At 38.2% G+C, this 72,089-nt stretch overlaps 3 protein-coding genes across 3 annotated transcripts; 1 reads left to right on the top strand and 2 right to left on the bottom strand.

The window, feature by feature from the left end:
• Positions 1-3,164: 3,164 nt before the first annotated feature.
• On the top strand, positions 3,165-4,100 carry LOC146724105 (uncharacterized). The gene has a single exon (XM_085480422.1). It carries the CDS (start codon positions 3,165-3,167, stop codon positions 4,098-4,100), a length of 936 nt encoding a protein of 311 aa, XP_085336548.1.
• A 22,835-nt stretch (positions 4,101-26,935) lies between these two features.
• On the bottom strand, positions 26,936-28,399 carry LOC146724104 (uncharacterized). The gene is made up of 2 exons (XM_085480421.1): positions 28,307-28,399; positions 26,936-27,499 (listed from the first exon to the last, which is right to left on the bottom strand). Exons 1-2 carry the CDS (start codon positions 28,397-28,399, stop codon positions 26,936-26,938), a joined length of 657 nt encoding a protein of 218 aa, XP_085336547.1.
• Positions 28,400-30,056: 1,657 nt separating this feature from the next.
• LOC146724103 (uncharacterized) lies at positions 30,057-63,591 on the bottom strand. The gene is made up of 2 exons (XM_085480420.1): positions 63,067-63,591; positions 30,057-30,494 (listed from the first exon to the last, which is right to left on the bottom strand). Exons 1-2 carry the CDS (start codon positions 63,589-63,591, stop codon positions 30,057-30,059), a joined length of 963 nt encoding a protein of 320 aa, XP_085336546.1.
• Positions 63,592-72,089: the final 8,498 nt, after the last annotated feature.

Raw genomic sequence — 72,089 nt, 5'->3', positions numbered from 1 at the left:
TATGACGTAGGATGCGCAACGAAGGTAAGTATGAAGAAACTGTTTATGTCCAACACAATATTTATTAACGTTTTTACTGAGGACCAGTTCTTACACTTGTTAGTCCGAACGATGCACAATAACTCCTCACGTTCTTTTTTACAATTTTTACGACAGGTGTCTTTGTCCGGAGACGCGCACAAGTCGGACAAATCACTCTATTACTACGCTACTAGCATTCACGTAATAATTCGCGCGAGACTTATTATATACGGCTCGTAATCACTCGAATCCCCGTCGCAATGTACTAAGTTTCTCGCCAAAGCACTCGTAACTATCGTAGCGATTACGCGTCGAAGTTTGCGGAACATTAAACAACGGACGTAGGTATTCTTTGTTAACACGCGGAATGACCGTAGTTCAGCGTTGAAAATATTCAGAGCGACTGTGTCGAGTCCGCTCGGCGTCGCGCCTTATATAGTAGTCGGGGAGTAGCGCGCCCCACTCTTGGCCCGCCGGCCAATGAGCGCGCGGCGCCCCACCGCTGAGGCTCCGGCGTATCGCGGCGCTCGGGAGTAGAGTATACTCGACTAGAGTTCCCGATTTGGATTTTCGCTATGCAAAGCCGACTCAACAAGAGTTCCTATTTTAGTATAATTTTCCAAAAACGCTTATAAATGACTTATACGTGCATGGACATACTGTTATCGGTATTTACACTTATTTACAACTTATCGACTAACATATTTTTGTACTTTTATCAATTATATCTTTTTTTGGGTTTTATATTAATTTTAACTTTAATAATCAAGTATTGCGCGATCGATATAAAATAACTTAAAACACAAATTTGTTATATGACATTATGAAAAATAGAAAAGAAATGTTTTACTTTCGTTCGGGAATTAAATTAAGAAATAAAAATAACTATTGTTAAATTAAAATATAAAATATTGAATAATATCATCGAACTGTTCTATTTCCGTTAGGAACGTTAAAATAAAAATAAAATAATAATCGATTCGATGATTCGTGCGCAAGATATTATTTTGCGAGTTTTTACTCCCCGTCAGTTCCATAACGCATCCGCATGATTACGTTAATCATTAAAACTTTAATTATAGGTTTTCTATCCATGAACTGCTTCCGGATACGTTATGCACTGGCGTGAACACTCGAATGGTGAGTTTTATGTTAAACTTAAATTCTATGGCTGTTTTCCGTTTAGCGGGCGTCTAACTGAAATTACTAATGGATCCATGGATTAATGCGATCCAAGCGATTCCGGTGTTCGGTCGGAACCTTATGGGTGATCGAGCTTCTCGACTTGACAGGATCTTTTCCTTTTGATCGTGGGTGATGATTGATCATTTTTTTTATCCATAGGTTAGTAGTCATGGATGCGTTCGATCCATCGGAATTGCTTGTTTCGTGAAAATAAATTTAACTTGAAACTTTGCGGTTTTCTTTCCATAGGATCAATAAAAATAACTTGCCCGTTAAACTTAACCATAGTTTTTCGCGATTGAATCATGCAATCGATTTGAGCCCGGTAACTGTCCATAAATAAAAATGTATGATTAAATAATTGGTAATTACCTTATTTGCTCTCTTGCTCTGATAAATATAGGTCGCGAGACTTATTCTAACTTAATCTAGGGGCTAAATATTTATTTACATTTTTATAGAGTTGCCAGTGGCTCACTCGGTATGGGAGGGATCCTGGACGAACTGCTGCTGGACCATCGGATCTGCTGGGCTGGTGGTTTGCAGGATCGGCGAAGCTGGATCTCCGGACCGCGACCATCCGTCGGTCGCAAGGGACCCCCTGGTGGAACGCCGAACTGGACCACCCTCTTGGGGGTTCAGGGGACGCGGCCACCGGGAGGGCGGGGGCGATGGCTCGAGCGGGAGCTCTCGAGCCATGGCCCCGCCCCCCAAACTCTTTGGGAGGGCGCGGCGTAGGGCGGGTGTCTGCTCTGCGCCGCAACCGCGAGGAAACCGCACAGTCATTGACTGTGCGGTCGGGGAGGGGTCTCGGTCGCAAGGCCGAGGCAGCTCCCCGGAGACGGCATGGCGGGGGGGCGGCGGGTCGGCATGGGATACCAGCATCCTCGCCGTCCCCTATCCAACGCCCGGGCAGGACACCCGCTGGGGTTTTAGTGAGGTAGGTCTTGGGCCCCCTGGTCGAACTATTCGTGGCTCGATCAAGGGGAACAAGGAGTCCCACATAACCCTCACCTCTACCCTGAGGTGAGTGGTACCATGACGGTTTCCCCAGCGTCAACAAAAAAAAGGGGGGGCTGTCGATCGTGGATTTAACATGGGTGACTCCCTCTGCCTCAAGGCTGGTAAGTGGGTGGAGGATACTGGCGGAAGTCGAAACTCTTTCTGACCACAGATATGTGGAATTCTCCCCCGGTGCCTTCCCCCACGAGGTGATAGAGCGCCGCAAAAAGAGGGAAGCTGTCTCTCACAGATGGGCCCTTAAGAAATTGGACCAAGACGCGTTCCTGGCCGCGGTCGAGGCGGCCCTAATGGTGCGCGAGGAGGAGAGTAGGGGGGACTGGGAAAAAGAAAGGACATGGCTGCTCAAGACGATAAATAATGCCTGTGATGCGGCCATGCCCAAAAAAAACGCAAGTCCCCCCGAAAGGCTTACTGGTGGTCGGAGGAGATCGCCGAAGCGAGGCGAGCCTTCGACCACGCCAGGAAAAGGGCGTATGGGAGAAGAAAGTCCGAGCGGTCAGACCCCGAGGGATATCGGGACGCGTGGGACATCTATAAAGGAAAAAGGGATGACCTACGCGTCCTGATAAGAAAGGCAAAGACGAGAGCCTGGGAGGAGCTGCTCTCTTCTCTGGACGAGGACCCGTGGGGGCGCCCCTACCGCATAGTCTTAAAGAAACTGAAGGGCGGGGGCGCTCCAATCACGGAGTCCTTGGACACCCAATTCATCGGCCGAGTCATCGACACCCTATTCCCGCTGGAAGAAGGCCAGAAAGACCCAATTCCGGAACGGGAGTGGGTGTGGGATGAGGAGGCCATGGGGGGTAGGAAGAGGGGGATCCTGCCGCCATGGAGGCAGGACCAGAGGAAGTAGCACCAGCAGGAAATGGCCTGTAAAATTCTGCAGGCCAACCTCAACCACTCAGGGTCCGGCCCAAGACCTCTTCATCCAGAACATGATGGAGAGGCACTGCGGCTTGGGGATTGTGGCCGAGCCGTACCGTGTCCCAGAAAATAATTGGGTAAGCAGCACGGACGGCGTGGCGGCAATCGCCCACAGAGGCGCGTCAAACTCTCCCCCGATGGAGCTGTTAGAATCGGGGGAGGGCACGGTTACGGTCAAATGGGGGTCCATCATCGTTATTGGCGTGTATCTCCCGCCGAGTCTCAGTAAAGGAGACTTCTGCGGGAGATTACGCGCCATGGAGGGACAGCTGAAAAAATACCACCCCGCCCCCGTAGTTGTCGCGGGGGACTTCAACGCCAAATCGGGCGTGTGGGGTTCTCCGCGGGAAGATTGGCGGGGTGGTCAGACATTAGATTGGGCGGCGCGGTGTGGTCTCCTTCCCTGTAACAGGGAGAGGAAGGCCACATGCGTTAGGAGGCAGGGGGAGTCAATCATAGACTTGATATGGGTCACTCCCTCTGCCTCAAGGATGGTGAGCGGGTGGAGGGTGCTGGCGGAGGTTGAAACCATTTCTGACCACAGATATGTGGAATTCTCCGTCGGCGCCTTCCCCCGCGAGGTAGTTGAGCGCCGCCAAAGGAAGGAAGCTGTCTCTCGAAGATGGGCCCTAAAGAAACTGGACCAGGACGCGTTTCTGGCCGCAATTGAGGCGGCCCTGATGGTTAGAGGAGGGAAAAACAGGGGGGACCAGGAGGAAGAGAGGGCGTGGCTGCTCCAAACGATAAACGATGCTTGTGATGCGGCCATGCCCAGGATAAAGCGAAAGTCCCCCCGAAAAACGTACTGGTGGTCGGAGGAAATCGCCGAAGCAAGGCGAGCCTCCGACCACGCAAGAAGAAAAATGTATAGGAGGAAAAAAGCTCGAGCGGGTAGACCCCGAGGGATATCAGGACGCGTGGGACAACTACAAAGAAAAGAGAGATGACCTGCGCGTCCTGATACGGAAGGCAAAAGCGAGAGCCTGGGATGAGTTGCTCTCCTCCCTGGACGAAGACCCGTGGGGGCGCCCATACCGCATAGTACTCAAAAAACTGAGAAGCGGGGGCGCCCCAATCACGGAGTCCCTTGACCCCCAATTTGTCGGCCGAGTCGTCGACACTCTATTCCCGCGGGAAGAGGGTCAACCAGACCCAATTCCGGAGCGGGAGTGGGAGTGGGACGAGAAGGCCATGGGGGTCACGGAGGGAGAGCTCCGGAACGCCATCAAAAAGATAAAACCGGGGAAGACCCCCGGTCCGGATGGCGTTCACGGGAGAATTTGGGCTCTCGCCTATCGGGGTCTTGCGGGACCCATGCGGAGGATGTACAACGAATGCCTCCGCATGGGTCGATTCCCACGAGAATGGAAGGAGGCAAACGTAGTCCTCCTTCCTAAGGAGGGCAAGCCGAGGGATGTACCCTCGGCGTATAGGCCAATCTGCTTAATAGACGAGGCGGGTAAGATCCTAGAAAGGATCATAGCTGACCGCCTCGTCTACCACTTGTCCCGGGAAGGTCCAAATCTGAGCCAGGAGCAGTACGGCTTCCGGGTCGGACGGTCCACGATAGATGCAATTCTTCGGGTCCGTTTGATCTCGGAGGCCGTGACGGAGGAAGGCGGGGTGTTGCTTGCTGTGTCGTTGGATATATCCAACGCATTCAACACCCTGCCGTGGCACCGGATCGGGGCGGCCCTGGAATACCACCGGGTCCCCCCGTATCTGGTGTCAATCCTGGCGGACTACTTCCGGGACAGGCGAATTGGCCTATACCAATCGGAACGCCGAAGAACAGAAGCATCAGATGACGTGCGGGGTTCCGCAGGGGTCAGTACTTGGAACCTGCTGTGGAACCTCGCATACGACGCTGTTCTTCGGCAAGCCCTCCCCTCCGGCTGTCACACAGTGTGTTATGCCGACGACACGCTGGTGATGGCCGGGGGAGTCTCGTGGGAAGACGCAACCGCTCGAGCAAACATAGCGGTGCATCGCGTTGTGCGGCTCGTGAAGCAGATGGGGCTCAAAGTGGCGCCCCAAAAAACTGAGGCCATCTTTTTACACGATGTCTCTCACGGGGCGCCACCAAGAGCCCACATCAGTGTGGAGGACACCTCAATAGAGGTGGGGGCCTGCCTGAAATACCTGGGCCTCCACCTCGACAGCAAGTGGACCTTTCGGGAACACTTCCGCCGTATATCCCCCAAGGTGGAAAAGACAGCAATGGCGCTGCAGCGCCTGCTGCCCAACCTTGAGGGACCTGGCGGGAGTGTCCGAAGACTGTACGCCGGAACAATCCATGCCATGCTCCTGTACGGGGCCCCGGTGTGGGTGAAACGCCTGGAGGCCACCCGCGGCCCAAGAGACGCCACGAGGCAGTTGCAGAGGCGGGTGGCCAACAGGATATGCCGGGGCTACTGTACAGTGAGCTGGGTAGCGGTGGGGGTACTCTCCGGAGTGCCCCCCGTGGAGATGCTCGCCCGCATGTACGCAGACGTGTACACGCGTACACGCGAATATCAGCGGGCGGGCATCATAGTAACGGACAGAATCCGGCGTGCAGTGAGGGTCCACTCCCGACGGGCGCTGATCCAGAAATGGAGGGACAGCCTCGAAGATCCGAGGCTGCCAGGACAGCGCACCGTCGGGGCTATACGACCCTGTCTGGAAAACCCTGGCTAGACAGGGTCAAGGGAGGGGTGTCCTTCCACACGACGCAGGTGCTCACCGGACATGGTTGTTTCGGTGAGTACCTGCACAGAATAGGGAAAGAGCGCACAACGCGGTGCTATCACTGTGGCCACGGGCGAGACACCGCCTAGCACACACTCGAAGAGTGTGCTGCCTGGGCGGGCGAGAGAGAGGAGCTCGTGGCCACAGTGGGAAGGGATCTGTCATTGCCCTCAATAGTGAGGGCAATGACAGATAACGAAGAGGCCTGGAAGGCGTTCTCCTCCTTCTGCAGCAAAGTTATGCTGCAGAAGGAGGAGGCGGAGAGAGAGAGGGAGAAAGGAGAAATAGAGGGCGGGGACGTGCCCCCTCTTTCCCCGGCACCGGCGGGCGTGCCCGTTTGTGGTGTCGGGGATCGGGGGAGGACGCGCCCCCAGCGGAGGAGAAGAAGGAGAAGACACGGAGGGGGGAGGTGTGCCCCCTCCCCCTCCCACGCCTTCGACGGGCTTTGCCCGTCGATGGCGGCGGGGGTCGGGGGGGGTACAACCTCCGAAAAAGAAGAGTAGACGTGGAGGGCGGAGCCGGGCCCTCCCCTTCCGCGCCGTCGGCGAGCTCGCTCGTTGGTGACGGCGCGGATCGGGGGGGGGTCCGCCCCCGACATACCTGCGTCAACTTTTGACGCAGGATGAGGTTCCCGAGGGGGGGGGCCGGGGACAACTAAGTCCCTAATGCCCCCCCCTCTGGAGCCTCACGAGAACCGGGGGCGTGGACGCATCACCCCACCGAAGGGTGGGTCTGCGCACCCGGAAGGGAAATCCCTCCGGTTGCGGCCGAATCCCAACTCCTAAGGAGAGCGGAAGGAGTCGCAGCCGGGGGGACCGAGGGGGGGCCACGTGTCCCCGGCGGGTGGGCATCGCCCTTCCGCTCGGGGCGCCTGGGTCCTCCTCTTTGACGAAGACGTGACGCACGGGGCCCTCTCACCGGAAGCCACATGGCAACGTCGTCCACGGAGGGTTTCTCTCTCCTTCAGAGAGGGACCCCCTGGTGAGGGCCTCCGGAGTGAATGCCGAATCCCCACTCCCTTCGGGAGGGGGAGGGAGCACCACTCCGGAGGCGGGGGTGGCGGCTCGAGCGGGACACTCGAGCCGTGACCCCGCCCCCCAAATTCTTTGGGAGGGCGCGACGAGGGGTCGATACCGCCCTGCGTCGCAACCGCGAGGACCCCGCACGATGCAATTCGCGAGGGGGGAGAGTGTCGCCTTCCGCGACACTCTTCCAAGGAGGGATAAGGCGGGGTGGCGGCGAGACGGCATGGGATCCCAGCATCCTCGCCGTCCCCCATAAACGCCCGAGAAGGTATCCGCAGTAGGTTTAGTGAGGTATGTCTTGACCCCCCTGACCGATCCATTCGTGGATCGGTCAAGGGGAGCAAGAAGTCCCACATAACCATCCGCTCTCTTCCCGGAGAGCGGTGGTATCCATGAGGATTCCCATTGCGTTAAAAAAAAAAAAGGCCATGGGGGTCACGGAGGGAGAGCTCTGTGGCGCCATCAGAAAAATTAAATCCGGGAAAGCCCCCGGTCCTGATGGCGTCTACGGCAAGATATGGGCTCTCGCCTACAGGGGTCTAGCGGGGCCCATGCGGAGGATGTACAATGAATGCTTCCGCATGGGCAAATTCCCACGAGAATAGAAGAAGGCCAAAATAGTCCTCCTTCCTAAAGAGGGCAAGCCGAGGGATTTACCCTCGGCGTATAGGCCGATCTGCTTAATAGACGAGGCGGGCAAAATCCTCGAGAGGATCATAGTGGACCGCCTCGTCTACCACTTGTCCCGGGAAGGTCCAAACTTGAGCCAGGAACAATACGGTTTCCGGGTCGGACGGTCCACGATAGACGCGATACTTCGGGTTCGTTCAATCAACGGAGGAAGGCGGGGGTTGATGGCTGTGTCGTTGGACATATCCAACGCCTTCAACACCCTGCCATGGCACCGGATCGGGACGGCCCTGGAATATCACAGAGTCCCCCAGTATCTGGTGTCAATCCTGGCGGACTATTTCCGGGACAGGCGATTGACCTATACTGATCGTAATGCCGAGGAACAGAGGCGTCGAATGACGTGCGGGGTTCCGCAGGGGTCGGTGCTTGGGCTCCTTCTGTGGAATCTCGCATACGACGCCGTTCTTCGGCAAGCCCTCCCCCCTGGCTGTCACACGGTGTGTTACGCGGATGACACACTGGTGATGGTCGGGGGGACCTCGTGGGAAGACGCGACCGCTCGGACGAACATAGCGATCAACCGCGTCGTGCGCTACGTAAGGAGGAATGGGACTCAAAGTGGCGCCCCAGAAAACCGAGGCCATCTTTTTGCATGATGGCTCTCACGGGGCGCCGCCGAGAGTCCACATTCACAGTGGAAGACACCCCAATAGAGGTGGGGGCCTGCATGAAATATCTGAGCCTCCACCTTGACAATAAGTGGACCTTCCAAGAACACTTCCGCCGCATATCCCCCAAAGTGAAGAGGGCAGCAATGGCACTACAACGCCTGCTGCCCAATCTCGGGGGACCTGGCGGAAGTGTAAGGAAGTTGTACGCCGGGACTGTACACGCCATGCTGCTGTACGGGGCCCCAGTATGGTCGAAATGCCTGGGGGCTGCCCGCGGTCCCAGAGATGCACTGAGACAGGTGCAGAAGCGGGTAGCCAACAGGATATGCAGGGGCTACCGTACGGTCAGCTGGGCGGCGACGGGGGTGCTCTCCGGAGTGCCCCCCGTTGAGATGCTCGCCCGCATGTATGCTGAGGTGTACACGCGCACGCGTGGATACCAGCGGGCGGGCATCACTATGACGGAAAGTCTCCGGCGTACTGTGAGGGTCCACTCCCGACGGGCGCTGATCCAAAGTTGGAAGGAATTCCTGGCGGACCCAACACTGCCAGGACAGCGCACCGTCGGGGCCATACGGCCCTGTCTAGAAAACTGGCGAGACAGGGCCAAAGGTGGGGTGTCCTACCACATGACGCAGGTGCTCACCGGACATGGGTGTTTCGGTGAGTACCTGCACAGGATTGGTAAAGAGCGCACGACGCGGTGCCATCACTGCGGCCACGAGCGCGACACCGCCCAGCATACACTCGCTGAGTGTGTTGCCTGGGCGGGAGAGAGAGAGAGGCTCGTGGCCGCGGTGGGGAGGGATCTGTCATTGCCCTCGGTAGTGAGGGCAATGACAGACAATGAAGACGCATGGAGAGCGTTCTCCTCCTTCTGCGGCGAAGTCATGCTGCAGAAGGAGGAGGCGGAGAGGAGAGAGAGAGAATGGGGAGGAGAGAGAGGAGGAGAGCGGGGACGTCTCCCCTCTTTCCCCGGCGTCGGCGAGTTGCCCTGTTTGTGGCGCCGGGGATCGGAGAGGGGGCGCCTCTGGTAGGGCGTGGAAGAAAGGGGAGGAAGAAGAAGGAAGAAACCAAACAGACGGGGGGTGCCCCCTCCCCCTCCCCCACCGTCGGCGGGTCCGCCCGCCGGGGGTGGTGGGGACCGGGGGAGGTACGACTTCCGAAGGAGGAACGCACTCATGGGAGGAGGGGCCGGACCCTCTCTTTCCGCGCCGCCGACGGGTTTGCCCGTTCGTGGCGGCGTGGATCGGGGGGGGGTCCGTCCCAAACATACCCGCGTCAATAATTGACGCGGGATGAGGGTTCCGGGGGGGGGGGACAACTAAGTCCCAAGGGCCCTCCCCCCCGGGAGCCTCACGCGGGCCGGGCGCGTGGGCGCGTTACTCCACTATAGGGGGGCGCTTTATGTGCCCGGCTAGGGCAAACCTCTCCGGCCGCGGCCGATCTCTGGCTCTCAAAGGAGCGGGGGGGGGGGACGCGGCTGGAGGGGCCAAGAAGAGGCCACGCGTCCCCGGCGGGCAAGCGCTGTCTGTCAGGCCGGGGCGCCTGGGTCCCCCTCTGTAAGGACGTGACGCGCGGGGCCCTCTCGCCGAGAGCCAGGAGGCACCGGAGGGAGGACAACGCCGTCCACAGAAGGGGGTTCCTCTCCTTCAGAGAGGAGCTCTCTGGTGAGGGCTCCCCTGGTGGAACGCCGAATCGGGTCACCCTCTAGGGGGTCCGGGGGTCGCGACCACCGGGGGGGCGGGGGGCGATGGCTCGAGCGGAAGTTCTCGAGCCATGGCCCCGCCCCCCAAACTCTTTGGGAGGACGCGGTGTGGGGTTGGTGTCGCCCTGCGCCGCAACCGGGACGGAACCGCGCAGTCATTGACTGTGCGGTCGGGGAGGGGTCTTGGCCGCAAGGCTAAGGCAGCTCCCCGGAGATGGCTTAGCGGGGGGGCGGCGGGACGGCATGGGATTCCAGCATCCTCGCCGTCACCTATCCAACGCCCGAGATGGACACCCGCTGGGGTTTTAGTGAGGTAGGTCTTGGGCCTCCTGGTCGAACCATTCGTGGCTCGACCAAGGGGAACAAGGAGTCCCACATAACCCACACCCCTACCCGGGGGTGTGTGGTACCATGACGGTTTCCCCAGCGTCACAAAAAAAAAAAGGCCTTCAGCCCTTACCCATCCCCACATAACCCGAAGCCTCCCCAAAAGGGAGGGTATGTGTAGAGCACATTCCTGACTTAAAAAAAGGTTAGATTGGTAGAAATATGGTGGGCGCAAAATTAAGAAAAAGCGTACCGGCCCAGTGGTTTTGAATGCCCCAAAGCCCGGCGGAGAGCAGGGTATCGCGGCCCTGCCTCCGTCATCATCAAGCAACGGATGCAGCGGAGGAGAGGAGAAGCAGACGGCTCCGATGGAAACGGAGCTAGTGGTTTCGGTGATGGAGAGACCGACGAAGATCCTGCCAGGCCTTAAGTGGGAGGAGGACTTGGCTCCATGGTGAGACAAAACTGGTGCCAAAATTTCCATTGCAGAACTGTTTCATAGAGCGCAGAAGGAACTTGGCAAGTTTGACGAGGAGATTGATGACTTCGAGAAGGTCATCAATCTCTGGCTAGGGGAGAAGCGTGCGAAAGCGGTAAAGATCATTAGCTTTTTTAGGGGTCGCGCACATGGGTTCGTGAGAACCATATGGGCGCTCACGCGGAGAAAGTGCGTCCGATTCGGAAAGGAGGCTGACCGTTTGGTCGAGAAGGTGCCTGATCGGAGGGAGTTGAGATCCGCGATCAGGAACGGAGATGGAGAGGGAAGAGACTACAGCACCCGCTGTAGCGACTTCTTTGCCGGCGGGGTCCAAGCTCGATGATATAGTGTCGAGATTGGAGGTCAACTCCGACCAGCCGAAGATGCTGGAACGGCGCTTAGCGGGAACGGGGACTGTGGAGGCCGGGGGCCCCCATGACTCCCAGAGATCAATGAGAAATAGGGGGGAGGGGAAAAGGAGGAATGGATGGGGAAGGGGGAGTGCCTGTCCGGCCTGAAGTGTCCACTATGTGTGGATTTTATCCGGCCGGATAGGCACCGTTCAGGAAGAATGGGGTGCTTGTTGGCACCATCTTCGTGGAAAGTTGGAAAGCCCGGTTGGGGCGCCCCCCCCCCGGCTCGCCTCGGCGAAGATGTCGGGAAGCAGATTTTCGAGCGGATGGGGCCGGGCCTCGTCTCGGTTGGGCGAGGAGGGAGAAGGGAGACGCGTGGGGCTAATGCCTGATGCCTCTCCCCGAGTGGAGTAGCGGGTGACCGCATTTCCTAAGGGAAATTACCGTGAGGAGAAGAGCCCGCCGATCCGTGTGCCGAATTCTTACTCCTACGCGAGCGGAGGGAGCCGCGGATCTGTGGGCCCAGGGGGTATTAGAGGTGGCCAAGTGTAAGCTTGGCGTACCATTGCACGTGATCCTCTCCCCAGAGTAGCAGAGCGGGACGGGGAGGACAAAGTCGATCCCGGAGTCGACGGTCCTCCTCCTTCCCGTCGACGAGGTTTCCTTCTCAGAAGGAGCTTCGAGGTGATGGCCTTGGGCTTGTGGCTGAATCCTAACTCCCTTTGGGGGCGGAGGGAGCCTCAAGCCCTGGGCCGGGGGACTGCGGATTCTAGTAGCTGGGGGGCCCTGGAGTCATTGCACGCAGTCTCCACGTGAGAGGGGAGAAGAGTTAGTGGTGGTCTCCACTTTTTCCTACCCGCCCCTTTTAGGTCAAGTCAAATGAGAGAGACGCACCTTGTTTGGTGCGTCGTGCGGTGAGTGCCCCGTTGTGTATACGAGAAGCGATTCCCGTGGTACTCACGTAACGCAGATGAGGACCATTGTCAGGTTTAGTGGGTCGGGTTGGTAATGTTGGGCCCTCAGCCCCCACCAATCCCCACATAACCCGAAGCTTCCTCCAAAGTGGAGGGTATGTGTAGAGCACATTCATTGAAGAACCCCCTCTTCGGAGAGGGTCTCTCGGAGGGGGCCTCAAGTCTGTCTCCGAATCCTAACTCCCTTTGGGGGCGGAGAGAGTGGCAGACAAGGAGCCGGGGGACTGCAGGATTCTTAGGCCGGGAGGCCTTAGGTCCATTGCACGCAGTTCCCGCGGAAGGGGGGAGGAATGGTGGTGGTCCCCACTCTTCTCTGCCTATCTGGCCTTACGGTTAAATCAAACGGGTGGGACGTACCGCAAATGATTCGTCGATGCGTGTGGATGCCCCGTTGTGTATGCGAGAAGCGATTCCCGGGGTATCCACGTAACGCAAATGAGGACCACCGTCAGGTTTAATGGGTCGGGTTGGTAATGTTGGGCCTTCAGCGCTCACCTATCCCTCCATAACCCGAAGCTTCCCCCGAAGTGGAAGGTATGCGTAGAGTACATTCCTGACGTTAAAAAAAAAGGATGCATTTTGCGCTCTGGGACAAATCTCCTCAAGCACTAAGCACCAATACATATCAATTGATGCAAAGTTTCGCTTGTATATTGTAAATACACAAAGTGATAAATAAAAAAGCCAACTTATCGAGCACCCCAAATACTAGAAACAAATACTAGAATACCGAAAAGCGAATTTATATGCGGTATAAAATTCATATTGACCTCTACTTATTTTACATTTAATGACATAATTTATAAACAGACTTTTGGGACCCCTATGAAGTCTCCGTTATCACCAATTATAGCTGACCTGGTTATGTAAGATCTTGAGGATACAATTCTTAAAGCGTTAAATTTAAAATGTTTGTTTTATTCCCGTTATGTAAATGACATAATTTTGGCCACTTCTATGATTAATATGACTCAGATAGTTAATAATTTTAATAACTATCATGATAGACTTAAATTCACGGTGGAACAAGAGGTTAATCGTAGTTTGAATTTCTTAGATTTATTACTTAAAATTATTAATAACACAATATACATTGACTGGTATCAAAAAGTAACCTTCTCAGGAAAGACTTTATATTTTATTCAAACCACTTATTATGTCATAAAATTGGAATAATATATAACCTTGTGGACAGATGTCTGTTGTTATCACACCCACAATTTTTTAATAAAAATTTGAAGTTAATCATTAATATACTCATAAGGAATGGTTATCCTTTTGATCTGATCTTTAACAAAATTAATCTTCGGATAGAACACATCATATCTAAAAAAGCATTATAAAGAGACAAGCTAACATAGAAGGAACAGAAATTATAGAAAAGAACTCAGTTAATAAAACATTTTTTGTCATTCCGTATATAAATAGGATCTCAGAAATGATTGTTTCCTCGGTAAAAAATACAGAGTGTATTGTAGGATATAGATGTCTCAACAAACTTGATAATATTATTAAAGCACAGAAAGATAAAACCAAACATCCATGCAATTCGAATGTGGTTTATAAGATCAGTTGCAATAATTGTAATGCATCTTATGTAGGCTAAATAAAGAGGCAATTACAGACGAGACTAAAAGAACATAAAAATAATATCAGGTTGGACTCAACAAAATATTCGGTAATTTCTGAACACATAAGAAATGAACACCATACATTTAATTGGGATAACGTAAAGATTCTGGACAACGAAAATAATTATTATAAAAGACTCATTTCTGAGATGCTACATATTAAAGAACAAAAAAATGGGCTAAATTTAAACAAAGATACTGAGTTACTCAGCGAGTCGTATTTTGATATTTTGGATAAATTAGCGAACAATAAATAATAATAAGACAAATAGGACATTAACGTTTAAACATAGGCATTAGATCATATATAAACACGCACACTCTTCGATTAAGTAGAGTTTAAAATAAGGTGTCTATTTATAAAAATTGTTGGTTTGTCTTGTGTCATCTTCAATAATTTTTTCAAAAAAAAGACGTGGTTAAAATTGTCAAAAAGGACGATGTCAAGTAAGCATATTGCTAATTGTTGGGGATATATATTGTCATTTCGACATACGTTAATCGTTAATTTTTTATTAATCGCAGCGCCTACAGAACGTTTTAATTTCTCGCATATTAACGATGAAACTTTTCGAGATTTGATTAAAATCAAAGATCATATCGAGACGAACATTTGTTGGATATGACGGATTGAAACACGCTTTAACTGCTTATATATTCCCGACTCTTATTGAAGAACTAACATTAATTTTTTATATTATGTGAACTTTTGTATGATTTTGTATTTTTTAATAATAACTGTAATATAATACTGAGGAAGACCGCGTGCGGTTGAAATGTTTATTTTATAATTTTATAATGATTGTAATTTTTTCTTAAGTTTTGAGTATTGAATGTTTGTAACTTTCACATAATGTTTTATGTTTAATAATTTATACATGGAATAAATTTTATTTGACAGAACAACTCTAATAATTGCTCGATAAGTTGGCCTTTTTATTTAACCAATACATAGATATATAGTACAAAAATAGTAGCATAAAAAGCAAAAAAAATTTTACATTAAATGTGCAATAATAAATATAATTTGTGACAAGAAAAACGTGATATGATCGCCAGTTAAATTTTTAAAAAACCAAATTAGGCAGGAATTTATTGACCAACACCGGCAAAGTTTAAATTTCTTTTATTAGAAAAGAAACGACGTTTCGACCATCAATTAGGTCCTCTTCAGGCTATAAAAATTACATGATACATTTCGGTAATACAATAAAATAAAAACAATAAAAATATCAGTGAATAATCAATGTATAAGAGAACTCAAAATTATAATAAAATATACATAAATTTTTTGATCTACATTGCTTGTCGCGTGTAACAAATTATGGGTTCTATTATTAATGTATTTTTTAATGAGTTTATCCGGAAAACAATTGTTTTTTAGTATGTTATTTACAATTTTTAAATTTGAGTCGTGAAACCGTTTATCCGACAAAAGTATTGCATGGTCGACTAGGTTAATAATAGTGTTAATCTTATATTTCATTGGATGATTTGAGAAGAAATTGATATATCTTCCTGAGCGAGCACAGAATTATTCTAGGCCATGAATTTGATTGATCTAATCCTTCTGTCCTGCACAAAGAAAATAATAGAAGAAAAAGGGAAATCGCCGAAATGTATTTTATTAAAAAACTAAATTCCACAATTAATTTACATAAAGACACAGAAAGTCTTAGCACGGTGTATGATTGTTTGTTTAGAAATTGATGTAACCTCTTAATTGGCGTTATTATCGACTTTAGTACTGTTCGTTATGTCAAGATATCATGACATAAACATAATTTGATATAATTTGATTATTTTGACATAAGTTAAATCTCTCCGAATCATAATTTATTCTTACATCTAAAAGACGAAATGCTGTAACTCCGAGTAAGTCTTTAAATTGTAATTCATGTTTCGTTCAATTAGCGTGGCTGATGTAACTATATCGGTTTTTTTTAGGATATTACAATTGTAATTTTGATAAGGACCACAACCCGTATGGTCGAAACGTTAAAATAAACATATATTAACAACTCTAAATTGAAGCCAGTGTTGTCAGTTCAAATTTATAACCATAGTTTTTATGGAAGGTTGAAAACAATAAATACAATAAATTTTATAAAGTATAAATAAAATAAATAAAAATCATAATAAATAAAAATAAATATAAAGCGACAAGGATCCAAATTAATAAAAGTATATTTATTTAAAACAAATCGAGAATATCAATGTACATGTCATTTAAGTTATCAGTGTCCTTTTGCAAATTAATAGAGTTTTTTTTCTGTTTTTTAATAAAAATTATCTCACCTATCTCTCTCTCTTTTATATGTGCCTCGTTGTGTAAGATGGACACATTAGACCAGTCAAATTCATGTTTAAAAAAGGTTCTATGTTTACTGATAACCAAATGGCATGTTTCATGTTTTTTAATATCAAAGTTATGCTCTCTGATTCGAGTTTCTAAATGACGTTTGGTTTGCCCAATGTAACAAGAATCACAATCTATACAGGAAATCTTATACACAACATTAGTTCTTTTGCTGATTGGAAGTTTATCCTTTCCTTTTATAATCAATTTGTCTAGTTTATTATTAATCTTGAACAAAACTCTTAACCCTCCCCTTTTTAATATTCTTTGCACATCCTCACTCAAGCCTTTGACATAAGGAAAACAGACAATGTTAGAAGTGACATATGAAGTCCTTCCTCCTTGTGGGTGACCATCCAATGATTTTAAATGTAATTGATGTAATCTTTTGCTAATAATTGAGTTAATTAAACCCAATGGATAACAATTATTCACGAGAATCTGCTTCACTAAGGAAATATTTTGCGAATGAAATCTACTGTCTGACAATCTAATAGACCTATCTGTAAGACTGAGAATGGTATAAATTTTGTATTTGTACGGATGACTAGAATGATAGTTGATGTATCGTTCAGAATAGGTGGGTTTATGGTACCAGTTAGTAATTAATGTTTGATTTTCTCTTATAACAGACGTATCAAGAAAGCCAATGCAACCGTTAGCTTCCATTTCATATGTAAACTGCAATCGGGGATGATACCCATTAAATTGCCTCAACATATCGCCTATTTTCTCCTTCGGTACAATCGTAAAAATATCATGAACATATTTACAATAAACAGACACAGGAAAGGATAAAGCATTCAAACAATAAGTTTCCAAATCATCCATAACAATATCCGATAAAATAGGGGACAAAGGACAGCCCATAGGCATTCTAAAAATCTGCTCGTAATATTCATTGTTAAATGTGAAACTTGTGGAATCAATGATCAACTCCAACGCAAATATAAATTGTTCATAAGAAAACGTCGTATTTGGTGCGATGTCTTTCTATCTCACTTTAATCGCTGACATCACAAGATGTTTTGGGACGTTTGTATACAAGGATTTAACATCAAGCGAAATCATGCACTCACTCTCCTTGATGCTCACGTCCTTAATGCCCCTAACGAACGACCAACTATCCTTTACGTGTGAGATAGGTTTAGTGATAGGTCGAGTGAGAATGTCACATAGAAAAACTGCCACATTATAAGTGGGACTTCCAATCGAAGAAACAATAAGACGTAAAGGGCAATCGATCTTATGCACCTTTGGTAGACTATAAACTCTGGGTAGATTCCCATTACTGCAAACTAAACTCTTACAAGTTATATCATCGATTAAATTATTATTCTTCCAAGTGCGTACCATGGAATTAACCTTGTTAGTCAACTTTTTTATAGGATTATTGTTAAGTTTTTTATACGTTTTACTGTCCTCAAGTGATAATGTCATATTCCTAATATAATCTACCTTATTTAAAACCACTGTAATTTGACCTTTATCCGCTTTAGTGACAAATAAGTCTTTATTTTCTCTAAAAAATCTATCACAATTATGAAATTGAAAACGAATTGTGTCATCGATATAATTAGCATGTTTTTTATTATGCAAGAATTTTTTGATGGAATTGATAAACCTACTTCTTATAGATTCTCTAGAATCCTCGGGTATCTTGTAACTGTTAATTTCAAAATTTTTAATGTGTTCTATGATAACAGAACTACGATCTTTTTTATTTTGACTATCAATATTTAGACCAAATTTGTCACCCAAGCATAAAATGTTTTGAACTGAGTCCGGTAAAACTTTATCACTAAAATTTACTAGCCATTTTGATTTGTCTATGTTATTTAAAAAGTCAATTTTCACATTAAGTTTGTCAATCATAAAATTAAACTTATTGTTCAAACGATTTTTATGAGAAATTGCTAATTCACTAATATCTTTATCATTATACGCATAAAATCTACCAAGAAAAGAAACAGAAAATAAAGATGCCATTTCGCATTCAATAATGTAAAGTTTTTTCTTAAAAAATCTAAGGTTTATATTCAAATCTTTAATCTCCAAGTTTAATAGAATTTTCTGGTTCTTTACTAACCTTCTATGAGCCAATCTCGATACCCAATTGCTATAAAAAACAATGTTAAAACTTAATTTACTGATGTGAGAAGGAAGGACATTATAGCTTCGGCATCGTAGTAAGAATTTTAGTTGTTGTTCGGATTTCACAATTCTTCTGTTAGTGTTCATCCAATTTTTCACTACTGCACCATGCTTAGTTCCGTACTCTCTCAAAATTCTGTAGAAGAAACCCTTGGTTCCATGAAACACTATTCTTAGGTCCAGGTGTGAAATTAACAAGAAAAACGTGATATGATCATAATGACGTGACATAATTTGTGACGTGACGCCTTGGAGCGCCGTCACAAGGGCAAAGGCTTGACCGGATAGGCTCCGAGAAACTGGGGTCGCCCCTCATATCGGGGAGAGAGCGCTGGCTTCCGGCATTATATTTGTTGCAAAAAGCGCCTGTGAGTGCAGCCTCGGCTTGTCGAGACGCACCTACCATAATATTCTTTAGGAACACGGCAATAGCGGCAGCCCGAGGGGGAGGCAGGGGATTTCTCTGTGCAGCAAGAGAGAAGACAAAGGCACGCATATGGTGGACCACCGAGAGAGGGAGAGAGCGACGGGGAGAGAACTCGGGACTTCGTTTAGTTAAGTATCGAGCTGCCAAAATATTACATATATCTCTTGCGCAGTATTTATGCATTTGATATTATAGACTATAGAGAAGACCGCACGGAGGGGTAAATATCGGCAGCGTCACATACTGCAGCGGAGGACAGACGTATGGCCCGGTCAGCCTACCACGTCCTCCCCGAGGAGAAAATGTCCGACAGGAAGCACTAGAGAGGACACTATGGCGCTCAGGCCACGTGCGCGTTCTCGCCGACACGCCTTCTGAGTCTTGTGTTACTCTAGGGCGCGATTTGTAACGCTGAGGATTAGGACAGCAATAGTTCCACCCACTTTACTAACTCTAACAACAAGTTTATTGTAAAAATACAAAATCTGGCCGCGACTAACTTATTATCACACACGAGGCGTAATCTCTCATATACTAGGGCGGAATAATGACTAGAAAGAAAGTTGAGTCAAAGCGACCTGCATGAGCGTCGATGTCGACCGCTGTCGCCATCTGCGAATTTGCCATCTAGGGAATTGGACAAGTGGGCCGCTACAACACCTTCGACGCTGGAAATCAGCCCTAAAGTTTCCGGCGGCTGCCGTCTAGGAACATCGTCTAGGGAGAGAGTCCGTGAGACCCCCCACTATCGATCTACTCATCGATGGAATGCGCGGGAGATTGGCGCGGCGCTCAAGGTACCAAGGAGCGCGAGTTCCGGCTCTTCACTGTTCGGCGAGCTGTACTTGTGAGTGAGTCTCCCCAGGATTCCGCTGCCGTTGCCACGTGGGACTTCGATTGATATTGTAAGCCGCCTCTCGGGTAGCCGTACGTGAGTGTTGGTTGGTGTCGTGGGTGGCGAGAAAGTAGAGTAATTATCGTGAGTACCTTATCATCTCGTTACCGTGTCGTTTTGTGCAAAAAAGAGCGGTCTCTTTCTCTAAGTACCGTTACCGCGAGGCCAGCTGATTTCGAGTTTCGCGAGTCTTGCCCTCTCTAAAGTGCCGCCGACAGTCAATCTTTCCGAGAACGAGACTCTTCAATTCTTATTTGTCATTATATTCTGAGTACCGTTCGATGTCACGTTCGCCGTGAGTAAGATTTTCTTGGTTAATTATTCAGTCCTTAGATTTACGGAATTTGCGTGCAGCCGTTCTTTGCAAGTGTGAGAATTATTTCGATTTCCGACTCGGCGAGAGAGTCGTGCTAAAGAGTCACAAAATTGCCGTCTCATTTTTGTTAACTGTTTTTTTCCCGCGCCGTGTCTCGACTCGTGTTTGTGTGACCTCTGGGCGTACCGCGTCCCGTGATACCGAGTTTGAACTACCGAACCGCTTACCGAATATTCCTGTATCTTTAATTGTTATAATACTGTCGCGAGATCGTAGAAACTGTTAATTACCGTCATAGTTAAGGGAAATTCGATTAGTCGGTCTTGACGATCGATACCGTCGTCACCGAAATCTTCACCTCTGTTTATTATAGTGATCCGTATCTATGGTCCGAAATGTTAACTTTCTTCATATAATTATATTGTAAATTTGTATCTATTCCATGTATAATTGTTAATCTGCAGTGTCGGAAATATATTTGTTTATCTATGTTCACCAGAGTAAGTCTCTCTGAATACCTTTCTTTCTCTCTCAGCCAAAGAATACGAACCGCCTAGACCCGCGATCCACTGCCGAATTTCGAAGTGATACCGAAGATACCGTTTTATCGCTACCGCGGCGCATGTAAGTGCGCTTGGCGCCCAACTTTATCGGGAGTTACCGAAAGTACCGAAATAAGAGTAGTTAAGCTCTTAGATTACCGATTTTCGACTTTAACGACCAGAAGATTTAAATTGAACGCTTCCCTCTTCGGATTTGGCGATTCGGAGCAGAAAAAGACGTTGCAAATTAGTGGCGCCCGACGTGGGGCCCCGCCAAGAGAAGTATCGCAAGAGAGTATTAGAAAGAGAGAGAAAGGGTATTATACCTTAATTTTTTGGGGTTCGTCTACCAAAGTCGACGTTTTGTGAGTGAATATTTTATGTGTTTTTTTGTTGTTGTCGCCCAGTAAAAGATTTTTTTTCTCTCTTTCTGTTCTTTTGGTTTATTATTCGGGAGTTAATGGAAAAATTTATCGTGTGGTGATAAAGTGATACCGTAAAAAACTGATTTGAGGATTGTGAGAAATCAATCTGGTTTGGAAAATTTCGTCTGTGAGTACTAATTACCGCTATCGACGTTTCTGGAATTTGTGAGCCATAGGGAAAATATACTACCGTATCGCCGCGCATTAATTAGGTGCGCAATTTTGAATTTTGTTTCGATCAATCATTGTTTTAAGGTACCGACCATCCTCCGAAGTTTTTCTTTTCACTCTTGTCGTTTTTTGTGCGATTTCCGTTACCTATAACCACTTATCGATTACCGTTACTTTCGTTTGTTTAAAATTTTAAATTGCTTCGTTTTCTTTTGTTTTTTTGCTCGTCCAGTTGTGTTTGTTTTTGTGACCGTCAGGGAATTTTTGATTATTCACCGCCGTACTATTGACTATCGCTAGCATAAACAAGCAGGGAGGTAGGGGGATTATATTATTTTAGGTACACCTTTGTCTTCTGCCTTCTCGCTTTCCACATTGTTTATTGTCTCGATTTCTAAAGAGGTCGAACAAGTTAATATTTTCAATCGCACATTAGTTGGCCGAATCATTTCGAGATCTTGCCTTCGCTAGCCGGATCATTTCGAGATCTTGTCTTCGCTGGCCGGATCATTTTAAGATCTTGCCTTCACTGGCCGAATTAATTCCAGAGCTTGCTTTTGCTGGCCGGATCATTTCAAGATCTTGCCTTCACTGGCCGGATCAATTCCAGAGCTTGCCTTAATTAGGCGGATCATTTCGAGATCTTGTCTTCACTGGCCGGATTAATTCCAGAGCTTATAAGGCTTTAATAGAAAAATAAAATGACACTTTAAAATTGATTGGTGATGAGCAAAAACCCGCCTTATAGACTCGACTCAAATAAGCCTCTTTTTGAAGGTCAAGTACCTCACGTTAAATGATGACTTTAACATATGTTATAGTGCATATATATGTGCAGTTTTTAGGAGAGTTTGATCATCCGGGTTTGACATTCAGGGTATAAAACGCATCTTGATTTCTGTTAAAGTACAAAAACCCCTGTAAAATGGAAACTTAAGAATGATTATTTCTCCGGATCAAATCACTTTTGAGAAAAACTACTGCAGGGCGTTATGAGACTTGGATAGAAGAATAAAATGGCACATTTTGAGGCCGATCGGTGGGGGTCCAAAAAACCCGCCTTATTGACCCAACTCCTTTAAATTATTTGGACAAAAACGGCGATCTAGAGTATGGCGAAAACGTAGTAAGGTTCTCAAAGAAATAAATATTCAGACGATTGTAAAACATGGAAGCGGTAATATTATGGTATGGAGATGCTTTGCATGGTCTGGGCATCGATAATTTAGCTTGAATTGAAAGTATTATGACTGCAGAAGGATATATTGATTATTGTGCGAGAATTTAGAAGAATCTCTTTTGAAGTTAGATTTAGAAGATAACTTTATTTTTTAATAAGATAATGACCTAAAGCATAAAACAAAGAAAACCACTGACTTTTTCAAAAATAGTCGTATAAAACTGCTAGAATGGCCACTACAATTATCCGATCTGAACCCCATTGAAAATCTGTGGACTTATTAAACAGAAATGTGAATAAAACGAATGTAACGTACAAGATGTCGTATTATGTAGCACTCCAGAAGCCTTGGAAAGATATTAATCTCGAATATTTAAAGAAATTAGTCGAGAGTATGCCCCGTCAATTGGAAGTTGTATTAAAAGCTAAAAGCGGCCACACCAAGTAGCATCATTAAAATTAATTTTATTTGTTTGTAACTATTATTTACAAAAGTATGTTTTATTTTGTCCATTAGAATTTATTTTATTGTTAGACATAACTTTATTTCTAACACATATATTTGTCAAATAATAATCCTTAAGATCAATCAAAATTAATATTAGACGCTAGTGATAAAAATAAACTTGACAAACTTGATTTCGACGTAACTAGCAATTTTATTTAATTCTTTCACGACGTTTCGACCATTTGGTTGTGGTCCTTATCAAGTAAAAATTCCATTAATTAAACTGAGATTAACGCAACATCACACCGGTCTTATTTGAAATTAATAGTTAAAAGTTAAAAGAGGAACACGTCCCATCGCTATGATGTTCCGTCAACGACATTTAACTTTTAACTTTTAACTATTAATTTTAAATAAGACCGGTGTGATGTTGCGTTAATCTCAGTTTAATTAATGGAATTTTCACTTGATAAGGACCACAACCAAATGGTCGAAACGTCGTGAAAGAATTAAATAAAATTGCTAGTTACGTCGAAATCAAGTTTGCCAAGTTTAATAATCCTTAAGGTTCGCCACAGTAATAATTAATAAAAATCTTTCCTCAATGGTAAAAGTCGACCAAACTGGCAATCATTTATTATAAATAATTAGTTAAACTATAACGTTTTGGTTGTCATTGCAGCCCTTTTCACACACAAGTAGATCTATAAATAGTTACATAAAAATAATTATAATTTTAATACAAACATTTCATCGCAACGAATAATTATAAATTCATATACAAAAATATGTTACATACCAAACGTAAATGCATAATAAATTAATACAGTAAATCAAATTCACTGCATACCACCCACAATATTCACAATTGTTTTAATGAACAATGTAGAATTGACGGTAGTAAGCAAGAAATAGATAGATGTTAACAGCTAGCAAGAATCTTAGTCACTAATCGTTAAGAAAATCGAAACAAAACTAATGTGTCTTTTGCAATCTAAAACCATAACAAAGCCAAATAAATAAATAAATAAGTAATAATAAAAATAATTTAAATAGCGTCAAGAACACGATCATAAATCCCACTAAAATTCTCCGTATCTTTCTGTGAATTAATTCCTTTACTTTGTTTTTTTATATAAAACATTTCTGCAGTTTCTCTTTTTCTTGTTTGAACTCATGATCGTTGCAAGTTCGATGCAAACTAACGACTGAATGCAATATAGTGTCTTTTTTGATATTATTTCGATGTTCTTTGATGCGCGTTTCTAAATGTCTCTTCTGTCCAATATAAGTAGAATCACAATTCGCACATTCTATTTTATACACGACATCGGTTCTTTTTAAGTTGTCTATCCTATCTTTTCCTCTTTTTATCAGTGTCTAATTTTTTTGGAACGGCATATAGTACATCAACTCCATTTTTATTAATGTAACGCGTAATATTCTTGCTCAAATCTCTTATGTACGGCAACACCATACAAGTTCGCGTATCAAATTTATTATGTTTAATGAGCTAAGATTATTGCCAAATTTAATCGCTCTACGTCTTTTATTAATATTTTTGTTTATAATCGTTAACAGGTAACAATTATTACGAAAAATTCCTCTGACTAAATTAATGTTTTCTTCGTGAAACATAAGGTCAGCGAGTAAAATAGCTCTATCTACTAAGCTTGTGATCACACTGAGTTTATATCTCATCGGATGATTCGATAAAAAATTTTAGTGGGATTTATAATCGTGTTCTTGACGCTATTTAAATTATTTTTAAACCATAATCTACACTTTATTCCTCTCGACTAAAGAGCCAAACGCGATGTTATTGCGACAATTAAAAAAGAAAGAAAATTTGGAAACTAAGGAATTTGAATCCTATAGAGTTGGAATCTCAGAAATTCCCCTTGTTCCTTCTCTTAACATCCCCTGTAAAGAAATAGGCGAGAAAAATATTGGTCCGAAAGTCGGCTGAATCGGGAATCGAACTCGAGACCTTCCGCTTGCCGGGCGACTGCTCTTCCAACTGAGCTATTCAGACACTTACAAATCAATATTTCTCTCAATGTTTATTTGTCGCGTCTGGACCTAATTACGACGCTTTGGTGGGGGTGGGGGGTATAAACATTGAGAGAAATATTGATTTGTAAGTGTCTGAATAGCTCAGTTAAAAGAGCAGTCGCTCGGCAAGCGGAAGGTCTCGGGTTCGATTCCCGATTCAGCCGACTTTCGGACCAATATTTTTCTCGCCTATTTCTTTACAGGGGATATTAAGAGAAGGAACAAAGGGAATTTCTGAGATCCCAACTATAGGATTCAAATTCCTTAGTTTCCAAATTTTTGTTCTTTCTTAACTGTCGCAATAACATCGCGTTTGGCTCTTTAGTCGAGAGGAATGAAGTGTAGATTGTGGTTTACAAATTAAAGAGCTGACTTAAAAATATTCTTATTATTTAAATTATTTTTATTTTTACTTATTTATTTATTTATTTGACTTTGTTATAAGGTTTTAGATTGCAAAAGACACATTAGTTTTGTTTCGGTTTTCTTACCGATTAATGACTAAGATTCTTGCTAGCTGTTAACATTTATCTATTCCTTGCTTACTACCGTCAATTCTACATTGTTCATTAAAACAATTGTGAAAATTGTGGGTGGTATGCAGTGAATTTGATTTACTGTATTAATTTATTATGCATTTACGTTTGGTTTGTAACATATTTTTGTATATGAATTTATAATTATTTGTTGCGATAAAATGTTTGTATTAAAATTATAATTATTTTTATGTAACTATTTATAGATCTACTTGTGTGTGAAAAGAGCTGCAATGACAGCCGAAACGTTGTAGTTTAACTAATTATTTATAATAAATGATTGCCAGTTTGATCGACTTTTACCATTAAGGAAAGATTTTTATATATCTACACTCCATTCCTCTCAGCCAATAGAGCCACACGCGATGTTATTGCGTCAATTAAGAAAGAAAGAAAATTTGGAAATTAAGGAATTTGTATCCTATGGTTGGGATCTCAGAAATTCCTCTTGTTCCTCTCCTAACTTCCCCTGTAAAGAAATAGGCAAGAAAAATATTGATCCGAAAGTCGGCTGAATCGAGAATCGAACCCGAGACCTTCTGCTTGCCGGGAGACTGCTCTTCCAATTGAGCTATTCAGACACGAAACGATACTTCTTTTTGCCTTTGTGATTAAATAATGCCGTAACTTTACGGCGTAAAATTAACTTTATTTGTTTGTTAACTATTACTTATAAAAGTGTGTGTTCGAGAATGCGCTTTGCGAAAGGAGGTTTCAGTTAGATAAGTCACTTTGAGTATGAAAAACAATTTAATTATAAAAGTACACTGATCAACAAAAATATACACGCATAAAAATTAATATAGACTTTTAATCTATTTCAGTAAACGTAATCGTAATTAAATAATAGGTTTAAGCAGCGGTTGTCAACAAATTTTGCGGTTTGTCAAATATACAGAGATGCGATATGCGGTTCACGGCGGAAAAGCGATACAGCGACGTTGTCCGGACGTGAACTCCCTTTTAAGGTTTTTTCGAAGGAGCCCACCCTCTCGTAAAGCGCCAATAATTATGAACAATTTTGAGTTTGCGAGATGACCTGAGAGCACGGTTCATAATTGGCCGCTTCAACGAGATTACGCAAAAAGACGCGGGTTTGACATGCGCGAGCGTGTGATGGCTTGAATTATTGGTTGTTCGGAACGCACGTGATAAGCCGCGCATGCTTGTCGCGACATAGACATCCGGCGAAACGGTTGCGATATCGTTAATTGTTCATTTCGGTGCCATTTTTTTGGCGACAGATTTATGACCTGTTAAAATTTACGATGGGTTTTTTGTTGATACATATAAACAACTTTGACTGTTTACTAACTCGACAATTGATTTTTCTAACAATTATTTCTAAAAAAATATGTAACTTTTACATTTGCATTTTGAACATTCCCGCCCGCCTTGTCGCGAAATGACAAAATAGTTGGTGGTGGTTTCCAGTCGCGAATCGCAGTCCAATAGCATTTGATGGTGGGACTGACGCGCGCCTGCGCGGTGAAATGCACGTGGTGATGGTGTGAAATATGTGATAATCATGCGGCAACGTGATGATACACGTGATCGGAACAGAATGGCGAGTGTGAAGTGAAATACAATGCAAGGAAATCGTGAAATGACAAACGAGTGCAGTGGTGAATGGTAACAGTGATGTGCGCGAGTGGCGCTGTGCCAAAAGTGGAGTGATATTGCGAGACGCAACTGCAAAGATGAGTAATGGAGTGATCGTGAACGTGAATAGTGTTGAGATGTGTTATGAGGTGTCGGTGTTCGACGCGGTTGCTTTGATCACGCCCAGGAACAAGACGAGTTTGACGAGTGTGCGCACGAGTTTGAAGGTAGTTGTTCGGATTGAGACCACGCGTATGATGCCGTTGCCCTTGGGATGCAGGTTTGTTATTCGGACGAGGGGCCATTGACTCGGAGGGGTGAGCTCGGAACGCACGAAGTAGAGATTGCCGATGCGGGGTGCGGCCTCGTCCTTGAGCCACTTGGATCTCGGAGTGAGTCTGTGGATGTACTTTGTTGACCATCGATGCCAGAAGTGATCTCTCATGACCTGCAAATGACGCCATCGTGACAATGTGTTTTCAGGTCGGCTGGTCAGCGATGGCTCGGGCACAGCGAGGAGCGGTGCCCCGACGAAGTGACCGGGTGTCAATGCCGAGATGTCTGAATCATCGGAGAGTGCCTGCAACGGACGAGAATTAAGACAGGCTTTGATCTCGGCAAGGAGTGTGCTCGACTCCTCAAAAGTGAGAGTGGTCTCGCCGATCACCTGACGGAGATAAAACTTGATCGATTTCACGGTGGTCTCCTACAGATCACCAAAGTGCAGAGCCGGTGGCAGATTAAAATGCCAGTGAATTCTTTGAGCGGTGGCGGCAAAGGTAATACCATGACCTTCGGATGTCGATGCCGTGAAGAGCTCGCGCAACGTGCGATCTGCTTCGATGAACGTCGTACCGCAGTCACTGTAGATGTCGATGCACAGGCCCCGGCGGCAGACAAAGAGTCTGTCTTAATTCTCGTCCGTTGCAGACACTCTCTGATGATCCAGGCGGGCAGGAGACGAAGCGGCGTAGGGCGACGATAAAGGCCTTGGAAGAATAGTCTGAAACAACTTCCAGGTAAATGGCCTTTGACCAAAAACAGATGAAGACAGCGATATATCCTTTGTGAGCGCGGTGTCCACGCCCTTTGATAGTCCGGATGAGGATTGATCCAGCGTAATCTAGGCCGGTGCTGAGGAACGGTCGAGTCGGCGTCACTCGGTCACGAGAAAGGTTGCCCATCAGAGGTTGTGGTATGACAACTCGCCATTAAGTGCAGGTTTCACACTGGTGTAGCTGCTGTTTGACGACAATCCTCCCGCATAGCACCCAGAATCGAAGGCGGAGCAGGCTGAGTGTCAGCTGGACACCTCCGTGCAGAGTCCGACGATGGCAAGACTCAATCAGTCGATTTAACCAGGAGACCGGCGGGCCAATCATCGGGTGTTTCTTATTGTAAGGCAGCAGCACGTGTTTGAGACGTCCTTCTACGCGCAGCACGCCTTGGTCGTCGAAGAACGGATTCAATTTTGCCAAAGAGCTACGTGGTGAACTGGTACGTCTACCTGTACCTCGTCTGGAAAGTGGAACGTCTGCACTACTCGAAGCCAGGGAAGTAGGGCGGCATCCAACTCGTCTGGGTGCAGTGGACGGTCAGGTGACATCATGCTCTGCAATGTTGAGCCATCAACGACACCAAGCTATAACTCGCTGCAGACGATGCAATGTCGGGAACCTGAGAAGAAGGTCCGATTCGACGGTGACAGGTCTCTTGGTCATTAGGCTAGTGGCTCGTTGTTCAGGAAGGTCATCTTCTGGAGCGTCGATTTCTGAGTTGGGCCAAGTAGTCTCGTTGAATGACAACCAGATAGGTCTCATCCACCACAATGCGTGGTTGAGTAGCTCGCTAAGAGTAATGTCTCGTGATATACAGTCTGCAGGATTGTCCTTTCCGGCCACGTGTCTTCACTGGGCGTCTGAAAGCTGCGTCTAGATGGAAGCTACTTGGTTGGCGACGAAGGTTTTCCAGCAGCGTGTTCCTGAATCCAGTGGAGCGTGACCTTCGAATCGGATCACAGGTGTATTGGTGTAGCTGCCAAGCCCAGAGTGTTGCGGACATGTAGCGTAAGAGTGGTGAGTAGAGCGGCGGTGCATAGTTCAAGTCGTGGTAACAATACTTGCTTGACAGGTGCGACCTTGAACTTTGCCATCAACAGCTTGCCTGAAGCCTTGTTTTTTTCAGTGTTGCGGATGTAGACCGCGGCGGCGTATCCTCGCTCTGACACGTCGGCAAAACCATGGAACTGCAGATGTGAGTGATTGTCTCCGGTGCCAAGCCAAAGGGCCACGGATGTAATCAAGAAAAGGAAGCTGATTCAACAACTGCTGCCAGCGTTGTGCGCCCTTGTTAGGCAGTGGGGAGTCCCAATCCAATTGCTGAAGCCACGTGGTCTGGATCAGGATTTTGGCTCGGACTACGACAGGCGCGAGCCAACCCATCGGATCGAAAAATCGTGCAGTCTCGGCAAGGACTCGTCTCTTCGTGAAGTCGGTGACTGGACGGGGATGTATCCTGAATGAAAACCAGTTGCCTTGAGGATGCCACCGGAGGTCCAAAGTAGAATGGCTCTCTCCTTCCCATGAGTGCGATGCGCGCTGAAAACGATGTTCCTGCGGAATTCCCGTGAGGACTTCCTGGTCGTTCGAGGCTTACTTTCTCAACGGAAATCCGTCCACCATGCAAAGATTGCGCAGTTCTGTCTAAAGATTGTTTGCATCTGTCAGGTTGTTCGCGCCGGTGACCACGTCGTCGACGTAACAATCCCGCCGTAGCGCCATAACACCATGAGGAAAATGAGCCTCTTAGTCCATTCCGAGTTGTCGCAGCGTTCTGATGGCAAGGAAAGGTGCACATGCTAGTCCGTAGGTTACTGTCCTCAGCTCGTATTCGTGGGTGTCGTCAGCATTGTCGTGGCGTCACAATATCGTTTGGAAGCGGCAGTCTTTAGGATGTACAAGAATTTGGCGGTACATCTTCTCAATGTCCGTGACAAAGACGTACCGATGCCAACGCCATCAAAGTAGTACGTCGACGAGTGCTGATAGGAGGTTCGCACCAGTGAGGGATGCGAGTTTAGTGACTCACCAAACCATGTGCGTTGAGAGCCGTTGAATATGACCCTGAGCTTTGTGGTAGTGCTCGACTCCTTAAGGACTCCATAAAGCGGTAAGTAGCATTTGGTACTGGAAGCGGTTGTCGATGTGCTAACTTTCTCCATATGTTGCAGGTCCTCGTACTCCCGCATAAAGCTTCGGTATAGGTCACCAAATCGAGGATCTTGGCTTCCTTTTTTCTCCATCGCTCCCAGGAGGCTCTACGTTGACCGACGGGTCTCGTTGAGCGTTGTCGGCGGTAAAAAATGGCAATCTCACCATGTATCTCCCAGTAAACGTGCGCACAAAGAAGTCCTTGCACCTGGCTTCGTCGGGAGTGATCGAGGCACTAGTTACTAGGTTGCTCTCCTGCTCCCAAAATCGTTGAACCAGATCGGTGGGGTCGTGGTCGACGGTGCACTGGAATGTGCGGCAGCTGGTTGCTGCTGCGTCGTAGCCCCCGGACAGGATCGATGTTAGGCTGGTCTGCTGGATCGGTATCCGTGATCCGCCCTTGCAAAGATCTTCCTCGAGGATCAAGGAGTAGACTCCTGCTCCCAGAAGTAGCTCCGCTGGATCGTCGTTCAGGAAGCGCGGGTCGGCCAGCTGGAATCCTTGTATATGAGGTCAGCTGCGGTTTTCTCTCGGAACGGAGCCTTGCTGAAGAGAGATACAAGGCAGTATGAAGGTGTACGGGATTATCAAACTTAAGTGGTTTCTCTTGTAAGTAGCCACTTTTGAACCACGAATACTTGAATAAATTTATAAACCGAGAAGATAATTGATTGTGAATTAGTGATTAAAGTTTGATAATATTGTTTCGTAAATGTAAGTTTACATCGTATTTATACAAAATAACTATATCTGAAAAATATTTAATGAAATTTTTCCAAATCTTGTAAAAGCTTCGAGAGGTTGTATCATTCCAGTCCCTACGGAAATTGTTAAAATTTTTATATTTTTTGATAATTTATCCATTGTTTCAAATGTTTTCGAATTTTGGCCACTCCATGAATCTAATAGCAGAAGTTTTGGAAATAATCGACCAAACTAGCAAGTAATAATCGTTTTTATTAAATTTTACGACGTTTCAACCATATGATTGTGGTTCTTAAGTGAGACTAAAATAATTTATTATATATATAGTTATTGTCAAATGAAACACTAACATAAATTTCGCAATTGAAAACGTACATAATACTTACCAATAAATTAGTAAAAATTTGCTCATCATACAGCAATGCACCATATTAATTTTAATTAAGAAATATACAAGTCAAAAATCAAAAGTAAAATTAAAATTGTGAAACAGCCACAACATATCCCAACCAAGGATCGTCAAATTCTAAAGTATTTTAAGTAAAATTGTTTAAACGACCTTAATTATTTTATTATATATATCATTTAAACTCTCTGTATCCTTCTGTGAGTTTCTGTTGTTTAGTTTTTTAATATAAAACATTTCGGCTATCTCTCTCTTCCTTACATGTTTTTCAGTGTGTAAAATGTTAAATCTATTCCAACCAAAATCATGTTCAAATTCAGACCAATGTTTACTTATAACCAAATGTAAACTATGATGTAATTTAATATTATTACAATGTTCCTTAACCCGTGTACTAAGATGTCTCTCTGTTTGTCTTATATATAATGCGGAACAATCATTGCAGTCAATTTTATACACCACATTAGTCGCGCAATCGTTAGATAGCATATCTTTACCACATGTAATTAGATTATTCAGTTTTTTCGGTAAACTGTACACAACATTAATGCCAAACTTCTTTAAAGAGTGTGATATATTGTCACTAAAATTATTCATGTATGATATTGAGATGTAAGGTGCTTTCTCTTGTGAATCAGTTACAATGTCATCCATTTCACTAGACTTATTGTATTTTAGAAAATTGATTTTTTTTGTACATATAACGGTTGATTATTTTTGTAGAAAAACAATTATTCCGTAAAATATTTTTAATAATTTTGATGTTTTTTAGATGAAATCGCTGATCAGATAATAAAATTGCGTGGCCAACCAAATTATAAATCGTGTTGATTTGATATTTAAAAGGATGACTAGAAAAATAATTGATATATCCCAACAAATTACATTCCAACTTCTACGTAAATTTTAAACGTTCGTAATAATAATTAAAAATGGATAATAACATGTCTATTTTATCAATAGGTATTATGATAAAAATGTCGTCAACATATCTATAGTACACGGGAACCGTAAAATCTAGTAAACCAAGACAATGTGATTCCTGGTCGTCCATGATTATATCAACTAAAATTGGGGACAACGGCGACTCCATTGGACTACCATAAATTTGTTCAAAAAATTGTCCCTCAAACCTAAAACTAGTTGAGTCAAGGATGGTTTCAATGACGTGTAAAAATTGTGCTAAATTTAATTTCGTATTCTTAGAAATGTCATCTCAACGCTTCTCAATTTCATTCATTACCAGTTCCTTAGGAATGTTGGTAAAAAGCAAAGTGACATCCAGAGAAATCATTATTTCAGAATCATTAATTATTCTGTCTTAAATGTTCTTAGAAAACGACCAACCATCCTTGATGTGTGACTCTGATTTTTTTATGGAACATTGTATAATATTATGGATATAGTTTGCTATATTGTAGAAAGAACTATCAATTGAAGACACAATGATTCGCAAAGGAAAACCGTTCTTGTGGATCTTTGGAAGTCCATAGCACCGCGGTAAATTATTGTTCGTACAATTCAAATGCTTATACGTTCTCTCATCAATAATATTATTCAACCGCCAAGATTTTAGCAATAAATTTAACTCATTTGTTAGAGGTTTTATGGGGTCTTTTTTGAGTTTTCTAGAGGTGCAAGAATCATTGAGTAAAACGCTCATTTTTTGCAAATATTCCGTTCTATCTAGAATTACGGTTGTTTGTCCTTTATCAGCCCGAGTGACTAAAATATTTTTATTTTCTTTAAGAAACCTTTTACACAAAGAAAACCCGTCAGATAACAATCTATCGATATAGTTAATATGTTTTTTATCACGCAAAAATTTTGTAAGGAAGTCTACTATTGAATTTCTAGTAGACAAATTTCAAGTCAAATCTGTCATTTCTATGTATCTTTAGAATATTGACCTCAAAATTTTTTATGACATCTAACGTGTATCTAATTTGATACCTGCTACTCGATTGCTGTAACGGAAGTGAAATTTTGACTTAAACTCAAAATATTCATAACCAGTATCAGGAAGTTTCTTATTGCTGCTATTCACGAGCCATTTTGAATTATCGATGTTCTTAAGGGGATGCCGGAGGTCTACTTTTACCGGCCGAACCGATTATATTTTGCCAACACCAAGAAGTTTTTATTGCGTTAATAGAATAACAAATGCTTTTCCACGATTAAAGTTAATACAATAATAAAGTAGGAAGCTGTCTGAATTTGTGATAAAAAGACAAAAAATTTTTAAATACGAGTTTTTTTCTGGCTTCTCGCGTCACGTCATAACAATATTTGCTTGTATAAAAGTTTCACAATTTATACGTACAAAATAAGACAGGTTTCTACAAAAAATTGCATAAAGGAATATTAGTGAGCTTGCAGAAATAAGTTTAGAAGTCTAATAAAAAAGATCTTGGTGTTGGAATATTTCATTCACATGTGTATGTGCGAAATGACATTTGGGAATAATACAGAGCAGAAAATTAGTTGCGCGATGTCGCGATAGATGGAGCTGCAATCGCGCAGTTAGACAAGGACAGACAGTCATATTATCTTCGTCTCTCTCATGCTGTCTTGTCTTCTGACCACGGTGTGTATACGACCATGCTTCTGACACACTCTCTCTCTCTCTCTCTCTCTCTCTCTCTCTTTCTCTCAAATTGCTCGTTCATAATTGTATGCGAGTGATTTGAGAAAGAGAAAATATGCTTTCTAAAAATTAAACACAACATTATGGAGATCAAAGAAAGTTGGTTTATAAATTTATCCACTGTTATAATTCCGAACGACATGAAATGTTTATTGCAACTGGGCGAGAACTTTAGTTTGCCTTTTACCAATAAAACTGATTTAACTATTGACTTCATAAAAAATTTAGAGTATAATTTAAAGAAACTTCCTACGGACAAACTTATTACTATCAGAAATAGAGTTACACAAGTTTTTAACTTAATTCACAATTATTCTTATCCGCGTAACAACAACAATAACATTTTAATAAAATTAAATTCGATAACAAATAATTTCTTGAAAAAAAACCCAAATCTCATTTTGACCAGAGCTGATAAAAGCAATGTCACTGTTGCTTTAGACAAAAATGAATACATAAATAAAATAGAAAACATGTTAAAAGATAATAGCACATACGTTATTGTGAACAAAGATCCGACTAGGAAATTAACCACCAGCCTACGAGACCTATTGCTTAGATGGAAAAATAAAAAATACATCTCTGTACAAAAGTATAAATCTCTATTATTTACTGACGGCACTTTTGCAAGAGCATACGGCCTCCCGAAGATCCATAAAAATAATTGTCCATTTAGAATTATAGTCACCTCAATTAATAGTCCACTCTACGATCTCGCTCTATTTTTACATAAAATTATGAAAAACAGCTTTTCAAAAGCTAATAGCCATATAGAAAATAGCTATGAATTGGTCAACAAAATTCAAGATCTTCATATTGACAATGATTTCAAATTAATATCGTTAGGTGTTGTTTCTCTGTTTACGAATATTCCAATCGATCTGGCATTAAAAAGTGTTTCTGATAGATGGCAATATTTGGCTGAGAATTGCGACATTCCGAAATCTGAATTTATGGCAGGATTAAACTTAGTTTTAAATTCCTCATTTTTTACTTTCAACAACAATTTTTACCGACAAACATTTGGCACTCCTATGGGATCGCCACTTTCACCTATTATTGCGGATGTAGTACTTCAGGACATTGAAAAGCAAGCGCTCAATCTTTTAACATTTACACCACCGATTTATTTTAGATACGTAGATGACGTTATATGTGCTGTTCCATCTCATAAAATTCAACAAACTTTAGACATTTTCAACTCTTTTCACAATAGAATTCAGTTTACATTGGAATATAACAATAATAATAGTCTTGATTTTCTCGATGTCACACTCATTTTAGAAAATAATTATATTAAGACAGATTGGTACCATAAATCAACTTTCTCTGGTAGATATTTACATTACTTTTCACAACATCCTCCTTGTCAAAAAAGAGGAACAATAATTGGGTTGGTTGACAAAGCATTTTTATTATCGCACCCAATTTTCCATAACAAGAACTTAAAGTTGATAATTGATATACTGGTTAAATAATAGCTATCCTACTAAATTAATATTTCAAACCATAAACCAACGTTTAAAATTATTGATCGACAAAAACAACAATAGTATTAACAATAATATTTCCACTGAAAAATCACCTTACTCATATTTTACCATTCCATATTTACCAACCATATCTGAACAATTTAAAAATATTACTAAGAATCTTAATACAAAACTCTCTTACTTCAGCTTAAATAAGTTAAATAAACACATTAAAGTGCATAAAGATAAGATTCAAACTTTTTCTAATACCAATGTTGTTTATAAAATTGACTGTGCAGACTGTAATGCATCATATGTGGGCCAAACGGGACGTAAATTAAGTACTAGGATTTCGGAACATAAACTTGATATTAATAGAAATACAATAAATAAATCTGTTATAACTAACCATAGGCTTGATTTCAACCACGAATTTAAATGGAATGAAGTAAAAATTCTTAATAAAGAAAATTTCCTCGGAAAAAGATTAATCTCCGAGATGATTTATATTAAAAGACAAACAAATAATTTGAACTTGCAAACGGACACAGAATGTTTACCTGATACATATATAAGCAGTATTGATAAACTACCGAAACTCTGAAAATAGATACACAAATATAATAAGCTAACACCGCTCGTTTTCACCTTTCGATCACTTTGTCTGTGACATTATAAGTGTGCGGATCTCAGGAATCGATGTTCCTCCTACACTACTGTTTTCACGTTGCAATCTAATCATATGTAAGTCTATAAACATCTTCATTTTTGTACAACCTATCAAGCTTAAATAAATCAATAAATATTTAATAACATTATAGGATTCAAATTATTATGTGTCTATCGGGTCTAATAACCGGAGTAGAAACACAATTTACGAATTTTAATCATCACATTATGACTATGTTGGAGGAATATCGCTTTTCATTTTTACATCATGTTCTCTTTTTCTATTACGATAATATTTGTCAATCATTATATATATCATTGTATTTTTAATGCGTTACATACTCTATGACGTTTATGACTATTCTTGATGTATATATTACCGTTATGACACCGTTCATTAGTTTTTAAATTCAGAATTTAATCAGCGTTGATAATGGTCAAAATATTGACCGAAACGTTCGCTTTGTATCTATATTTAAAGAGTACTTATGTTTTAATTATTTTTTGTCATCTTTTATTGTAATTCATTATTAGACATTACATTAAAGAATATTATTTTTATATATGACTTCACTATTTAACATAATTTGAATTTTTATATTTACTGCTCTTAACAGCCTTTTACCAAATTTATTATAATTTAATAAGAGCCTTGAATTACTACGACTAAAAGTTAAAGTATGTAGGTATAATATGCCAATATTATATATATGTGTATATATATATATATATATATATTACAATATTGCACGGTACGAAGGGGGCTATCATATGGCGATAATAATTTTTGTAATATATATATATATATATATATCCTAAAAAAATCATAAAAATGAAAACGTCAGGCCATGTTCAAAAGAAGGTACTCAAAAATTTAAACGATCTAATAATAAATTATCACGAAAAGTAACTGATATGTTAAAGGTGCCAGTTCAAAGTGAACATACGTAAAGTGTATATTATCTAAATTTAGTAATAATATATTACCATGAAAAGTAACTGTGATATTTTATTCAAGGTGCAAGTTCACATTGAATATACATACATATAAGTAAAACTGATTACAATTTGATTCTAGAAAATAAGTGCGATATGTTATTCTTAGTGCACAAAATATAATAGTCGTTTATAGAGATTTGATTTGAAATTCATACTAGCTCGTACAATGAAAAATAATTGCTCGTAATTCCAGAGTACCAATTTGTTAATGACTCAGAAAAATAACATGGCGGCCTGCTCTCAAAAAACTATGATGTTTCTCGATGTCCATTTAGAAATAATGTCGAAGCTCTTACAGAATAATTACTATAACATTTGAAATACGAAAAGTATTACATTAGAAGAAGATTAGATTAGAATAAGGATTCAACGTATTTTTAAAAGCTCTACACACACAACGAAGTGAATATACAAAACTATATACAAATACCTTTTTCTTCTGTGTTTCTGAAGAAAATTGTAAGTCAAATGAAACCTTGCACTTTGAGAACCATGTCACTTACTTTTCAGAGTCAAATTGATAAATTTTTTTTGTATATTTTAATGATATTTATTTCTCACTTGTATCTTGAATAATTAATATGTAATTTTTTATTGTATATTACGACAAATAATCAGTAAACTTTTTAAGCGTATAGCTTTATTGTAGTTGACCTGAGAACTGTACATTTATAAATTTTACTTAATATACACCCGTTTCGAGCAACAAGGCAAAGTTTTCTGATCAATAACTTACTCCCTGAAAATACGGTATAACACAAATCGGAAGTTGATACGAAAATTCGAAATTTTACTAAAGAAAGATTGGAGGTTTTTAATTTATACAATTTTCACAACTCTTATTTTAATTATTTATTCTACCCATCGAAAGTTTTTTGAGAGCAGGCCGCCATGTTATTTTTCTGAGTCATTAACAAATTGGTACTCTGGAATTACGAGCAATTATTTTTCATTGTACGGGCTAGTATGAATTTCAAATCAAATCTCTATAAACGACTATTATATTTTGTGCACTAAGAATAACATATCGCATTTATTTTCTAGAATCAAATTGTAATCAGTTTTACTTATATGTATGTATATTCAATGTGAACTTGCACCTTGAATAAAATATCACAGTTACTTTTCATGGTAATATATTATTACTAAATTTAGATAATATACACTTTACGTATGTTCACTTTGAACTGGCACCTTGAATAACATATCAGTTACTTTTCGTGATAATTTATTATTAGATCGTTTAAATTTTTGAGTACCTTCTTTTGAACATGGCCTGACCTTTTCATTTTTATGATTTTTTTAGGATATCACTTACTTTTTAAAGTACAGATATATAGAGCAGCTTTTTAGTAATTCAAGTATCACAAATATATGTATTTTCGATTCTTATCACATAACTTTGTATAAGTAACAATTTATGCAATACAGTTCAAAATAATTGAAATATATGGTATATATGTACATATATATAAAATATATAATTATATTATAGTATACATATATATTTTATTTAATCATATATGTAAATGTTTGTATAATTGTAATAACTTTTAACGATACATTGCACATTTATTTCAATTGCAACAGAATGAATTTATATTCTTGTATGAATATTGAAAATAAAGAATGGGCCTCTCCATCGCCCATTCTCGTGAGAACGCAACCATATATTTTTCTTCGTCTCTCCGATTTTAACACGACATATATATTTCTGTCTGATAATTTTTTTCTTGATGATACTTTTTGAAATGTCATGAAGCCTAGGTCAAATTAAAAACTTATTGCACTCGTTTTAATGCAGCGCTTACAGCAGCTTTTATAAAGCGCCAAAGCAGCCGATATTTTATTTTGGCGCTTACGGCAACTTTTATACAGCGCTAGAACAGTTGATGTTTTAATGTAGCGTTTACGGCAGCCTTTATACAGCGCCATTATTTAATCTGTTCTAAGAACAATATGTATGCCCCTTGTGCTCCTTTGGGCCATTTTTTCTTGAACACTTCCATATCATTAGAGTAATACCATTCCGATTTTGTGTCAGCTCTCAACATACACGTGTAGTGACCACGATTCATTTCTTCACCTTCGTGAAATATAGCGCTTATTAGCTTGTACTTTTTTTTATTAATCGTGATATTACTCGTCGGCACGGCGGTAATCCGATTGTTGATAATTTTTTTAGAAACACCGTTTACAAAAGTATATAAATTGAGCTGTATTACTACGACGGATAAAGTTGATTTGATTACGGTTTTCTTTTTCAACACGGTGCCCTTACATTCGTTACAATTGCCGTTTATCGTTTCCCATTTAGAAAATTCTACATTAATCAAACTTTGTAGAGTGACACCTTTTTTCCTTTTTAATGTCGAATGTATAGGTAATATTAGCAAACTACTGCTTTCCAGCTTAGTTACATTGTAATTACACTTGACATTCGAGCAACATGTTACGTGCTTTAATTCGAGTTTTAATACATCATTGATGTCGGAATACGTCGACATTAGAGCCGTAAAAAATTCCGAAACATCTTGTTGTGTTCGTTCTTCGAAGCGTTTTCCGACAGATCTTCTAACCACTTGAATGTTGCAATATTTACGTTCACCATACGCGCAGATAGCATCAATCAATGCAGTCGATGCTTTATTTTTCAGTATTTGTTGCCTAATACGTACGCAATGAAACGCACATTGTAATATTACATTAGAGTAACACGAAACAGCATCGTTATTGCAAAGGCCATATATTTTCCACGTAACTATACTTTCTGGTTCCTCACAATCATAATTCTGCATATCATCAATGATATTAGGGATATCCCATCGACGATCGTACATTTTCACAACCTTTTTCTCGGACGGATTGATTTGTGGCAGTTCAGATTTGAATATAGATCTCAGTCGATTATATTCTACAATGGTGGCTTTCGAGTTTGCTTTAACTGATGCTGGATTGAAATTTATCAAATGTAGGTCTTCCAATTTACTTACTCGTGACAAACCTACATAGGCTTGACCATCACTGAATACAGTCGTTCCTAAATCTTTATTGCATTATTACATGTAATTCCTTCGATTATAAATAATTCGACATTCTTTAATTTGTCTCTCAAAGTTTTCAAGACCATGTCTGACAATTGCGTATATTTTGGTGTAGATTCATGACTAACGGGTAGTTGAAACATTCTATGGATTGTCAAGCCATCGATATTGAATGCTGCGATACCCGTGGGAGCAGATATGGCAGTCGTTTTTTCCAAATTTATTCTGATCCAATGTTTAATTGTTTCAATTAGAAAACTTTTCCCTGTACCACCCTCGCCACTTACGTACAGTCGCAGAATCTGATTCTTATCTTGTAAAACTTGGCATACTCCATCAAAGACTCTTTTCTGGTCTTCGTTCAATTGCGACATCATTTAATCGGGTCGTCAATCTTACCAAAATCTTCCAGATCTTTCATCGCGTCGTCAGCTTCTATCGGATTACAATCCAGTTCATTGTCATCGGATTTGTCTCTGTCTGCTGTTTTCAGATCATTTTCGCGCTTCTCGATTAATTTAGCAACGTTCTCAAAAGCTTTCTGTATTTCTTCGAGCCTTTCGTGATATTTCATTGCCTTCGTTAAAACAGACTCTGAATTCTTAAAGGCATCCGTGTAAGTCTCGAATGTACCTTTGAGTTCACTCAAATCTCTCCATGGTTTGAACAGAAGAAGCAGCGAGTAAAAGTATTTTTCGGGCTCAGTTTTTATATTAAATCGATACTGGTTAATTAAATAACCCTTTTTTCTTTTTTTAAAAATAAACCCGATGCCAGTTTGTAACACTTGACTTTGTCATTATTTGACATCTGTTTCGTAATTTCCCAGAATCTGGCAAAATCGTACAAATTCAATGATTCTAATTCCTGAGGTCTATGGATAGTAATCATCGATGAGTGACGAACAGTAAATATTCGTAGAATTTTCATCAAGAGCTTAAATTTCATTAAATGTTTTAACTTTTCTATTTCTCACCTCATTAACATCGATCCATTTGACCATGGTATCATTATCCGTACCGTACAAGGGATTCCCTAATAGTGTATCCGCAGCTTATAAAGCACCGCATTCTCTGTTATTTAATGAACGCATTGCAAAATTCTACAGTTTCGATGCCAAGGACTTATTCGAATCTATCACTTCAAAGCCTGTATTGCATTTTTCCGACTTTGTCGTGTATTTTGTTAAATATGAGTTTAAAAACTCTGATTTTTCTCTAATAAATTGTATGTCCATATTTCCCTCCCAGGCTAATTTGATAGACGGATTATAATCATTTATAAACCTTTCCGACTCCTTGCGAGGAAGATCGTACAATCTGCTCTTACTGCGTAAATTTTTTCTACCGACTATCGAAGTGATAACGTCTCTTAAAACAATTCTCAGTAACTTGCCGAGGAAAATCGAACCGACACTTTCTGTATATATTAGTTTCCGTTTTTTTCGTACGCATGCAATACGAGTTATGTTTATGATTCTGATCACTTATTACCGTATCGTACAACGTTGGCGAAACATTATCATCTGGAATTTCACACGTTACGTATTTTTGAATAAACGTAGCAACTTCTTCATCCGGCGATTTTTCTAATACTGGAGCATCTTTTATCCAAATCATACAATGCATGTGCTGGATACTTCTACGTTGATATTCCAGTCGCCAGAAGTAATGAATAACCTTTCCTATTGAATTATCGGACGAACAAATAAAATCAATCATGGCTTTGAATTTTATGCACATGAATCTAGAAGTACTTACAGGATCGTATGCGACTAGTTCGCTGATGCCTAACTTCTCTTTATCGGGATTCATATCTTGTAAATATTTACCCAAATCGGACCATTTCCATTCACTAGGACTCAAAGTCAAAAACCACGTCGCTGGACCGTAATGCAAAGTCATGCATTTTACATTATTGGACGGTTGTCGCCAAAATTGATCCGTATTTCTCAATTTTGCGAAAATACTCATTAAATTCGATTCTAATTGGTAACCTTTCAATTCGTTCAAGTATCTACCAGCAGTGTATCTCTCTTGTGGGTTAGTAACCATCATCGTATAATAGATACCACTTTTCAACTGTCGGTAGTTAGCACCATTGAGAAGGAAGAACAGATACTGCAGATTCAACCTGAATCTACTATGTTTCGACATCAATCGTGTTCTAATAAATAAATATTCCGGCAATGCAAAGTTTCTATCTTCTCGTTGTCCATTGACACCATCAGGATATAAATCAGGGAAACACATGACATCCAGATATTTATAACGATTATCCATTGGAAAATCTTCAATTTTCACCATTTGATAAAGCTTCAATGCAGATTCGTTATCGATTCTTTTCGCGTGTATTGGGTATATTGTATGTTAATATCCGAATGTTCAGTGATTTGTGTGAGAAAAGCCGTACGTTTTAAAACGGTTTGATCATTATTATTTTTGTTTTGCTGTACATTGTACAAATTCAATGTTGGTAATTCCTCAACCACCTCATTTATTTCGTCATTGTCGCTTTCCTCATCGACAATCCTATATTCTGTTTCCTGCAACTTATCCTTTAATAGATCATCAGATGACGCTGGAAGACGAATTTTTGAGTAATGAGGATTATTTTCTTTCAACCATTGTAAAGCCTTATACATTTTATTAATATCTACCAATTTTTCCCAAACCACTTTAGATTTCTTGGGTATACCTCGAACGAGAATGTGCAAATCGTGATTCAAATTTATAGGATCTTCCGGAGGACATACCTTATCCAATGTTTCTTGTAAAGGCAGAGGCAAATGAAATGTTCTACCTTTTCCTAAACAGAGTTCGATTATATAAGTTTCTTGATTTAAAATGTGCTATATTTAAATCATTTTAATTATTTTTTTCGTTCAAGTACAATTAACAGCAAAAACTGCATATACGTAGGTATGTATTTGACTCTACTGCCATTACTTGAAACAAATACATTATTCGATATTAACAAATTGGAACTCTGGAATTACGAGTAATTATTTTTCATTGTACAGACTAGGTTTAAATTTTTGAGGACCTTCTTTTGAACATGGCTTGACCTTTTCATTTTTATGATTTTTTGGAGATAGGGTGAGAGAGGACGAATGAGGGTAAGAGAAGACGAGATAGGCGAAAGAGGGTGAAAGAGAACGAAAGAGGGTGAGAAAAGACGTACGAGGGTGAAAGAGGTGAGAGAGAGTGAGAGAGGACGAAAGAGGGTGAAAGAGAACAAAAGAGGGTGAGAAAGGACGTACGAGGGTGAAAGAGGTGAGAAAGGGTGAGAGAGGACGAAAGAGGGTGAAAGAGGACGAAAGAGGTCGAAAGAGGGTGAGAGAGAACGAAAGAGGGTGGGGTGAAAAAGGACGAAAGAGGGTTGAGAGAGGACGAAAGAGTGTGAAAGAGGTCGAAAGAGGATGAGATGAGAGAGGGCGACAAGAGGGTGAGAAAGAATGAACGAGGGTGAGAGAGGGACGAAAGAGAGTGAAAGAAGGTGAAAGAGGACGAAAGAGGGTTTAAAAGAGGGTGAGAAAGAATGAAAGAGGGTGAGAGAGGACGAAAGAGAGTGAAAGAGGACGAACGAAGGGTGAAAGAGGACGAAAGAGGGTGAGAGGGAATGAAAGAGGGTGAAAGAAGACGAAACAGGGGATGAAAGAGGGTGAGAGAGAATGAAAGAGGGTGAGGAGAGACCGAAGAGGTGAATGAAAGAGGACCGAAAGAGGATGAGAGGGAATGAAAGAGGGTGAAAGAGGACGAAAGAGGGTGAAAGAGGAGGGTGAGAGAGGACGAAAGAGGTGTGAAAGAGGACGAAAGGGGGTGAGAGGGAATGAAAGAGGGTGAAGAGGGTGAGAGAGAATGAAAGAGAGGAAAGAGGACGAAAGAGGGTGAGAGAGGGCGAAAGAGGGTGAAAGAGGGTGAGAGAGGACGAAAGAGGGTGAGAGAGGACCAAAGAGGGTTAAAAGAGGCAAAGAGGGGTGGGAGTGGGGGTGGAGTAAGTGTAGGGGTGGGGGTGGGGGGGGTGGGGCGGGATGTGGGAGGGAAAGGGTGGGTGGAAGTTGAGGGAGGTGTAAGTGAAAGGTGAGAAGAGATTTACACGCGGACAGAGAAGAAGAAGAAGAAGAAGAAGAAGACGACGTTACTTCATTTTTCATGAAAAACGTCACTTTTTGACCGCTTGTATCTCCAGAACGGCTTGACCGATTTTATTTTTTCTTGGCTCAAATTACTCGTGGCGATGCCGCCTTTCAGGTTATATTACGTGCAATTCAAAATTTTTTATATTTTAGTAGTGCTACACCTCCAAAAAATGGACTTTGATGGTGCAGGATAAGGAGACTTGTAGTGTCTTTTAAGGTCTTTTAGGGTTTGAACATGGCCGGAGACACTACCGCGTCTCCTGATAAGCTAAGTAGCAAAGAAATGTTTAAAAAAATGTTTGAAACTCTAAGATATTTTCTAAGATAGATTCTTATTTTCTAAGATAGATTCTTTTTAGATAGATTTTTGAACAATAGATTTTTACAGTGTCAAAGGTTTTTATATTCAAACAAAGATTTGCTAGTAACTAGAACTGATAAAGGCCAAGTTACTGTTATCATGAATAAAATTGATTACGTAAATAAAATGCACACAGCTTTGAACGACGAGTCTACTTATAAAAAAATCAAAAAAGACCCTAGTCAACGTATTTCTTCAAAAATCAATACGTTGATTAAATCATGGCGTGATAACAAGTTAATAGACGAAATTACATATAAACAACTGAATTGCACCAATGGGAATTTACCGAGATGCTGTAGACTCCCCAAGATACACAAGGATAACACCCCTCTTCGTATCATAGTATCATCGGTGGGGAGTCCAACTTATAATATAGCTCTGTACATACATAACATTTTGTATAATTCTGTTAAAAAACCGAGATCTTTTATCAAAGATGGTTGCCAATATTATCAACAACACTGATATTAGCGACAATGATGTCTTAATTTCTCTAGATGTTACCTCACTGTTTACTAATGTTCCCAAAAAACTTGTTATCAAAGCCATTGAGAACAGATGGAATGACGTTAACAACAATACTTGTTTTTAATTCGGATCAATTTAAACACGCAGTAGAGGTAATTTTAAATTCGACGAGATTTTCTTTTAACGAATGTTTCTATAAACAAACCTTTGGCACCCCGATGGGTTTCCCCCTGTCACCTATATTAACGGACATAGTCATGGATGATTTAGAAACGAAATGTCTTGAAATGTTGGATTTTTGTGCTCCTTTGTACTTTAGGTACGTTGATAATATATTAATGGTAATTCCTAAAGATAAAATTGATACAACTCTCAACATATTTAACAGTTACTATTATCGTTTAAAATTCACATATGAAATCAAAAATAATAATATGATTAATTTTCTAAATACTACAATTATATAAGAACTGATAGAAAATTAATCACAAATTGGTATCGGAAGCCGACATTTTCAGGCAGATATATAAACTACCTTTCGAATCATCCAGAGAAATACAAAATTAATATGGTTATCAATTTGGTAGACCACGCGATTTTACTGTCTAATGAAAAATTTCACACACAGAACATTGAGATTGTTAAGCAAATTCTAGCAAATAATTGTTTCCCAGCGAATCTTATTAACCGCATAGTTAAGAAACGTATAGGGTTTTTGAAACATTATAAGAACAATATTGAACCACATAGTCATCAGAAATTTGATTTGAAATCATGTTTTACATTGCCTTATATAAAGCATCTCAGCGACAACATAAAAAATTCGCTCTCTAAATTTGGTTTGAAAGTACTATATTCTATTCCAAAAAAATTAAACAGGATCTTTAATCGTGGCAAAGATAAAATTTTAAAACCCAATAAAACTGAGGTAATATACAAAATTGAATGTAAGAACTGCGCTTTTTCTTATATTGGACAAACAAAAAGACATTTGAAGACCCGTATTAGGGAATAGAAATAACATTAAATTACACGAAAGTAATTATTCTGTGGTGAGTAAGCACAGAGTAGAGTTTGGACACGATTTTGATTGGGATAATCCTATTATATTACACTGTGAAAAACATATCAGAAAGAGAGAAATAGCTGAGATGTTTTATATAAAAAAATGTAATAACACTTTGAATTCTCAGACAGACACTGAAAATTTAAACATTATATACGATAAGGTCATCAATATTGTTTAAATGTGAGAAAAAGAAAAACATATTTAGTCGGTAGTTAGACATCAAAGAAGACACTTGTGTTATTACATACACCAAACTTTTTATAAGTAATGAATATCATATACTTTTAATTATATTTAATTTTTATTATAATCACATCTTTATTAGTGGATTTTTAACACATAACGACTGTAAGTTTTCTTCTATTTTCTATATGTTTTTTCTCTTTATTGTCTTGGTGGCATTCTTATTATATATGATAAATTATAATTTTATTTTTATTTTTATTTATAATTTATAATTTTATTTATATTTCTATTTTTAATTTTATTTTTAATATTATTTATTTATTTATTTTTATATAAAAAAACTGTTAATCTCGGCTCGAATTATTGTGTTACAATAAAAATAAAATCTCGACGGCAATCGGAGCCTGTGCGGATGACATGCACAAAATTAATAAATTAAAATGAGATCTCAAATCAAACTCATTTATTAAATTCTAAACGTTTCGACCCACTTCGGGTCTTCTTCAGTAGCTGCAAAGTACAAAGAAACAAAAATAAAAGATAATCGGTACAATCAGAAAATTATAAAACTCGTATACATACAATCCGCAAATAAATTAAATATCATTTTCCTCCCTATTCAAACCGTCCGGCCGTCGGAGTGTCTCCCTAACGGTGACCATCGTCAGGAAGGAAGCAGAGCAGTGACTCCCTTACCAACACTAATCAACATAGTATAAATTAAACGTATAAAATCCACAAGAATTATAAATTAAAAACCGGGAAGAACACTCACCCCGACAGCAAAAACAGAGAGAAGACGATGCTACACGTGACACATCACTCTAACGACTGTGCGGTATTCTACCTCGACACAGTCGATACATATATACGCAAAAAAACAAATATAAAAATAAAATATGAAAATAAAAATAAAAACAACTAATACTTATCGGCAGTCATGTCAAAGGTCTAACGAAAAATCCGGTTATGTATAATCACAAAGCTAGATTTTGGTAAATTTTTCAATTAACAGATCAAAATTCTCGTTTAATTTATCGGTGTCGCTATGTAAATTTAAACTATTCTTCTGACGCTTTATGTGGATCATTTCGGATATCAAACATTTACCTAAAAAAGGCTCCTCGTCCAAGCTTTTTACATCCTCCCAATTAAATTCATGGTTCAATAATCTATGTTCCGATATGACTGATAATTGTGACGCGTTTCTTTTTATGTTGCTGCGATGTTCTTTCATCCTAGTTTTCAACAATCTACCCGTCTGCCCTACATACGACGCATCACAATCCATACAATCAATTTTATAAACTACATTGTTATGGAGTTCCCTTGGTAACTTATCCTTGTGTACTTTGATGAATTTACGGAGACTGTTAATTGCTGTATAGGATGAAATGACATCCAAATCACGTGTAATGTCCTCGATTCTCTTCGATACATTATTAATATACGGAATATTAAAGTACGAAACTTTTTTCTGCGTTGGAATCTTGTCATTGCATATATTTGCTCTATTGTTATGCAACTTATTATTGTAGCGGAAGAACAACTTTTTTAACCGCGCTTGTAATGTTTGAAATATCAATTTGAGAGGATAATTATTAGACAAAAGAACTCCAATCATAGACTCAAAATTATCTTTATGGAATTTCGGATGAGATAGCCAAAAAACTCTATCTATGAGGCTGATAATGGTGCCTTTTTTATGGCAGAGAGGATGCTGCGACTCAAAATTTAAATATCTCCCTGAATACGTCGGCTTATGAAACAAATCAAACTCAATGCTCCCATTATTTATAATAATAGTGACGTCTAAAAAATTCAATCGGTTGTCAACCCCCTCCTCCATGGTGAACTGCAATCTAGGATGGAAAGAATTGAAAGTGTTTAAAACAATTTTAAGCATGGAGGGAGCGGCCGCCAACGCGATATCGTCAACATATCTAAAATAAAATGGAAATGACATTGGAATCGCAGCAATCGCTCTATTCTCCAAATCTTGCAACGTGATATCCGCAATGATCGGTGAGAGGGGGAAACCCATAGGCGTGCCAAAGGTCTGTTGATAACATACATTATTAAACATAAAATAAGTCGAATTCATAATAAAACGATATTAAAGAGTGTATTATTCCACGAGATGAATTTTTATTGGCAATTCGTTTTATTCTCCTCCATCTCCCTCTCTTCTATCCCCCTTCCTTCAAAAAATTTTGCCCTCTCCTCCTCCCACACCGTTTTCTCCTTTCCTTCCTTTACCCTCTCCTTCATCTCCTCATAGCATTTCCTCGCTAAACTTCCTCCCATTCCTTCCTCTAATTTTTTCTCATACCCTATCGCTCTTCTTCCTGCTCTTATCCTGAATTTATCCTTTCCTATCTCTTCTCTTACCATATACCCCGGCGTACACCAATCTACTCCTAGCGTCCACCTAATCCATCTTTCCTGCATTGCCTCTACTTCTCTCTTCTCCTTCCACCCCCATATCTCCGCCCCATACTCCATCACCGTTCCCACCAACCTTTCCATTAACCATACTCTTTTCATCCAGTCTCCTGCAAATCTTCTCTTTCCCATACCCCATACTTGTCTCATCACCGCTCCTGCTTTCCTCACTCTGTCCCTCACCTGCGCCTCCTGTCCTCCATTCCTTTGTAACTTATATCCTAGATACTTGAACTCTTTCACTTCCTCTAATTTTTTCCCTTTCCATCTTCACTCCATTTTCCTCATTCTTCCTCCCCCCTTTCTAAACCTCATTATTTTTGTTTTATCCACATTTACCTCTAGCCTTTTTTTATCCATGTAATTTTCCATTTTCCCCAACATATGTATCATCCCCTCCTCCTCCTCCGCCAACAACACCATGTCATCAGCATATGCCAAGCAGTGCACTTTTTCCCCTCCCAACTTTACTCCTCCCCAGCCTCCTTTTTTCAGCACTTCCTCTATATCCGCTATCAACAAATTGAACAAGTGTGGGCTCATTGGACAACCTTGCCTCACACCCCTTGCCGTCCAGAATTTTTCTCCTTCCTCCTTCCCCGCCCTTACTTTACTCCTCGTTTCCTTGTATACCTCTTCTATCCTACTACTTAACCCTTCTCTTACCCCCCTCTTCCTTATCGCCTCCATTAACACCTCCCTATCCACTGAGTCAAACGCCGCCTTCAGATCTATGAAGGCCGCTACTACCTTACCTCCCTTCTTCTTCACTTTTTTATTGATCAGGTAGTTTAGCACATATATACTGTCAATCACCCCCATTCCCTTCCTAAAGCCTGTTTGACTCTCCGGCAACATATTCCCCCTCTCTATTTCCTCCTTTAACCTTTCTGTTAGAATCCCCACATACACCTTATATAACGTTGGCATCAAAGTCACCCCTCTGTAGTTTTCCACCCTATTCCCCGTTCCCTTTTTTAACAGTGGTACTATTATCCCCTCTTTCCACCTCTCCGGCTATCCTTCCCCTCTCCAGACTCTGTTGCACATTTCCCATACCCACTCTTCTACCCTCTCTCCTCCATATTTCCATACCTCACTCGGTATCCCATCCTCCCCCGCTGCTTTTCCTTTCTTCAATTTTCCCAATATCCTCTTTACTTCCCCCCTGCTTATCTCCTGCTCCTCATCCCTCTCCCTTTTCTCTTTTCCTCCTCTTACAACTTTAACCTCTACCCCTCCCAATAAGTCCATGAAATATTCCTTCCACTCTTCCGCTTTATCTCCTCATTCACTCCTTCTCTCTTCTTCCTTTCCCTGTTTATAATTTTCCATACCTCTCCTTCCGTTCTTGCCTCTATCGCTTCCTTGTACCATCTTATCCTCTCCTCCTCCTTTTTTCCTTTACACATTAGCTTATATTCTGCCCTTTCTTTTCTGTATCCTTCTTCTCCTCCTCCTTTCTTCCTCCATTCCCTAGCTTCTCCTCACTTCTTTCCTCTTCTCCTCACATTCCTCATCCCACCACCCTTTCTTTTTCCTTCTCCACTCTCTTTTTCTCCTTCTCTCAATTCCTCTTCTATCCTTCCTATTTTTTTCTCTAGCTCCTCTTCCATTCCCTCTTTCCACCCCTCTCCCCATTCTATTTCCTCTCTTATTCTTTCTCCTCCCCTCTTCGTCCATCTCCCCTTTTTTCTTATTCCTTTTCCTTCCTTCCTTTTCCCCTTTTCAGCACCTCCTCTTCTTTCTAACGTTACAATCAAAGGGTGATGGTCCGACTCTATGTTATCTCCCACCTCCATTCTCTTTATCTTTTCCTTTACTCTATCCTCTCCCACCACATAGTCTATCACCGATTCCCCTCTTCCTCCTGTATATGTGTACTCCCCCTCCCTATCCCCTATAATCCCTCTATTAAAAATTCCCCATCCCACTTCTTCTAGCTCTTTTATCAACTTTCTCCCATCTTCATTTACCTTCTTGTCCTTTTAATGTTAATAATTAAAATATTTATTTAACGTTTATTAAATATTTTAAATAAAATGTATATTATATTAATATTAAAATAAACGTTTTTTAATTAATAAAAAGGGACTTAATCAATTTGGCCCTATTTGGCACACTGCCCTTAATATACATTCACACCACTAGGAGGCGACATAACGGAATACTTTCTCGTAGATGAAAAACCTCCCGCAATGTATATAAGGACCATAACGTAAGAAGGCTCAGTATTGGAGCTCTCAGTTCTGAAGATGCAAACTGCAATGTTTGCGAAACGTTGGCATTACGCTGTTCACGCGGCATTCGGAAGCTTTTTGCATTGATGATTCCAATGGCCGCACAAGTCTCGAAACTAGGATTTAACCAATTATTTTTAATGTTTCTAAAATATCTTTGACAAATGAGTTTAAAAAAATTTTTTAAATATTTCTTTGCTATTTAAGAAGAAGGTGCTTCATAACAAATTTTTACATCAGTATATTTCTCATATATGTAATCTTCTACAACTAAATTACGTAATGTAGTTGTAGAAAATCATAACTTTTTATGTAAATTTATAAAAAATTACAAATATGGCCCAAATCACGTAGATTTGACGTAAAAATAATGTTGAAATAATTTCAAAAACTTGTAATTATTACTTTGTGTTTGTAAATATATAATAAAAAATCATAGGACAAACGGTTGTTAGCAAACATAGAATAGAATGCAATCACGATTTCCGGTGGCTTGATCTTTGTATTTTACATACTGAAAAACAGACGTAAGCGAGAGATTGCTGAAATGTTATATATTAAAAAGCAAACACAATCAATCTTCAAACTGACACAGACAATCTCAACTCTGTTTATGGTAAGGTCATTAGAATAATTTAGCGTCTTGTATCAGTAGTTGACAGAATGTTTTTGCGGCATGTTAAAGTTCACAGCGCTTAACATATCATAATCTTTATATCTTAATGTGGTTTATTAGAATTGTTTTAAGTAAGTACATTGTTGTCTCTCCTTGCACGAATTGACTTGTATTTAGTTTAGTGTTGCGTCGCTAACTATTGATTTTTTATAATTTTAGCACTTGAAAAGGACCTAAATTTAAGGTCGAAACGTAGTGTACTTTATATCTAATAAAAACGAATAATATTAATAAAAGGTATGGTCGAACTAATCATTAATTTCCTTATTATTTTTTAAATTCTCTCTGACGAAGAATACAAATCTATTATTTAAAAAACATAGTTTTCACATAATTTCGCGTGAAAAATTGTAAAAGTATTTTCACTAGGGTATATTTTACATAAATCTGACTTTTTGTTATTTTTTAAGACTAAACCTCTAAACTCAATTTGAAAGGTTTTCTGTCATTCTTTCACATGCCCTCCTGGGTTTATTTTGTACTTACAAACTGTATATCTTTAATATAAAATAAATATTTATATCAACTGTTAGTTTGTCGCTAAATTTTCGAAATTTGTTTTTTTTTAATTAAAGATAACCACCATTCATGCTTTTATTAACATATATATTTTAATACCTGAAAAGGATTTTTAATTTTATAAAAGCAATAAAAAATGAACATCAAATTACAAATTAACATTTTGCCAGTAAAATAGAATAGATTCCAGCATTACCTTAAATATTTTTTAAATTTTTCTTTGAGTTACATAATTAGGAATGCAAATACGAGTACAGCTATAGCTATAAGTGCGAATGCGAATGATATGACACATGGTGTAAGAGTCTTATATGGAAATAATTGTGAAATTATTGTCGAAGCGATACAAGAACGATAACGGAAGTGATAACGGAAATGTTGCGGAAGCGCGGTGTAGGAATACTATATAGAATTAGTGCGGAAATGATGCGAGAAGGATTTGAAAGCGGTACAGAAATGATGCGATGAGGACCATGCGAAAGTAGAGCAAAAGCGTTTCGCGAGAACAGTGCGAAAGTGACGTGAAAGCATCACGCAAGCGGTGCGAAAAGCGGTGCGGTATGATATAAAAACGATGCGAAATCTTGCGGAAACGGTGCGGTAGCGATGCAAAAGCAATACGAAGTTAATGGAGAGTGGTATGATTGCGAATGTGTTGCGAAATAACTTGCTAGACCGTCGTTAGGGAAAAGAAATATATTATTAAATTAGTGCGGAAATTCAGTTTTCCATTTTTAATTTCAAATGCACACAAGGTATCCGAGGATTAGCAGTAAACCTGTTAATGGCAGATTTCTGAGATCATTTGGAGACGATTTTTCCTCAGTGAAAATGTCGAGAGGGAGGCCGTCATTTTTTCATGTTTCCAATTTTTCAATCATGTATCTTGATAATTAAGTCTTAAATAAAATAAAATTCTTTTAAAGTAAACTTGAAATTAATGGAATAATGTGATTTTGTTAATATTTTATTTCCACAATCTTAGTTTGTGCGAAAATTCTTTATTTTCAATTGCTTATAATTTGAAAGTTATTGATGCTTTGACATTTTTGCTCAAAAAAAATCGTCTCCAAATGATCCCAAGAATCTGTCACTAACAGGTCTACTGTTAATTTTGTAACATCTTCCATATATCTTAGTTCAGAATAAACTTTTTTAATCGAAATAAGAACTATAACTATAGTTTACAGTCAAAAATGATTTTAAAATTGGGTAAAATGTTTCTTATAAATTGTTGAAAACAATGTCACAAATTAAATATTATCAGATTTCCAAAATAATTGAGGTTTAATACATAAAAAGTAACTTTTTTGCGATACTTAAGATTTTTTTGTAAAAAGAATTAACGTTATATGGAAAAACTAATCAAATATTATGAATGTATTGTTCATACTCTATAAAATACATTTGTTTTATTTTAATATCGTACTTTCTAGCCATGTTGTGAAAGATTAAAGTTGAGAATTACTTCTTATATGTTCAAATGCTGCTGAGGAAAAAAAAATTTTTTAAAAAGTATTTTTTCCAAAATTAATTTTACTATTTTATTTATTTCCTTTTATATCATACAACTTTAGTCTGGAACATTAAAAAAAATGAATTTAATATAATTTATCACGATAAGTTACACTATGTATGTGTATCGATAGCTTAAACTACAAATTATGAGTATAATTATATAACTTCATTATCATATTGGCGGAATATTTGCTATCTCAGGAAAACTCTGTATTTAAATCCTTTCTGAACATAATTAAAAAGTAAAATATCGAAATAAAAGATGCATTTTATAGGGAATGATGAACACAATACATAACATCCGATCAGAATTTCCTAATAACGCGTTAACCTTTTTCACAAAATAATCTCAAATATTGCAAAACATTTTTTGCATATTAAACCTCAATTATTTTAGAGATCGTGTTGGTAAAAATTGGCTTTTGTGGCATTTTCAGCAATCAAAAATCTATAAGAAACACCTTGTCTGATATAAAATAATAAAAAAATATTTTTTGTAATGTAATATTTAATAAGTTTAATAATGAATGTGACATTTTTTATTATATTCTTATTGAAAATTTAAATTATAGATATGTATATACAAATATTATCGTAGATGAATATTGTTGTATTTATATTAAATAGAATTTATATTAGAAAGTATTTATATATTAGAAAGAATATTAAGGATATTAATATATTTTTTATCAAGAAATCGGAAAATTATTATATATCATTTTTAGAAAAAAAAGATTTAAATATATATATATATATAATTGGCCGATTTATTTTGGGATTAAATCCAAAGTTTTAACTAATAATAGGATTTGTAAAAAATTATTTTGTCCATATAATTGCAGTTTTTATTTTTATCATTTATGAGAATCTTCCACACGGAATATTAAGAAAATAGTCTCAAACGAATATCCATTTCCTTTGCAAAACTTCACGAGAAACTAACAGCCAGTTTATTTGATATTACTTAACAATAACCGTTTTTTAATTATTCTCTCCTCTCAGAGTTTATATTTTCTTTAAAAAGTGTAAGATTGATTAATCGAAAATATTAAAGTTCTTTTAAAAATATCGAAATTTATTGTTTTTTCTTGTAATTGCATATTTTGAAAAAGTAAAAATTAATACCAATAATTTTTTGTTTGTTTAATGCTAATTTGATATATTGTGTTTAAAAAATGAAAATTGTAATACATTTTTCTCGAGTTTTCAGCATTATTTATTCAACATGTTAAATAGTTATCGTTATAAAAATTGCATATTCTAATAGTACGAATGTTCAGAAATTCAACAGTGAGTAATTTAATGTTAATTCGTATAAATAACAAATAATTTATATCAAATGTCGCGTTAATATGTGAAAAAATCGTAACATAATTGTTTAAAATAAATATTTTAAATTATATATAATTCCACATTAAATGTGTTATGTTTATATTAATTATAGTATACATAATTATATTTTTAAGCATCGGCAGATATTTTTTCTTTCTCTAATTTTGTAAAGGCTTTTATATAATTGAAAAGCTTATTAAATAATATATAATATACGGAGAAAAAACATGTTTTGTAATATTTTAATAATAGAAAAAATACATATATGTACATATAAATCTATAATTAAATTTTATTGATTAAAATGCGAAATAAATAGTTCGCGGTTATATCGTATAATGTTAAAAAGTATATTCTTCGTATTTTTGCCGACGAGGTAGAAATCCACTTTGGATTCTTTTATAATTAGTAAGAGGCTGGAGAACGAATTCACCGTTGCGAGGAACTTTCTCTCAAGCAACGTTCACGTGGCTCTCGTGTCATAACTTTCGAAACGCCACAATAGGTTCCTTGTGCAAGTATATTTTTTAAAATTATATAGGATTAATTCTTAAGTATATATATTCTATAGAGATGCAGTAATATATCAGAGTAAAAAAATTTTAAGTCAATGATTTCACAAAAAAATTCTTAAAAATGAGAAAAAATTGCATCTAAAAAAATTATTTTGCACATTATAACATATATACTGGGTGTCCCATTTTAATTGTACAATATCTCAAAAACAAAACGTTGCAGAAAAAGTGTCAAAGTTTATATAGTTTTGAGGCGAGAGAAAAAGTTGATAGTCTTAAATTTAAGGTCACTTTTCAAGATTATTTAAAGATCAATCTAGTTTTTTAAATAAAATTATTCTATTTTTTTATATAAATTGCTTCTTCGGAATATTTCATGTATAAAATTATAAAGATAGAATGGCTAAAAATTGAATAGTTTACGATAAACTTTACATATACTTTTATTTAATTATATACTCGTATATAGATTCTTTTTTATTAAATATTAGACATAAATAGATTTTTCGACTTATTTATGACGAAATATTACTGTATGCTTAGTGGATGTAAATTAATTAACATTACGTATTTAGCACATTAAATACTCATAACTTTTAAATTCTTATCATGAAAAAATGTGTTTCGTTTTTTTTCTGTTACAATTATATTAAATTATAATTTTAGAAGTGAAAAATCATATATATTATTTTTTGCAAGACACATTAAAATATATTAGTTTTTATATATATATCATATATGCATTTATTAAGAATATAAAAATAAATAGTATAAATATATAGTTATTCTGCATTTGTCCTTTTTATAATGAAAATGGATCTTACAACAGTTGATCAAGATTTATTATTTATTAATTTAGAAAAATAATTTTTTAGGTATAATTTTAACAATCTATATTATTGAACGTGAGTAGTAGAATATAACAATTTATTATCGTATAGTGCAAGAAAAAAAGAATCATATGCTTTATCACTTTTGATGTTATAATATAATGTGACTGTAAGAGACACTTAAAGGAAAGAAACACATACAGACACACTCTCATACATATAATTTAAAATTTATACAATAATAAATATACAATTGTCTTTATAGACTAAATAAATTGATTTCATACATTTTTTACTATACAACTTTTTATAATATTCCTATACATCTTAAAAAACAATTTTAGTATTTATGATGGATTCCGGTATAATAAAAAATGATTATTTATTACTGATTGTATTTTTTGTGTTTACTATTAATTTTTTTAAAAAATATAAAACAATAAATTACACGCTAATCAATTAATCAATTGCATCAATTTCAAATATTATGCGAATGAATTAAATAATTCGATTGCTTTCTACAGAAACATCGTGACTGAAAAATATGCATATTCCATAAGGAAATAATGGAGGATTCCTCAAAGAAGTGTGCAAAGCGCAGTTTCATGAATATCTGGCGCGCTCAAGCGAATAGCAGAACAGCGAGGAAGCGGCTCTCGTTGAAGATGAAAGAAAGAAAAAGCTTGTGTGAGAGAAGCATGATCGAGAGAGAGAGCGAGCAAATACATTGTGGTCACTGACCCGTCCGGAACGTTGACTCCAATGATGATGTGCGTGTATGCGTTTGTGTGTGTAGCCAATCTCTTCTTTATATTTTCCTCGGTTCCCTATTCACACCTGGTCTTGCCACGAATATTTTTGATTATGGACAATTACTTTATCTTATTTCTTACATTTTTATGCGTTGTCCATTGATTACATATCTTTAGTTTTCTTGAAAAAAAAAAAAAATATTGTGTGTTATCCTTTATATATATTTTCGTTCTACTTTTCTCATAAATATTTTATTAAAAATATAGTGATATAATTTTTTAAGTTATTTTCATTAGTTTGACAATAAAATTTATAAATAAAAGATCAATGACATTTTTATAAACAGATAATTTAAATAATAAAAATTTAAAAAACACTAATATTTTTATAAAATATAAATTCTTTATTTAATAATTTTTTAATAAAAAATATAATCTTATTTTGTAACATTCAAAACAAAAATTGGTTTTGCATAAATATTTTTTTTAAACTCTTCACAAATAATTGTTGATCGCCAGTGACAAATTTTAACAAATAATGAGATGCAATTTAATTCGACCAAAAACTGGCTATTCATTTATTCAAAATAAGTACACACAATTTTTTTTTAAATATTGAATCTCAACAAGTTTTTAAATAAGTTTATATATACATACACGTATAAATAACTGATTTGTACATACAATATGTAACTTCAATTAATTACTTTAATATTACTATCATAAAACAATAGTGCTGGAATTTTTGATAAATTTTGTTTTATCATATTTTTATTTGTAATATCTATTAAAAAACAAATAAATTGAAGAAAAATTTATAAGGTATTAGTTTCGGCAATAATTGTATATTTTTAGTTACGATTAATACTGTTACACGCGAATACCGTTAGAATCGTAATCATTCCTGCATCGGAAAGAGAAAAGTCTGGGATTCAAGTCCTATTTACTAACGGTACCCATTTATTCCAAGCAGAGGGCTAGTCCTATTTTTTGTTTCTTAACTTAGCACATAAATCATTTTTTTCAAAAAGATTCTACAGAATGTCTGACATAAAGTGTCATACCGAAAATATACAAGTAAATCTTGTTATTTAGAGACAATTTTTCCTCGGCAAAAATATAGAAGTATTAATAATTTTCGAGTTATAAGCGATTGAAAATAAAGGGTTTTTTGCTAACTAAGCCTTGTGAAAATAAAATATTAACAAAAGCACATTCTCCAATTAATTCAAGTAGAGTTTATTTTAATAAAATTTTAATTTAAGGTTCAGTTATAAAGATACATGATGGTAAAAATTGGGAACATTCAAAAAATGATGGCCTCCCTCGACATTTTTGCTGAGGAAAAATCATCTCCAAATAACGAGATCTACTTGTATATTTTCGGTGTGACACTTTATGTCAGACACCCTGTATATTTTATTTTATATTAATTGTTATTAATTACACAAACTGAATATCTTTTTATTATTGATAATAAGAACATTGACCTTGTCTTCTTCCATTATATTCCTCTGTCATTATATAGAAGCTAACAAAAAATTAATAAATTGTCAATTATTTAAGAAATAAAAAATTATGCCTGTTATTTATATATGGAAAATAAACAGAATAGCAAGATCAAAAATGTTAAATTTATAATAAAGTTTGACTAGAAATAGAACATATAATTCTTTTTATTTTTGATGTAAAAAAACATTTTGAAAATGATTTGAATAATTTCGAAAGATAGTAATATAAAAGAAAATTTTCTTTCAAGATTATTTTTACAAAAATTTTCTTTTAAAGTAATTTTTGTCAAAATTTACGTATTTTTTTAATTAAAAGTTTAAATAAAATATGATTTATAATATTATATTTATTACGATCAATTAAAATTAATATTAATCAAAATTAATATTGGTCGCTAGTGGTGAAAATAAGCTTAGAAAACTTGACTTCGACGTAACTAGCAAATTTTATTTAATTATTTCACGACGTTTCGACCATTTGGTTGTGGTCCTTTTCAAGTGAAATTTCTACAACATAATATTACACAATAGTTTTTAACATACGAGAACTCATTTAAGTGTTAAATTAATAAAATAAATATAAATTTTATAAACATACCCATCAATTAAACCGAGGTTAACGCAACATCACACTGGTGTTATTTAAAATCGAAAGTTAAAAGTTAAAAGAGGAACACGTCCCATCGTTATGATGTTGAAAGTTAAAAGTTAAAAGAGGAACACGTCCCATCGTTATGATGTTGAAAGTTAAAAGTTAAAAGAGGAACACGTCCCATCGTTATAATGTTTCGTCAACGACTAAATTTGAAACGCGCCACTAAACAATCTTTATTATTTTGTCGTAAATGTTTGTCAAATTCTCGGTGTCTTTCTGTAGGTTAACCGTATTGTCATGCTTCTTTATGAAGAACATTTCAGCAATCTCTCTCTTTCTTACATGTTTTTCGTTATGTAAAATGGTCGGTGATTTCCAATCAAAGTTATGCCCAAAATCACATCTGTGTTTGCTCAAAACCGAATGATTAGACTCGTGTAATTTAATATTGCTGGCATGTTCCTTCACTCTAGTGCATAAATGTCTTTTCGTTTGTCCAATGTATGATGACATTCGTTTTAATATCATTAGTTATTAAATCTTTACCTCGTTTTATCAGCCTATTCAACTTTTTTGGCAAACTATAAACGACATTTATGTTAGCATTTTTAAGTGACCTTTTAATACTGTCGCTAACATCCTTAACGTATGGGAGTGGAATTACATAATTCTTATCTTGAGCCGAATTCACATTAACGTTATTATCTAAATCATTACTCGAACTGTCGTTATTATCCGCATTGTGACCGTTAACATTCCTGTTGTTATTCAGTACATTAATTCTTTTATTTACATATTTATTAATAATATGATCCGGAAAACAATTATTAATTAAAATGTTCTTTACAATTTCAATATTCGTATTATGAAATTGTTTGTTAGAAAGTAAAATTGCATGGTCTACTAAATTGTAAATCGTATTAATTTTGTACTTAATAGGATGACTCGAAAGAAAATTGATGTATCTGCCAGAACATGTAGGTTTCCTAAACCAATTAGTTGTCAATTTATTCCCATTGCGGATAACTGTAGAATTTAAAAAATTATAGAAGAATTGGTCTCTATTTCATGTGTAAATTTTAAACGATAATTATTAAATGTACTTAAAATTTCATTTATTTTAGAGCTAGGTAAAATAACAAAAATGTCGTCCACATATCTATAAAAAGTCTGAACTTTAAAACTTAAAAAATTTAAACAATTTGTTTCCAAGTCATCCATTACCAAGTCAGCTAATATCGGTGATAGAGGGGATCCCATAGGGCTTCCATAAACTTAGCTTCCACTCCCATACGTTAAGGATGTTAGCGACAGTATTAAAGGTCACTTAAAAATGCTAACATAAATGTTGTTTATAGTTTGCCAAAAAAGTTGAATAGGCTGATAAAACGAGGTAAAGATTTAATAACTAATGATATTAAAACGAATGTAGTATACAAGATTAATTGTGAAAATTGTAATGCATCATACATTGGACAAACGAAAAGACATTTATGCACTAGAGTGAAGGAACATGCCAGCAATATTAAATTACACGAGTCTAATCATTCGGTTTTGAGCAAACACAGATGTGATTTTGGGCATAACTTTGATTGGAAATCACCGACCATTTTACATAACGAAAAACATGTAAGAAAGAGAGAGATTGCTGAAATGTTCTTCATAAAGAAGCATGACAATACGGTTAACCTACAGAAAGACACCGAGAATTTGACAAACATTTACGACAAAATAATAAAGATTGTTTAGTGGCGCGTTTCAAATTTAGTCGTTGACGAAACATCATAACGATGGGACGTGTTCCTCTTTTAACTTTTAACTTTCAACATCATAACGATGGGACGTGTTCCTCTTTTAACTTTTAACTTTCGTTTTTAAATAACACCAGTGTGATGTTGCGTTAACCTCGGTTTAATTGATGGGTATGTTTATAAAATTTATATTTATTTTATTAATTTAACACTTAAATGAGTTCTCGTATGTTAAAAACTATTGTGTAATATTATGTTGTAGAAATTTCACTTGAAAAGGACCACAACCAAATGGTCGAAACGTCGTGAAATAATTAAATAAAATTTGCTAGTTACGTCGAAATCAAGTTTTCTAAGATTATGTTTATTATAAAATATAATATTATAAATATATTTATTAAATTATTATAATACAGATTTTTTAAAATTTATATTTTTTTAAATAAATACTCAGTAAAAAATTATGAGTTAAAAGACACATAATCAATGATTTTTTAATTAAAACAATAGGTTGATATAGTCTAATCTAAAATTTGGTCGATTAGATGTTTTTGTGTTTTCAAACTCTATTAGCCATTTATAAAAAGTTAAAAATGTGTAAAAATGTTTATAAGTAACTTATTAGACATTTATTTTAAAATAGAATATAAAATTATAATAAACACTGAATATACTTAAGCAACAAAGTGGTTTACACATAAATTTACACAATATAAAAACAAATAAATTTGTATATCTTGATATGTACGTAAATTTATTTGTTAAAAGACATTCTGTTGCAGAATGTAGCTCAAAACTAGAAATAATTTTGTGACATTTCTAATTTTATTAATTTCCGTTTTTGCCAGCCTTATATAATTTAAAATAAAAACTTTTGTACTCGGCTCGAATTATTGTGTTACAATAAAAATAAAATATCGACGGCAATCGGAGCCTGTGTGGATGTCATGCACAAAATTAATAAATTAAAATGAGATCTTAAATAAAACTCATTTATTAAAATCTAAACGTTTCAACCCACTTCGGGTCTTCTTCAGTAGCTGCAAAATACAAAAAATCAAGAAATCAAAGATAGTCGTTACAATTATAAAAATATAAAACTCGTATACATACAATCCGCAAACAAAATAAATTCAAGAAATGTTATTCTTCTTATTCAAACCGTCCGGCCGTCGGAGTGTCTCCCTAACGGTGACCATCGTCAGGAAGGAAGCAGAGCACATAAGTGACTCCCTTACCAATACTAATCAAAGTCACAATAACATTATATAAATTAAACGTAGAAAAATGCACAAGAATTAAAAATTAAAAAATGGAGAGAGCACTCACCCCGACAGTAAAAACAGAGAGAAGACGATGCTACACGTGACACATCACTCTAACGACTGCGCGGTATTCTACCTCGGCACAGTCGATATATATATACGCAAAGAAACAAAAATAAAAATAAAAATAAACAACTAAAACTTATCGGCGCTCCTATCAAAGGTCTAACAAAACCACAGATATATATGATCACAGAGCTAGATTTTGGTAAATTTTTCTATTAAAAGATCAAATACATCATTTAATTTATTGGTATCGCTGTGTAAATTTAAGCTATTCCTTTGACGTTTTATGTGGATTTATTCCGATATCAAACGTTTACCTAAAAAAGGCTCCTCGTCCAAGACTTTTACATCCTCCCAATTAAAATCATGATTCAGTAATCTATGCTCCGATATGATTGATAATTGTGATGCGTTTCTTTTTATATTGTTGCGATGTTCTTTCGTCCTAGTTTTTAACAGTCTACCCGTCTGCCCTACGTACGACGCATCACAATCCATATAATCAATTTTATAAACTACATTGTTATGGAGTTCCTTTGGTAACTTATCTTTGTGTACTTTGATGAATTTACGGAGACTATTAATTCCTGTATAAGATGGAATGACATCCAAATCACGTGTTACATCTTTGAATCTCTCCGATACATTATTAATATACGGAATATTAAAATACAAAACTTTTTTCTGCGTTAGAATCTTATCATTGCTTATATTTGCTCTATTGTTATGAAACTTATTATTGTAGCGGAAGAACAACTTTTTTAACCGTGTTTGTAATGTTTGAAATATCAAATTAAGAGGATAATTATTAGACAAAAAAACTTTAATCATAGACTCAAAGTTATTTTTATGGAATTTCGGATGGGAGAGCCAAAAAACTCTGTCTATGAGGCTGATGATGGTGCCTTTTTTATGGCAGAGAGGGTGCTGCGACTCAAAGTTTAGATATCTTCCTGAATACGTCGGCTTATGAAACAAATCAAACTCAATGCTCCCATTGTTCACAATAATGGTGACGTCTAAAAAATTCAATCGATTGTCAATCCCCTCCTCCATGGTTAACTGCAATCTCGGATGGAAAGAGTTAAAAGTGTTTAATACAATATTAAACATGGAGGGTGGGGCCGCCAACGCGATATCGTCAACATATCTAAAATAAAATGGAAGTGATATCGGAATCGCAGCAATCGCCCTACTCTCCAAATCCTGTAACGTGATATCCGCAATGATCGGTGAGAGGAGAGAACCCATAGGCGTGCCAAAAGTCTGTTGATAACAAACATTATTAAACATAAAATAGGTCGAATTCATGATAAAACGAATTGCCAATAAAAATTCATCTCGTGGAATCATACACTCTTTTTCAATATATACCCATCTGTTTGTCAAACTATCAATAGCCATATCCAATGGTACGTTAGTGAACAATGATGTAACATCTAGTTTAATTTATTCACTAATTGGAAACTATCAGAAATGTCCGAATCCGGTTTCGGAATGGCCTTATAAATTATCTTATGTAAAAATTTTGCAAAGTAATAAAGAGGTGTATTCTTTGATGACACAATGACACGTGAAGGGCAATTTGGTTTATGCACTTTTGGCAGACCATACGCTCTCGGTAAGACCCCATCCGTGCAGTTCAGGGATTTATATGTTGTTAACGAAATGTAATTATTCATTTTCCATCTCATTAAAATTCCGCGTAATTGATTAATTAGGTTTCTTGTCGGATCTTTTTTGACAACAATATAAGTATCCCGGTCAGCAAGCAAATGAGACATTTTATCCATGTACATATCTCTGTCCATCACGACCGTGACATTTCTTTTATCCGCCTTCATAAATAAAATATCGGGATTATCTTGAACGAATTTACCCGTCAATTTGTAAGCCTTAGTGAAATTATTTTTTGTGTGAACTTTTTCGGACATTGAAATATGGAACTTGTTTATTATGGGAAAGGCTCTATTTCTGACCGCAGATCGTTTTTCCACCGGAAGTTTAAAAATATTTTGCTCTATTTTTTCAACAACTCTATGGTGGTTTTATCTCTATCAGTTACTGGCAGACAGAAGTTCTCTCCCAACTGCAACAAATCTCGAATTTCACGCGGTATAGATACCGATGATAAATTCAAAAACCATTTATCTCTTTTATATCTTATATAATTCTCACGACGAAAATCAAATACGAGAAAGATACGTCCTATAGCGGTAAATAAAAAAACTAACAATTTAGTTAAAAAATATTTACAAAATAATTACTATAAATATTTATCTTTACACACCATAAGTATTATATAAAATACACGAAGATTTCTCGAATACGATTCGTAGACAGTCATCGTTCGCTTCTCCTTCCGCTTTGCAGCGCGCCGTGTATCGTATTACAGTAGGACGTCTCTTCTCGTCGCGCGCTTCTATTCGCGTGGATTGGCCGATTTTTTAAATTTAATAACTTAATAATTATTACGAAAATCGCAAAACGGTAGAGGACTTTTCTATTCGGTTTAACTTACTCTACCTGCACACGACGGTTGAGGCAACACTTACCGGACACCCTGTATATATGTATATATGTATATATATATGTATATATATATATATGTCAATGGGTTTATTCTGAGACACTTCCCGACATTTATTGACATATTCCGAGACATTTGCAGGGTTCCAGGCCTGACCTGGAAGAATTATATGTCAAATGGCAGTTTCCAGGACAGTCCTGGAAAACTTATGTATATACATATAGGAATTGCATATTTAAACGTATATACAAAAGAAACAGATGTATACAAATGTTAAACACCTGTATACAATTGAAGGATAAGAAATATATTATTTAATTTTGATAAGAACAATAATCAATATATACGTATATAATCGGTAATATTACAAAATTTGGGATAAGGATTCCTTTGTGTCCTGGAAACAAACGTTAGGCCACAAAATAATTTATTTTCATTTTTTCCATTATTTAATGCATTTAACGTAGATATATACGATCAAAGAAATGCAGTCAGATAATGTTAGTGTACATTATTGTGCATATATGTAGTTCGTAACACTGTTGACATGCAAATTCTTTACTAAAGTTTAATTGTATTCTGTAAAATTAGATAAAACATTTAAATAGAAAGGAGCACGCACAAATCATAGGGAAAAATGGATATTAGTCGATTTGGTTGAAAATTTAGTATGATATAGTTTATGTCGCCCTGATCAAAAGTTCCAATGGGCACAAGGTTCGTGTAGCCAGTTTTCGAGATATTGGTCAAATGTTGGAAATATAGCCATTTTTTATCGAGTTAGACGCAATCGTTACGGATAGAATTTATGGATTAAAATGAAAATTAATCAAAGAGTGCTTTGGGACAGTACCCTATGAAAAAGATAAATAAATATGTGTATATACAGGGTGTTTCCGAAATCTAACCGCCCCTAGATTTCAGAAACAACTGTAAATATGAAGAAACGTTTCAGACGAAAGTTGTAGGGTTCGAAGCGAGACATAAGAAGATACTATTGATCTTAGGCTGCGTTGTTAAGGTCACATAAAGGTCATAGTCATTTTTTACATCTCTTCTGTACACAGCTGAAAAGAAGCGAAATAATTACACTGTGCAATTTTTCACCAACGAACCATCATTTTTTTGCGGCTATGGAGAAATAAAATTTTTTCTTTCAGTATCAATGCGTGACAATGATACATATGTTATTATTAAGATGCTAAATGTTAATCAGAAAAATATTATTTGTCATCGCCCAAGCAGGACTAAGGTTTCGCACATTATTCCAATCAACAATTCAGAAGAATTACTACTCATTAAAATGAACAATATACTGTGTAAAGTAATTAGGGTGACAGATTATGTCTGCCACCATCCGAATCATTATGAAAAGAATATGTAAATATGGATGTTTATTGTGCTAATACAATCTGATACGAGTTCTAAAATATATAAACTTTTTTGTTTGTATTTTATATTACTATTATTTTATATTACTATTACTTTTATATAATAATTATTCTACTAAATAATGAATATAATACTACTACAATAACAGACAATTATTTAAAGAGCCTTATCTCATAAAACAATAAGACGAGTCATCATTTTTCGTTTCTGCAAATCTTTGTACTTTTATTATGTATTATATTAATGTTATTTTGACACCTCTTTATCTATAGACCCGGGAAAGAATTCTTTTTTTTATGTTATTACTGCTTAAATAAAATAATTTTAATTTTAATTTATTTTTACGCAAATGACACAATATCTTGACATTTCAATTTGTGTGTTAATTAAAATCTTATTTGTTCCAAATATAAATCAAATTAGAAACTCAGGTTGGTTAGATGCTTATTAAATATTAATATGATGCATATATGCGCCTGGACAAGTTAAATCTAATAGCAAGAACATATTTAAATTTAATTTTGATGCATATTTAAAACATATAAGACATATATTACTTTTAAATTTAACATTTGGTTTTTATTTGAGTTTAATTTAGTTCATATAAATGAGCAATATGAACCATATTTAAGTCATATTTAATTGTTTTTCGCGGGTAATTTTGTGACTCTCTCGCACGACTCTCTCGCCGAGTCGAAAATTGAAATATTTAGCACACTCGCGGAGAACGGCTGCACGCAAATTCCGAAAATCTACTGATCGAATATGTAATAAATGTTACTTTGCATGTATCGCACACGAGACTTTACGATTCTCGCTCGTGAAACGATTGACTGTCGGCGGCACTTTTTTGGAGAGGGCTCGGCTCGCGAAACTCGAAGTCGGCTAGCCCCGCGGCACGATACTCAGAGAAAGAGATCTCTCTCTCTCTAACACAAAACGATACGATACGAGAGGGCACGGTACTCACGGTAATTACTCTATGTTCTCGATACCTACGGCACCAACCAACACTTATATACGGCTACTCGAGCTAACTTTTACAACTTTTATCGATGAAGCATTGAAACAGAAACAGAATCGTTAATCCGAATTTCGACGTTGTCATTTTTGTGTTGAAACAAATGGAGGAATTTTTGAACATTTATTATAAATAGAGCTAATTATTTGCGCATTTTTGTTCCGTTCTTTTGTTAATTGTTTTTTGAAGATTAAAATATATAATGTGTAATTGAAATCAATTTAATTTTTCCAGTTATGTGTTTGTTTTTTGTTAAAATCCTAAAATTTCTATTTTGTACCCTTTAATATTAAAACGGAGCGTCGTAGAGAAAAACATTATTAACACAATATGTTTGTTTTTATGTCCTCTATTTCCCCTCAAAGTTTGTCGGTCTAATTTTTTTACACCCTGTATATTTCCTTGCGCCTCTTTCTTTATTGGTTTGTTAGTATTTCCCAACAAATAGAGAAATTTTCAATGACGCCCTTTAGGTCCGGAGGCGTCTCTTTGATTTTGGAAATTATTACGATTGGTTAGGGCTTTATTTAGAGTCCTAGGTTTACAATGGAGAATTTGTTCTAATCAAGGGAGGTTGATATATTTATTACTTTCTCGAGTTGTGACTTAAACAGACCTCGCTGATCTATCAGGCGAGGATTGTTTAGAGATAGCCTTTGAAAAAATTTATTGGTTCTTAAGTGGTTCGTTGAAGAGAACAGTGGGTTATAATTTTATATTTTTCTAGGCACAAAGATTGTTTTGCCTCGTCTGTCACATCGTGGCTTATCTACGGGTCTGCGATATTTTGAATATCGCCTTACGTTCTCCGAAAGAAAGAATCGCAGGACGTAATGCTAGAGTAAACTTCGTTTAGAGAGCTGTCAACTGCCTTATCTTTTAAGGCGTCGCGAGTTATAATTTAGAATTTTATAGATTAGCCTGTTTGGCTTTCGCGATTTGTGTATATCTTTTATTTTTGATCATTTAGATCTCTCTCGGATTGTTTACTTCGCTTGTCAGATCGTATGCGCCTGCGATATTTCAGATATTGTATTGCGTTCCCCGAAAGAAAAGAATCGTGGAGACCGCAGGATGTAACATTTTAATAAAGTATAAAAATTTTGTTTACAGTTTCTAGTTTTTGATGCTGTCTGGCGATTTTGAAAAATTTTAAATAACCTTGATTTTGGTCAAATAGGAAATAAATAGTAAATATGTCCGTACTTAAATCTCTACTATTTCTGGCAGATGGAGTACAAAACTAATATTGTTAATAGAATTTTATTTGCTAAATCCAAATCTGAAATATAAAAAAATAAACTATATTTTTACGCAAAGTAACTCACAAGAGTCACATTTTAAAACGCTGGAGGGTCAGGTCTCTCTTCATACATGACATTAAATCCATGAAAACAAAATTGTTTTTTTTTATTTCAGTTTTGGATTTAATATAAGAAAATTAAATTAAAAATGACTTTTGTACTTGTTCAAGATCGTTCTCTTGAATTTATTGCGACAAATGCAAATCGCAATAAATAAGCATGTCATTTTTGCATATTGATGCAATTGATAATCAAAAGCGGCGTATATCAAATAAAATTTGTCATTAATGATTTTACATTTGTTTGTTCAAGAAACTTCCAGTTTTTAGGTTGAAAGTCAAGAAATATTATTTATTATAAATTTATCATTATATAAAAAAAGGATTTTTATAAAACATTACAAACAGCTTAACGACGTTATTTAATGACTAATTTTTGACATCAGGCATGCGCGAAATTATGACGTGGGCCGATTATCATCTATCTCACGTGTCAAATCGACTTTTGCATATGCCAGGTGCGTATACTTCGGCTCAGAGATATTTCAACCGGATCAACCTGCGGTAAGATTACGCTGAACCTAACCTCTAAAAGCTTTAAGGCGAGCGGAACTGAGTTTTTCGCCGATACTTTCATTCTGCCATCGATTGATGGCGCATCAAGGCTCCATCACAAAGTGCAGCGCATTGACCTAGCCGCATATCTAAGAACTCATCTCGTCAATCCATGTTACTTGGATAGCGATCCAATCGAAGTACTTTCTTTGAGCCGAAATATATTTAATCATTCTTGGGGATCGCCTATGAAAAAGAAGATGGAGGTTTTAATGGAGGAACGCAGAAAACCATCCTCGGATGTGTTCTTTTCAGAAATTATGACGCAACTTTTCCGCATGGTTTTCAAGATTCATTCCAATGCACTGCGAATCAAGAAAGACTTAGCACTTTTGTACAGCTTTTGGGAACAGGAAAAAGAGTCAGCCAGCCGCTCCCATTGCATTACTTTTAAGGAGATATTTGAAGAAATGTACACTTTAACGCACATGTACCGAACCAATGGACGATACGTTGTAAGGCTCTCGTTCTCTGCACCGTTAATAAATCTCGTTGAAACAAACTAGCCTAATGTTGCACTTTGTCATAAGAATAAGAGCGCTGCTCAGAATCCTCGCTTCGGTGAGCTCTACTGCACTTTCATGAATATGAGGATCTGCAACATATGAAACCAATAACTGCATCATCCGCAAACGAAAATAAGTTAACGTATTATTTACCGCATCACAGGATGTCTGCGCAGAGTGCTACGATAAAATATGCGAGTGTTACGACAAAATTGCACGTAGTTTTTAATGGCTTGCAAAAGACGAAATCTGGTGCATTGTTAAATTTACGTTTACTTGTTGACACAAACCTGTTGCCGGCGCTTACTAAGGTCTTTCTGCGTTCTTGGCGTCGGCATCGTTATGCTCTCGTCATTAACATCAAAAAGATGTATAGACAGGTTCTCATGCACCTTGATGAAATCATGACTTTCAACGGATTCTCTGACGTGATGTTGCAGGTGTGCCAATTTCATCTGACCACGGAGACGAGCTTACTTATATGCCGTTTCTTACCAACTTGCTTGTTAACTTGGCGATAACGAAGAGACACATTATCTCCGAGAAGCAGTTGCTCTTGGACAGGATTGTTACGTCAACAACGTAGTCACAGGCGTGAACACTCAGTCCGACGCGATTGCGTTGTAAAAGAAGCTCCGTGAGTTGTGCATGACCGGCGGGTTTTTGCTATGCCAATTGGCAAATTGTGAAGATATTCTCGTAGGAATTTTGTTGGAGCATTGGCACCAAAAATCGCACTTGTGGGAAAGCGAAGTTCATTCCATTCTAAGATTGCGCTTAGCACCTGCTCGATGATCACTTCACTATTCATTCGTACACTGTCAGCACTTTCACGAAACGATGTAGTAATTAAAACGAGATGCTCCACTTCGCAGACTCGTAACATTGGAAAGTATTACTCAAGGAATTTCCACTACTGGAACAGGTCCATCGGTAGCATGGCATCAGCTCTAATTTCGAGCATGTAAAGCTTCACGGATTCGCATTTGAGCGAGGCTACGTCACCACGAAGATATACATCTTTGCATCTCGAAAAATTGCACTATTTCAATTCATTTGTTAGTAACAGAAAGTAAGGTCGCGCCCGTGAAGCAAGTTTTTTTGCCGCACTTAATATGCACTGCCGCCTTGCTTACGAAATTAATACATCATATTTGCACATGAGTTTTTTTTTCACAATAGCTATACATCTTTGGACGGAATCGAAAGTTATTTTGCACTGAATTCAAGGACCTTGCAAGGACACTCATCGCGTTGAAAAACATGTAGTCCGCGTGTCATTCACTCAGCATTTTCCAAAGGCTTGATGGCGACATGTGTCGGAGCGAGAAAATCTGACTGCGCATCCCCTCGGGAAATTACGCTAAGCAAATTATGGTTTAACCAGGCATTGTGATGGTCTGGACCCGCTTGACTTCGCAACAATGAATCTTCATGGCCAAAGAAGAATTTAAAATTTCCTTATGCCGAACTTCCGGAGAAAAGAAACAATTGGAGAAAAGAACAATCTCTTTTTCCAATTCGCCAGAATCGAGAGAGCCCGAGCTTCTGCTTCGATTCTCGCCACTGCACTGGCTCTTAGTGACGAACTAGTGCCTTCAAGATAATATTTAACTCGATGCAACGACAACGAACTTCCATCAACATAAAGAAACCTATGCTTTAAGCAGATGAGCTTGACGTCACATTATTCAAATGGTTCCGAGTCGTCCAAGTTTTGTATTTTTTAGATGAAGTCATTGCTGTCATATCTATCTGATACAGCTTGCTATCATCTAGGAACAAATTTGGAAAATTAAATTCATTCTTGGACAAGAGCAATATACTAAGAGCCGGGAGGGGCGTCTTAAATATACCATACTGTTGTACGACGAGCAACACTTTTTGATCGCCTCGACTTTTTGGTTTATGAAACTACTGGTGAGAGCACATATTCGGCAGATCTTTTACGGAGAAATGCAGTTGATGCTCGGGATGATTCGTTTTTGATTTTGGATACCACGAGGCCAAGTCATAGTGAAGCAAATGCTGAATCGCTGCGTAATATGCACTCAATAGCGAGCCATATTCCGCAGCCTCCAATCTGCTCAAAAGACGATTCACTCTTGTATGCTCGTTCCTCCGCGGGACTTTTCTTCGTTCGCACGAGCAAAGTCAGCAAACTCATCAAGTGATCAAGAACTTCATAGCTTTATTTGTTTCTGCTTGAAAGCATTTATTTGGAGTTTGCATCAGAGTACACGGCGGAAGCATTTTTCGCCGCCTTTCATAGCTGTCTCTCATCGAGGCCTCTGTGAGATGTACTCGGACTGAGCTATAAACTTCGTCGGGGCTAACAAAACTCTGTACGATCTCTTCCTTTTGTCGACGTCGGATGGCCGTCGCGTCGCTTACGCTGCTGTCTTCGAAAGAATTAATTGGCGTTTTCATTCTCCAGCCGTGCCATACGTTGAAGGGCTATTGGAAGCTGCCGTCAAATCAATAAAACACCATTTGTGTCGAATAATTGGAGAGACTATTCTCACCTTGGATATG

The sequence above is a fragment of the Nylanderia fulva genome, unplaced genomic scaffold (assembly GCF_048542155.1).
Source record: "Nylanderia fulva isolate GAGA-0341 unplaced genomic scaffold, ASM4854215v1 Scaffold149, whole genome shotgun sequence".
NCBI classification, from domain to species: Eukaryota; Metazoa; Arthropoda; class Insecta; order Hymenoptera; family Formicidae; genus Nylanderia; species Nylanderia fulva.
Note: the sequence above shows the minus strand (reverse complement) of the source record. Positions and strands in the feature narration are given on the sequence as shown.

Coding starts and splice junctions, on each gene's coding strand:
- LOC146724103 (XM_085480420.1), bottom strand. CDS start 63,591: ATGGCTATTGATAGTTTGACAAACAGATGGGTATATATTGAAAAAGAG. Junction 30,495..63,066: donor TCATCAGCCTCATAGACAGA/GTTTTTTGGCTC, acceptor CAAGGATTCCAG/CTGGCCGACCCGCGCTTCCT.
- LOC146724104 (XM_085480421.1), bottom strand. CDS start 28,399: ATGTCACCTGACCGTCCACTGCACCCAGACGAGTTGGATGCCGCCCTA. Junction 27,500..28,306: donor CGTTCCACTTTCCAGACGAG/GTACAGGTAGAC, acceptor GGTGATCTGTAG/GAGACCACCGTGAAATCGAT.
- LOC146724105 (XM_085480422.1), top strand. CDS start 3,165: ATGATGGAGAGGCACTGCGGCTTGGGGATTGTGGCCGAGCCGTACCGT.